Source organism: Neltuma alba, unplaced genomic scaffold (genome assembly GCF_004799145.2).
Source record: "Neltuma alba isolate B1F8T4 unplaced genomic scaffold, ASM479914v2 tig00012493_pilon, whole genome shotgun sequence".
NCBI classification, from domain to species: Eukaryota; Viridiplantae; Streptophyta; class Magnoliopsida; order Fabales; family Fabaceae; genus Neltuma; species Neltuma alba.
This window is the reverse complement of record NW_021636965.1, coordinates 870-72,958: the sequence shown is the minus strand read 5'-3', so window position 1 is coordinate 72,958 and position 72,089 is coordinate 870. Positions and strand designations below refer to the sequence as shown.

Genomic DNA, 72,089 nt, shown 5'->3' with positions numbered 1-72,089 from the left:
AGCCAAGTGAGCATGACCACTGGAGCTGTTAACGCCACCGTGACCGGCACCGTGTATGCAGACAACAAGCTTGCAATCTATCAGGTTGAGAAGGTTCTTCTTCCGCTGGACATCGTACTCCTAAGGCTCCAGCACCTTCGCCGGCCGTGGCAGCGAAAGCGAATTCTCCTAAATCTGAGAGTTCCAAGTCGGGATCTGCAAATGAGAGTGAGGATGGCAATGACGAGGCTAATAATTGAGACCAATATTGTGGAAGCCTCCACTGGTTCTGTTAGCTTCCTTGCCGATATATTACCTATTAGATCAATTTTGTTTTGTTTCGCTCTTTGATTTTGGTTGTTGTTGAGTTGCATTTGTGGTGTCTCTTTTGTGAGGATATGGAATTACTTTTTGGTTTGTTATCTATATCAAACAATAATAAAAGTTTGGAATTACTTGTTTTCATAAAAAGTCTGTTTCAGAGTTTGGAATTAATTACATTTTGATTATTGTTACCAAGGTGATAGTGCATTGACCTAATAGGCTTGTATTCCGTAACTTAGACCTCTCTGTTCACAAAAAGGAAAAAAAAAACAGAGAGAAATAATTCTATAATTGTCTATTTAGTTACTGTTCTAAAAGAAATAATCGCTAGATCAGGTCCTTCTCTGATAAATAAAAAGTATATAACGTCTTCCCCTAGAGGCATGGATAGACATAACGAAGACACAAAAGGGTGCTTCACTCTAATATTACAAATTTTTATTTTAAAATTTGTTTAATTTTATTATTTGTTGGAAAAAAAACCCCAATTTACATAGTTCTTCATTTCATGCCCCTCATATGTTGATGTCTAACTCCACTTTGGATAGAGAAGCTGTTGAGATTATAAGTCGCAGAACCAATACATCAAGAAGCCACTTTTTAAGAAGGATCCCTCTATGCAATTACTTGCTCAAGCCTAATAAATTAACAAAAGAAATCCCCAAATATCAACAACCATATAAAATTATTTGCGAATTCATTGATAAAATTCCCGACTTAAAGCTCAAAACTGTAATAGTTTAGTTTCAAAACCACGTTTCTAACTTCAGAAAGAAGAGCATCATTTTATAATTTCAAAGAGGATGATTATCCAATAAAACCATTAATAAATCTCAGGTCTTAATTATAAGACCTTGTTTATAGACTGCAAATGAAGTCTTATAATTAAATTAAGACCAAATGTAATATGACATTTCCTTAGTAATTAAATTACGGCCCCCTCCTCTATAATCCTTTCCATTAAAAAACTTTCCAGCATTTCTGAGCATACACTCTTTGTCAAGATAACCTCCTTGTTGCCCCGCTCTCCGGATGATGCAACTCTCTATACATTTTAATCTACTAAATATGTATGTCATTTAGTTAAAATGATGCTCAAAATGAATTTATATGTACTGTTACAACATCTTGTACTTTTTAATATTTTTTGCTCATGATTGATTATATTGATTACAAGAAAATAAGCTGACCTTTCTTTCTCATTGAATGGCTAGGGACTTATCCTCCTCCTATAAATGAAGAAATTATGTTGAGAGTTACGGGTATGCACTATCAGGTGTAAGGCTACAATATTAATATTCCTTAATCCTAATTGTCACTCCCACTTAAGAAACTAACAATTTGATTGACGCAAATATATTCAACCTATATACACATTCCCTTTGGCATTATATATTACATATTCATGCATCCCAATTATATTGATGTTGATAGTCCCTTTGATGTGAAATCCAAGTAGTTCACTGATTTATCCCTCTGGTTTCCCCACCGATCTATCATCTCAAATATCCAACAATCAGTTACCAATAATGCACCAAATATCTTTCCACGATAGGTGAGGAGATTCATTATTAACTATAAAGTTGGAAATATACCTTTTCATTAATCATTTTCATCGATCCCTAGCTACTATGATGGACGATAAGTACCAAAACTGGTTCCTAACATTACGACTTACACGCTCTCAACTATAAAATGTTCCCATATCTTCTTCTTTCCTCCTCACAACAAAATTATATATCACACACAGCAAGTTAGTTCTTCCACTGGCTCTTGTGTACTCTATCGCTTAAACTTCTTCATCGAATTCACAAGCCAATCTCAAAAATTTCATACCCAACAAAAACAAACAAGTCAGAATGCAAGGATCCTTTGTCTTCACCTCGCTTCTACTACTAGTCACCTTCTTCTATTCCACCACTGCACAGTTATCACCACTTCAGGCTCCGGCTGTGTCAACTCCGACAGCTTCACCGACGACTCCAGCAGCTGCACCAGCGCCGGGACTCAATACGGTTCCTCTGGTACCCGCTTCACCCAATGGGGCTCCGACACCCATCATACCCAAAGTTCCCTCCATTGACATTGTGCAAATTCTGAGGAAGGCCAAGAGATTCACTGTTCTGATACGGTTGCTGAAGACAAACCAATTAATCAACCAACTTAACTCGCAGCTCATGACCTCAGGCTCCGGTGGACTCACCATTTTCGCCCCTGAAGATAGTTCCTTCTCAAAACTCAAACCAGGGTTCTTAAACTCCCTCAGTGACAGGCAAAAGGTCGAGCTTCTTCAGTTCCACACCATCTCTTCCTTCATCTCCATCTCCAACTTCGATACTCTGACCAACCCAGTTCAGACTCAGGCCGGCGACGACCCAAAAAGGCTCCCAACTTAACGTCACAACTGACAGCGGCAGCCGAGTGAGCATGATGACCGGCGCCGTCAACGCCACCGTGACGGGCACAGTGTACACAGACAACAAGCTCGCCATTTATCAGGTGGACAAGGTGCTTCTTCCACTTGACATTGTGCTTCCTAAGGCCCCATCTCCTTCGGCGGCGGCGGTAGCTAAAGCAGATTCGCCTAAATCTGATAACACCAAGTCGGGATCTGCAAACGAGAGTGAAGATGGTGGTGATAACGCCAACAAGGCCAATAATGTGGAAGTCTCCGCAGGTTCTCTGAGTTTCCAAGCAGAAATGATTCCTCTCGTTCTCGGGGTTGCGTTTCTGGGCGGAGCCATGATATAAAGTAGCAGATGATCCAAGAGTTGCATCTATATTTTCCACTCTTTGGTTATCGTTGCGGCGCATTTCTTTATGTTTTTTTTTTTCATTTTGCTTTTACCTTCAACAAATAGTCCAGTGTTTAATAAGGGATGAAGCAGATGGTTGCCAAGTTAATTAAATGTTATTAATCAAAATAGTAATTCTCTATTTTTTAACAATAAGGCCTGGAGACTTCTTGGCTCATCATGCTATTACTTTAGGTTTACATACAACTACATTGATTTTAGTAAAAGGTGTTTTGATGCATGTGGTTCCAAGTTAATGCCGGATAAAAAAGATTTTGGTTATAATTTTCCTTGTGATGGTCCAAGATAGGGTAGCATTTGTGATATCTCAGCTTGAGACACATTTTATTTAGCATTTTTCTGAATGTTAAATACCATTAGATGGGTTATATACTTTTTATTGGCACATTAAATTATGGCAGGGCAACGTTTCATAATTTAATGAATCTTCTACCTATTTGATGATGATTTAAGAGATTATCTATAATTAAACTCTTCACAACTTATCAACGGATATATCCTTTTGGCATGAATAGTTTATTAGGGTGTGGTTGTTCTCATTGGGACATTTTGTTTGGGCTACTAAATTTATGTTCTTAATCTCCAGTCGCGGATATTGGCAGGAATTGAACTGCTCTATCAGGGACATAGTTATGGATCAAGAAATTGTCTTCGAGATTAATTGTCACATTTATACTAGTATTTATACAAACAAAAATATGATAAATGAAGGAACCTTAATTGAATAGCTTAATCTTTTTATCACTCATAAAATTCAAGAAGTTGTTGAATTTTTAGTGTATATACTAAAATTATGTTAGTTGTAATATTATAATAATATAAAGTTAGTATTATAATATCACAATACAATGATATATAATGTAACGTTAGCACACGTCAAGGAAAAAGTATGTTGGGCCTTTGTATACACACACATACAAATGGGTGGATACTTATAGATATTACTAGATTTTTCAATTTGTTAGGTAGGACAATATTTAGATTACAGCTAAATAGACTTTTTATCCCTCAACTTAATTATTACTAAACCAAATACTCACTTAATTCACATGCTACTAAGTTACTTCATTCAATTAAATAAGATTTCATTTCTTCATTCGGAAATTGGACATTAGCATAAAAAATATTTGAAGATATGATAATAAAGCAAGTAGATACATAATTTTTTTAATATATTATTCAATAGCCAATACTAATGGATCATATCCAAGCATTGTCGAAGAAAATCATTCTTACATTTTCACGGGTCCAAATTGAAAACTTGTTACTTAAAATGGGGACTTGTCCTCGTTAATTAGGGAATATAATTAACTTTTTTCTGATTAATTAAACGGCGACTTGTCCTCTCCAATAATTAAATGAAGCAATGTTTGTAGGATAAAGGTTATAAGTATGGTAGGTGTGTAAAGCTAAATATATCCCATAAGGATCCTGATTGACGCTACATTACACTTAAGAAGCTAATTACAATTTGATTGATGCAAATATTCAACCTGTACTCATCGAAAATAGCCACCCCTTGACATTATATTTCATGTTACATGCATCTCAATTGATGCTGATACTTCCTTTATGAAAGCCAAGTTGTTGGTTGTTATCCCCAAATATCCAACACTTAATCATCAATGATAATAATAATGCTGCATAAAGTACTTATCTTTCTAGGGTGGGTGTGACATTGCTTCTTAACTAGAAAGTTGCAATTATAGCTTTCATTATTAATCTTTTTCATCTCAACTAAACCTCTTGTTATATGGGTCTTTGTTTGATGCTCATCACAATGATATCGATTAGCATCATCACATATACTCATCAGTATAATACAATCTAGATCAATCAAAATCTGATGCGGATGATTGAGATTTAAAAATTTTAATATGCAATTTTTTAATGATAAATTTATTTTTCTAAAACAAAAGTGTTAGTTATAAGATTATCTTTGTTTTGAATTCTGTATCTATTAAAATAAAATATTAATTAATATATATATAAACTTAAATTCAATCTGGACCATTCAAAATTAATCTAGATGGTTCAAGTGAAGATGGACACTCCATCCTCATTATTGTGATCACCATAGAATGTGCTCTCCTTGTTATATTAACTCGCTATTATTGCCTCCCAGACACACACCCTCGGGGGCTCAACTTATAAAATCCCATATCCTTTTCCTTTCTCCTCACAACAGCAAGTTCTTCTACTCACTCTTTCATCATCAACCTCACAAGCCATCTCAATTCTTTCATATCCAATAAAACCAAATACTACCTCCTGTCCTTAATATAAAATCCTGTTTAACTTTTATTTTGGTCTTAAATATAAGATCTCAATCCACTTTGTCTCTCACATTTATATATTCTTTTCCAAAATAACCCTTCTAACAGTGATAGTTCTAGTCAATATATTTGATTAGCAAGGATATTTTAGGAAAAACAACACCTATTTAGGACAAATAACTAACCCAACTTACTTCTTTAATCTCCTCAAATTAGTTAACTGGGTCTTATAGTAGGAGGTAGTAAGTCATTATGCACAGATCACTTGTCTTTACTTCTCTTCTACTACTTGTCCCCCCCTTCTATTCCACCACCACTTCAGCGCAGCCGTCGCGCCTTCAACCTCCAGTGGGATCGGCTCTGACAGCTCCACCGGCAACCCCCGTCACTGCACCATCGCCGGGATTCAATACGGTTCCTTTGTTACCTGCTTCACCGAATGGAACTCCGACACCCATCGTCCCCAAAGCTCCCTCCATTGACATTGTGCAAATTCTGAGGAAGGCCAAGAGATTCACTGTTCTGACACGGTTGCTGAAGACAACCCAATTAATCAACCAACTTAACTCGCAGCTCATGACCTCAGGCTCCGGTGGACTCACCATTTTCACCCCCGAAGATAGTGCTTTCTCCAAACTCAAACCAGGGTTCTTGAACACCCTCAATGACAGGCAAAAGGTCGAGCTTCTTTAGTTCCACACCATCTCTTCCTTCATTTCCATCTCCAACTTCGATACTCTAACCAACCCAGTTCAGACTCAGGCCGGCGACGACCCAAAAAGGCTCCAACTTGACGTCACAACTGACAGCGGAAGCGGAGTGAGCATGATGACCGGCGCCGTTAATGCCACCGTGACGGGCACAGTGTACACAGACAACAAGCTCGCCATATATTAGGTAGACAAGGTTCTTTTTCCACTTGACTTTGTGATTCCCAAGGCACCGGCACCGTCTCCAGAGGCGGCAGCGAAAGCAGAATCGCCTAACAATGAGGGTGGAGATGATAACAATGAGGCTAATAAGGCCAATGCAGCGGAATCTTCTGCAGCTTCTGTGAGTTTTTGCTCAGAAATGATACCTTTTCTTCTTGGCTTTGCGTTTCTGGGCGGATCCATGATATGAAGACTGAAGCGAAAATTTATACAGGAGTCCGATCTCTTGTTTTTCCTGTTTGTTTATACTATTTTGGGTTGGGGTTCGTTAATTTTATTTTCTTTTTTATTTAAGTGATGAGAAAAATCAATTTTTTATGTTTCGTATTTATTTTATAAATAATTAGAAATTATAATCGACTGAACAGGATTTATGTCTGGCTATGAGTCAAGACAAAAATATATCCTTCAACGCTTCAACATTTAAATTGATAAATTGTTCGGTTCTCACTTTGGCTATTATTATTACACATTTATTTTTATTTTTATACACAAAAAATGTTAGAATTGAACTTAATTTCCTTCATTTGAAATGATGATTTAAAATCCAATAATGAATCTATTCAGTATTGTGATGATAGTATTTAAGCAAAACAACTAACTATAAGGACATTGTATGTTTCTTCCCTCAATCTACGACTTCTCTACCCTATCTGGTTTACGAAAAGCAATAAATATAAACATGCTATATCTGGTAGAATTTCAATATATAATATTTTAATATATCATATCATAAAAACTAAAAAAATAAGAATTTTAAATTTCTTGTTAAATAAACCGGCTTGTCTAAGTTCTCTTTTTTTTGTGTTTTGGCACTTTTTCTTGCAGTTTGATGGGCCGGGCTATCAGCAGCCCTAAATTCCAATTCAGTTTATCACATAAATGATAGCACTCTCTCCGCAATTTTTTAATAGCTCACAGCGATCCTCCAACATAATAGAAGATAATTCTATTCAAGTTTCTGTAAGGCACTAAATATAAACATTTTATTTAATAAAGATTTAAATCTTCATTCGCCATACCAAGTTGGAATCAGATGCAATACATAGGATAGTAGGAAAAAAATAATCTCATTATTTGTGACTTTAAGATAAGGAAAAATTCTAATTCATTAAATCTAGCTGAAAAAATGTAAATTCAAATTCATGCTTACAGTTTTAACACATTCATAAGCAGGTCATATGGCCTAATTAGATGTTTATGAATATTACCAAATGATCAGAATGTCCCTCTTTAATTAAAAGAGAAAATTGATTAATTTTCTTTTTTAATTAAACAAGGGCACATTATGGTCATTTAGCAAATTTAGGAATCCTTAATTAGCCTTATGACTTTATTATAAATTTTTTAAAAATGTAAGCCTAAATTTAGATTTAGATATTTCGACTTGATTTAATTAGAATTTTTTCTAAAGATAATATGACTTATTTTTCACTATAAATTTTAGTAAACGTATGATATTCTAATTTGGGATGTTTTCTTTTATTGAATTATGTGTTCTTTCTTTGTTCATTTATTTATGTTTGACTTTGTTGTTTAATTTATTTTTGAGGACCCCTAGACTTGGTCAGATGATCAATTAATGATTTGTATAATTTTCTACCTTTACTTATTTATTTCACATATTATGACAGCGTGACATGTCACATGTAACGCATGGAAGATTATTCTAATTTTTTTAAAGTTTCTCATAAACAAATTAATGAGGAGGTACATGTTTTAATCAATCCAGGGCCGAATAGAATTTTTTTTCCCCATCTTACTATGTTATATATTTAAGCACACACCAAAGAGTATTCAACCAAAAAATACAGCACAAGGAAAATAAAAGGGGGGAAAAAACCTGCCTTGGCTTTTGGGCCTTATTTTGATTGTAATGATAAAGTTTAACCCATAATCTCATTTTCAATCCAATAATCATGAAAGTAACATTTCATATATTTATTATTATTATTTATATAACCAATAGTTTTTGAGGTCTTAAGTTGGACAGTACATATTTGTCTTTTCCACTATGAATAATTAATCATAACTCTTCTTCTATAGCTATCAATATTTGTCTTCTCTACTTCTTCTTCTCCAGAGAATTTAAATTTTACTTTGATAGCTTATCATTACAAGTTAAAACATTTAATAACAAATTTTGAATTAGCCTTTCGCATTAGAGATTTTCTTCTCCCAAAAACAAAACTCAAATTCAATTTACAAAGCTTGAAACAAATTTATTAGGTGGTGAGCGAGTCATGTTTAAAATTATACATACATGTGTATTGTTATGATATTAAAAATGTTAAAGTCAAGAGCATCATATTCAAGTCAAAGGGACAGCACAAATGGTTTAATTGATTATGATAGGAATTTTATTTTCTTGTGGTGCATGTTAATTAGAAGAAATGTGTGATTCTGAAACCTTAGTTCGTACGTTGCAATTTGGAAGACCAAACTAGAATTAATTCGTATATTCGTCAGCCACAGCCAGTTTGAACATTAGAGTTCATATTATTTTGTTGACTTTCCTTTTCTACATTGTAATAATAATAAGCGTGTATGTGGGGGTTTACTTTTAATTATGAAACCTCAGCTTCACGTTGTGCGTTTTTCCATTTTTCATACATGATGTTCAAGTTTTTTTGTTAGGTCTTGAATAGGATTTTTTTCCACATTAAGGTTAATCAATTAAAGTCTAGGTTCCTAATCATGATCTATTATGTTGCCTTCCAGCTCTCAGTTTGGTCCATGTTTTTAACGTTATTACTCCTCCGGTCCTTAATATAGGACCCAATTTTTGAGTTAATTTTGGTCCTAAATATAAGACTCATTTATCATATTTATCAATTTTCTCTAAATTACCCCTATAGATATACTCTCACCCATAATCAAGTAGAAGAGGGAGATGCGGTATTAAGAAAGATGATTATGATATTTTGGAAAAAATGTGTCACTTTTCTTATAATTAACTAACTTACCTAACTTTCTTAATCTAATCAAATTAGTTAAATGGGTCTTATATTAAGGACCGGAGGAGTATAATTTATTATCATTGTTTATGCGCTTCGTTCGATTAAAAATTTAGGTATCCTAAATTTGTAGATAAACAAATAATTGTACTCCTCTGGCCCTAATATAAAACACATTTAACTAATTTAATTAGATTGAGGAAGTTAGGTAAGTTAGTTAATTATAAAAAAAGTGACACATTTTTCCTAAAACACCATAATTATCTTTTTTAATACCCCCTCTCATTCTTCTACTTGATTATGGTTGAGAGAGTATTCATAGGGGTAATTTAGAGAAAACTGATAAATATGAGAAATGGGTTTTATATTTAGAACCAAAACCAACTCAAGAATTGGGTCCTATATTAAGGACCGGAGGAGTATTTTTTTTTGGTAAATTATATTTAAATTTTTGTTCTTTTCACGGTAAACTAATTTATTTCTGTTTTCGTTTATCTCATTTTGTTTTGTACATTAAATCATTACTTAAAAGGTAAAACAATATGAGAAGGGTGCAGTCTTTTTTTTTTCTTTTGGCTTTCCTATAAAAAAAAAAGGAAGAAAGTTTTGGCTTCACTTTTCTTTTCTCTCTTTGTATTGTATTCTCCACATATAAAGGGTATTTTCTCTCATAAATTTAACATAATCTTACTTTAGAAGTAATACTAGCTACTAGACATGAAACAAACTCATAATCTTGCTTATATCATGTGTGCCTGATATTATTATCTATATTTATATATAGATGTGAAAATTGTATTGTTTATTTGATGGAGGGTGTTATAAGTCAAGAGGATATATTTAATGTGAGAGTCAAAGAAGAGAGAGTACATCATTTGAACAAGCCATTAATAATTAATTAATTAACCACTCCCTCTTTCCCACTTGTTGTGCTTCATGTGGTGCATATGGCATGATGTGTCCTATTTTAACCCTTTCTTTAGTTTTTTGGGGTCAATCCCACTTTTTTCTTTTTTTCTTTCCTTTTTTTCGCAATCTTTTAAAAATAAATTATATAAACATGATACTTTAGAGTAATTTTAAAAAAAACGATTAGCAAAAGATAAGGGGTAAATTCCACATACAATGATTCTTTAAAAAAACTGGATTTTTTTATTCTATGCAATCTTAAGAAAATAACGGCAAATAATTTATTCTTTCTATATATACACACACACCATCAAGTCCTAATTACTACTTCTAGTCCTAATTTCTAATTATAAAATTTTATTTGTGGACTATAAATAAGATCGTATAATTAAGACTTGAGGTAATATTATTTTTTATCATTATCTCTTTGAATATATGGATATTTATATAATCAATTTATTTTCAAGCTGTTGAGCTTTCGGTAGCCACAAAAATAAGCTCTTGAACCTTCTTTTGAGTGGATATTATTATACTGACTTTCTATTTCCTTCGTCATTTGGTAAACCATTTCCGGTTTTATTTTCTTTTGTCTTTCTTTTCCTTTTTTTCCCCCCCAAAATTACTTTGTGTTATCTCTTTTCAATTATACATTCTCCCTGGTCGGTCCGTCAGCTAGATAATAAACTTAACTTTTAACTTTAATCTTAAAAACTAAAATGATTGCATAAATTCATTAGTTTCAAAAAATAAGGAATTTTCGTCCCAGGAATTTTCAAGAAACTTAAGAATAGTAAAGAATCAATTTGCAGGGAGTTTATTGTTTTTGCAATTAACTAAGTGTTTGATTTTTGAAAAAATGAAATTAAATATAAAACTAAATCATTAACTCACCCATTATTTGACATGTCTTGTCACATTAATATATTGCACCTCCAATTTCCTCACGATCGCCAATAGAAAAGCTTGATGACGCTTTCTTTATTGAAAGAAATTTAATTAAAGCACCTTTCATTGCAGAAAGTATGTGTGTTTATTTTCTTTTCAACAGCGCATTTGATATTTGTTATTATCATATAATTATTCAAATTTAAGTGGTCAAATTAAGTCATAATCAGAGAAAATGCTCATGTAATGTGAATTTTTTTCATTTAAAAAACTCTCAAATTTAAAATTCAAGTGAAAATGTTGAGTTTCTCATCAAACAATCTAATTACGTTAATAATAAAATATGCAAGTGTACATAATAAGCTCTCAATATTTTCTAGCAGTAATGATTGATTTTTTTTTAAGAATTAAGAACATGTTGTCTATTTCAAAAATTCAAAAAATCAATGCATAAATAAGAGTAACCACATCAACAGCAACAATAACAACCAAAGAATTGTTGGAGCCGTTTGAATCAACTAATACTGAGTAAGAAAAATGCCTTAAAAAGCTAACTGAATAACTCAAATTAACATTTGGATCGCTGAACTTATAAAATTAAGTGACTCAATAAGGAATTTTAAAATCTAGTGAAATCACAAGAATGACCTTGTGTAATTAACAAGTTTTATTACATTTTTACAAGTTGCGATTCCAAACTGACAACTTTCCTTTCACCATCTTACATTTGTAACAAAATCTTTACTGAAACTTAAACACAATACATCCTTAGAATTAATAAGTTTAATCACAGTTCATAAGTTACGATTTCTAATTAACTTTCCTTTTTCCACAATATATTTGTAACAAATCTTGACTAAAATTTAAGCACAATATAATCTTAAAAATTAACAATTTAATTACATATTTCTAACAATTTCAAATTAACAACTTCTCTTTCACCACGACACTTCCCCAATAAATTTTGAAAAAAGACTTGTAATACAGTCTTAAAAATTAACAAAATTTGTGATGCAGTTAACAAGTTTCAATTTCAAATTAATGACTTTTTTTTTCACAAAACATTTTCAATACTGGGAGAGGTGCCTACATTTAATGTATAATAATACCTCAAATAGAAAATATCTATGCATAGCAAAAAAATCTTGAAAGAAAAAAACTTGAGCACAAGACAAGTTTTAAAATTAACAAGTTCCATTATGTAGTTTATAATTTTTAATGTCAAATTAACAACATTTTTCCACAATACAGTACAAATATGAATTGATAATAACTAACATTAAAGCCTTAGAAAAGTACATGTGAGGTAGAGCTCGAACTAAAAACCAAATCAATAATGACAGATTATTCCAAAATTCTAACGTAAACATCAATAATCAACATTTATATATATTATCTTTGCCGACTTCACATATATATGAAGGACATTTTATATATGGCTGAAGCACATATGATAATTTTTTTTTGTAGTGCAATTGCAGGAGTGTATCGATCAATTCAAGCATATTGAGATTATCTATTGAAATTATTCAATTAGTATATGTTCAGACAAGCCGTCCTGGGCTCAGCCATTGCACATGTGCATCTAAGCAAGCTTATTCCGCTGGCAAAAAAAAAAAAAAAAAGAGAAGAAAATAAGAAAGTAACTAACTAAGCTTATTCCACAGCAAAGAGGAGGTACATAATACTTATCATTTTGACTTTCATCCCAAAAAAATATGGAGATAGTACATAATTATTAGAGTGAAGCATAAAGATTTCAGTCACCTCGATCCCCCACTACTTAAAAAATATATGTACATTTTAATCTAATTTTTAAGACAGTTAGCAATATATGGTGAAATATTCTAAAATGCTTTGTTTTATTAATTAAAATCACGTCAAAGGATTGGAAATTATTTATTTGTCCCCATGATATAAGTAATTATTCTCTATCTATCCAATATAAATAATTTTTAATAATCAAGTAGGGTCACACTTAAATAAATATTTAAAAATATATTATATTAAAAATAATAAATTTATAGTACAATAAAAATAAATTATGTTGACTAATTTATCCCTTATGTGAGAAAGAAAATTTTAATGTGCAAGAAAAGAGTGAATGCGACTTTATATTTAAGATCAAATTAAAATTTTTAAATTAGTCTTATAATCTAAGATTAGACAAGTGTATAGAAAAAAGAAGAGAGGTATGGTGACAACTTTGAATTCTTCACCTTTAAATCCTTAAAATTTTAAAGTGTATGCCTCATTTTCGAACTTGTCCTATGCGCGCTAGCCATTCAACTATTCCACCAATAAGTAATAACCTAACCCAAAGACACCACACACCTCATAACATGAAATTGCCCTTAGTATTAAAAAAACGTGTTTTGATATTTATATATATACATAATATAATATAATATAAATTAATATAGAACTTATAATAACTTATACTTCCACCTATTTAGTAGGGAGGATATAAAAAAAAAATCAAAGATTAATATAATTTTTGGCTTCTCAAATTTATCTTCATTTTAATTTTGGTCTTTTTTTTGAATGAAGCTCAAATCAATACTCAAAAAAGGTTACAACGGATCGGAACTTATGACTCTACTTCATCCTCTCCAGTATACAAAAGTGGAGGATGAACAAGCATATGGAAACCCTCCACTAAAGTATGAGCAACCTGCCAGTTTTCTTCGAGCCTTCCTTAGGAATATGAGCAACCTGCCAGTTTTTACAAGTCAAAAGTCTAGTCATTCTTGAGTTTTAAATTATAGTTTTTGGTCTATTATGTTTGTTTTCGTCTCAAATATTAGTTCTTATAGCTGAATAAATGCATAGATTATTTTGCTCATTAAAGAATTAAAACTGGTGATTTGAAACTTAATAAGGTACGTATTAAAATCAAAGTGAGAATAAATTTGGACAAAAATTATATTAATCTAAAAATAAAAAATACAAACCAGATTTTTGGGACAATTAATATTTTAGTGATTGATAAATAATTGGGTGTCGTCACTTACATGCGTGTCGTGAAGAAGCTGCAATGTCCGGCGACTTTTCCGTGTTCTGACAAGTCACACTTGCAAGATGGCACCGACCACCCCCGGCAAATCATCGGTAAATTATTTTTTTTCTAATAGATAATTATTTTTAATTTATTTTTATAAATGCCTGGCGGATTGTCTTAAATGACATAAATGCTCCAAAGCATGAAAGGGGTCGGATGCTCCTCAAGCATGGAAGAGGTCACAAGTTAATCTTGCAGGGTTGGTTTACCCCTTTTATGATTTAAAAAATTTGTTCCTATAAAAATGCTTTTCCCTTGTGATAGAAGATTGTTTGATTTCTAGATATATATATATATATATAATTTTCTCAAGGTTAAGATAATCTTTAATTTCTGAAATTTAATCTTATTTTAATTTTGATTAGTGAAATTTGAAGTTATTATCTCTGTCCTTGAAATTTTAAACCATATTTAGTTTATAGGGATTAAAGAAGGTTGAATAGGAGGGTTGCAAGAACAAAGAGGGATTTGAGTTAGTAAAAGCCATAGAAGAGAATGAAAGTGCTCCAGAAATTTCTTGAATAAGTGGCGTGGCCTTTTTACTTTTGAAGGATCCGTTTAGAATAGCTCATTAAGCAATTTTTCGATCATGATTTATAAAATTTAAGATAAGTATGTGAGAAAAACTTTGTCTCGACTTATATAAAATGTGTTTATAAATATTTTTGAACGTGATTCTAAGTATGCTCAAAAGTTTCTTTCAGCCCTCTTCTATTTTAAGCGAAAAGCTTCTTTCAGCTTTAACATCATGTTGGTTTATGTTAGATTATTTGAGGATTTCTTAATAAATTTCAGAAGATTTCTCAAACTTGAGTAGTCTTTGGGTGGAAATCAAATAATGATTTTAAAAGTGATTTTATAGTATACGAAGTAAATATATAAGAGAAATTTTGTCTTGATTTGTGGGAAATCATACACCCCATTTTATAAGTTGTGTTATACAATACATAACTTAAAAATTACTACCTTCGGTCCTAATTATAATATTCCATTTATAATATATAAACGAGGTTTTATAATTATGACTGAACGTAGTACTGCTTCCAAACTTATTTATAAAAAACAAGTTATAGTTAACCCTAATTTGTTTTGTGTAAATAATCCCAACGGTAATGTATAAATTATAATATTGAGGGCTTAGTAATTGTAATGGAAGGAAACACCCGATTACTGAGGAGGTGAATTGGGACTTAATTCAGTGTATACTTACGTGATTCAGAAATTCTCCCGAAGAAAACAAAATGAAATGGAAAAAAGTGTTTTCAATATTTTTTATATTTTATATAATAATAAAGCCTGCCTTGAATAATACAGACTTTAAAATTTAAATATTTTAATTATCATTTTTATTACATGACAAATAAAATTTTTTGAAATATTTTACTAGTTATTGATAATACTGGGAACGTGAATGGATGAAAGGTATAAAAAGATAAAAATAGTATTGTAACTAAAAAATTTAGAAAACGTGTCATTAAAAACTAAACTACTGTACAAATTATATTTAAATCCCATCAATATATAACATGAAATTTTAGTAAAAATGTATAAACAATCTACAATATTTATAAACAAAGAAAAATATGATTTATTGTTCATATTTTATGCAATATAAAAAATATTAAGCTGGCCCAAAAAAATACTCCATCTAATCCTTATTATAAGTTTCAAATAACTAGTTTATAGTTAAAAATGATAAATAAATTAGAAATAGACTTTTAGAAAAATTAGGAATGAATCTCTCATTGAAAGTTTAATTGAAAAATAGAACCTAAAGACTTTGTGCAACTTAATTTATATTGTGTGCAACTTAATTTTCTTTATGTGCAATTTATCTTCCCTTGTGTGTATAGTCTTCATTTGTATGATGTGAAACTCAATTTCCCATTATACAAATAAAATTCTCTTATGTGCAAATAATCTTCCTTACATGCAAACTAACTTCTTATGTCCAAATAATATTTTGTGCAGACTATCTTCTCTTTGTGCAGCTCACCTTCCTTTGTGTGTAATTAATCTTCTCTAGTGTAATAAGTCATCTTAAAGACCATTTATCAATTAAATTTGTAATGAGAAATTTATCCCAAATTTTTCTTATACTTTCGTTTTCAAATATACCCTATAATAAAGAAGAAAAAGAATAAAAAAAATGTACAAGAAAGAAATAATTAAAGAGTAACATTAAAAAATATATTAAATATTAAGACAAATTCAAATTAAAATTTATAAAATGAATCATATCATTCCTGAAACTTATAAACAGAACAGGAGAGGGTATTTATTAAAAAAAAAAAGTCAAATTACTTAAAACCAATGAATATATTTAATTTTATTTTAAGTCCTTTTTTTGGAGCAAAAAGTGCTGCTTGTTATCGAGATTCTCGCCGTTGGTCAACCCGCGGTCTGCCCGCCCACGTCAGCATATTAAAAAGCAAACTCACCATTCTCATCTCCACGCTCCCGTAAATCGCGTGGGCCCATCGCCCATGCCAAAGTCAACCCCTCCACCAAACCCATAGCCCTTTTTTTTTTGACCGACCTCAGCTCATTTTTTTCTTAAAATAAAAAAGAAATTATTTTCTGGCTATACTTATTTGCCCCACGCCCACGCGCTTATTTCCCCTAGTTTCTAGACGTAGGTTTCATGGGCAAAGAAAATAAATTGAAAAAGTATAATTAAATTGGGATATTGGCCCCCTATTATACCCAAAAAAGAAGAATAAAAAAAGTGGGTGTGAATTTTTTTTTAACTTTTGATTTCAATTTTTTATGATGCCAAATGTAAAATTAAGGCCCTAGATTCTGGTGTCCCCTGGATCAAAGAAAATTAAATTAACCTCGTTTAAATTAATTATGTCAATTTTTGAAAAGTAAAAACTATAAAATAGCGGTCCAATGGAATAGATGCAACCCATAGGCCAAAAAGAAAAATACAAAAAAGGAAAGGAGAAAGAAAAAAAAAAAAGAATAGATGCAACATTCAAGATTTCAAGGGACAAGTTATTTTAAAGAAAAAAATGAATATTTAATTTCATTTAGAAATAAATGGGCTTTGTTAATGTTGTTAACATTTAATAAATCTTTGTTGATGATAGAGTGTGTATTGTAAAAAAGAACGATCAAGTGTATACATTTTTAATCAATCAAAATGTAAAACTTAAATTTTGTCTAGGTTTAATTTAGACGATTTAAATTTAATTTTATTCTTAATTGTAAGAAGGGTTGCTTAAATTATAGAAATAATTTTTATATTAAAAATATAAAATTTAAATTTTACATTTTGAATGAAAACCTCCGAAGTTAATTCTCTCCATATATCATGCGTTGGTCTCTGATCTACATCATAAAGAAATTGAAAATAATAATGCAATTTTTTTCCTGAGGAAAAATGAGTTGTCAAACAATACAATTAAGTACCAAATAGTCAAACTATAATCAATATCATAATTAGTGATAATGTAACTAACATTTATCACAATAGTAGTACATAAAGTTCTCAAATCCATGATTCAATCATTGAAATTAATTTCATTCACAGTACTCCCATCATAATTGTAACTTTGTAAATAATGCATTTTTCAAAAAATATTTTCCCTACTGGATTTTGAAAACTGATCAAAATATGTTCTTAAAAATAATTACAATTATTAAATTTTGATCTTTAAATTATAGGTTTGAATTAAAGCAAATAAAAGTAAATAAAGAAATGATGGTAAAGCCCTGAAACGACGTACTTGGGAACATAAGAAAACGCGGAGCACACAAAACAATGGAAAAACACTGTGGGCTTTTTGGTCTTTAAAGAAGTCATAACCACAAGAGAAAAAGGAAGACGAAGAAGGCTAATTATGGAATTTCAATTTCGAAAACCCTAATTCACGCACAAAGTCAAACTCAAAGCCCAGGCCAAGCCTTATCTGCGGAACTCTGACCTCAGATTATGAAAACCAACATTCTGGGTAAATCACATCTAGGGACCCATACTTTGCAAAAATTATAATAAATGACGTTACCGGCTTCAACTGTTTAAGAAGTTCGAAGGATTTTAATTTCGCCCAAAATAAAAAATTCCTATTAAGGCTTCTTGAAATTATAAAAAATTAAAGAATATTATGATAATATATATCGCTTGTTATTGTTAGTTTAAGAATATGTTTGTTACCATTTATTTCCTAGCTTGTCCAATAAAAAAGTAATAACGTAATTAAATTTTTAAGGAAAACAATGTTAAAGGTATCATTATTGTTGTTACTGTACTACAGTACTACTATTACTATTATTATACTAAATATATTTTTGTCAATTGCATAAAATTTAAATAATAAAAATTATTGTTTTAACAAAGTATGAAGTATGAATAACACAGAATTTGTTAGTTTTATATTTCATACAAATAATTGGTTTTCTTTCCTTTTTTTTTATTTTAAATCTTTCTTTTTGTTTTTTACGCATCTAGTCCGTCTTTTTCTTTCTTTCTTTCTTTCTTTCTTTCTTTCTTTTTAATTACCTAGTCCGTCTTCTTTAAGTCATGTGGACTTTTGATGGGCAGAAAAGAGATTACCTGATTAACTTTCATTTATTACAAGTTTTACTATGCATTTTCCTCACACTTTCCATGTATGCATTTTATTATCATACTGTAGTTTCTCTTCAAATACTTTTATATAATGTTAAATAATATAGAAGTCAAAAAATGAGTTAATTATCATATATATATATGACATGATTTTTTAAAATACTTTTATATAACGATAGACTATATGTCAATTTTTTTGTTAATGTATTCAAGTTAGATAAATTAATAAAAAAAATATAACCATAAAAAAAAGGAGATAAAAATTTTATATTTAAAACTAAATCTTAGATCCAATTAACTCTTATATTAGTAACTGATGGAATGTTTTTTTAGTTTTACTTTAAGACATTTCATTTACTTTTAGGAAAATTATGTGAGCTTTCTGAATAACTTAAATTTTTATGATTTTCCATCATAAATTTAGCATTATGAATATAGCTCTTATGGAAATTTTAATCTGACGTTCTATAGATGTAAATTATTTTCAAAATTTATTATTTTATAAATGGTTAAGGTTCAAATCACCCATAGGAAGTATTTCATATTTCACTAGGAGTACTAAATACTCTAAATTTTTTTTAGGCGCAAAAATACATATTAAATTTTTAAAATGGTACAAAAATACTATTATGGTTAAATTAACTAACGTTGACCATTTAATGAATATGTTAAACATAAAATGGTATAAAAATAAACATAGAAATTTTAATGATGTAAAAATACACATGACTTCTGCATTTTTTTTTTGAAAACTCCATATTTTGGTCCGTTAGTTGACTTATTCACGTATATATATTAATATTATATACTTGTACATTTGAGAAAAAGTTTTGGCAGAAATTTTTATTAGTACTTAAACTCTATAATAGATAATTCATATACAGGTTAATATGAGTTATTTGAAAAATTTAGTTAAAAAAACAAACATGATCTTAATCCAGATTAATGCAAGCTAAGCCCAAAAACGTAAAATTTGACAGAGAATCCTGTGTTTGTCCTCTCGTAATGTCGTTGTACTGTTTTGCTTTTCTCTATCCTCTCTCCTACGAATGGACAAGAATCTGCATAATCTTAATCTCTCGTCAAAGTTGGGAAAGTCATTTTCATTTTTCAAGAAGGCCGCATTGAAGCAAGAACAGAGAAAATTGAATTCCAAAGGCAAAAAAACAAAAATCTTTGGAAATTCAGACTTTTTTGTTTACCTCTCTTTCTAGTTTCTGGTACGCGTATTCGGCCGAATTAATTAATCCCATTTCTTTCCGCTTCGGATTTCCCAGTTCCTCTTAAGCCCTCCCTTTGAAGATTCAAACTTCCACCCAACAACAACGACAACAACTATTTCTTATTCGTCTCTGCGGTATGCATCTTGCCGTTGGGGTGACTGGAAAGTTTTTCCCGGAAAACTTCACAGATCTGATAATTGGGTCTGGAATCGCTCGGTTGTTGACGCTTCGTTCTGAATTTTGAGGGTAATTTCGCCCGGTGGAGGTTTCCAGCTCGTTGGAGTCAGCCTTCACGGATTCGTGAATTTGGGAACCCTAGAATTTCATTTCGGGTTTTCATGGCTTCGGGAGCTATCTTCTCGTCGTTGCGGCGGAGGAGGTCGCCGACGTTGGAAGCCTTCCTTGCTCCGGTTGACTTGTCCGATGTTGCTTTGGTTCAAACCCTCGCCTCTGTGGCTAGCGAGCTTGTCACGTGCTTTTCCGGACGCTCTTTCTTCTTCCAGCGCAAGAATTCGCGGTCGCTCATTCGAAAGGTCCAGGTCTTTCAGTTACTTTTGGAATATTTGACGGACACTGGCGCGTGTATTCCACCGACGGCGGTTCTCTGTTTGAAGGAGCTTTATTTGCTGTTGTACCGGTCGAAGATTCTTCTTGACTATTGCGCGCAATCGAGTAAGTTGTGGCTTTTGCTTCAGAACCATTCAATATCTGGCCATTTCCATGATTTGAACCAAGAAGTATCGACCATTCTGGATGTATTTCCTATTAACGATGTCAAATTAAGTAAGGACGTCAGGGAACAGATTGAACTGTTGAAAAAACAGTCGAGGAATGCCAAGTTATTCATAGACAAGAAAGATGATGATCTCAGGGTTCGCTTCTTGTCATTTCTTGATGCATTTGAAAATGGGAAAATCCCTGATTCAACTGAGTTAAGGTCTTTATTTGTGGAGAAATTGAAGATTCTAGATGCTAGAAGTTGCAGAAGTGAAATTGAGTCTTTGGAGGAGCAGATTGTGCATCATGAGGGAGACGTTGAGCCAACAATTTCTGTGCTTAATGGGCTTGTTGCTTTGACCCGGTATTGCAGATTTTTGCTTTTTGGATTTGAGGAAGATGAGCTGGAGTTATGCAGTGGATGTAAGAAGAAGCCCAGAAGGGGATTGATTAGTCAAGAAATTGCTGGAACGTTTATAAGTATTCCCAAGGACTTTTGCTGTCCAATAACACTGGATCTCATGCGTGACCCAGTTATAATTTCCACAGGACAGACATATGATCGAAGTTCCATATCCCGCTGGATAGATGATGGGCACTGCACTTGTCCAAAAACTGGGCAAATGCTTACCAGCACGCGCCTTGTTCCTAATCGGTCTCTTAGGAATCTGATCATGCAATGGTGCACTGCTCATGGAATTCCCTATGATCCACCAGAGTTAATGGATCCTTCAGTTGAAATTTTTGCATCAACTTCTCCTACAAAGGCCGCCCTTGAAGCCAACAGAGCAACAGCATCACTTCTTATTCAGCAGCTTGCGGATGGCTCACAAGTTGCAAAGACTGTTGCTGCTCGGGAGATTCGATTGCTAGCAAAAACAGGAAAAGAAAATCGGGCCTTCATTGCAGAAGCTGGGGCTATTCCTCATCTTCAAAAGTTACTTTCCTCTCCTAACGCTGTTGCCCAGGAGAATTCTGTAACTGCATTGCTCAACCTATCAATTTATGAGAAGAACAAAAGTCAGATAATGGACGAGGAAGGATGTCTGGCATCAATAGTTGACGTGTTGAGATTTGGGCAAACAACAGAGGCAAGGGAAAATGCTGCCGCAACATTGTTCAGTCTATCTGCTGTCCATGACTACAAGAAGAGAATTGCAGATAAGGTGGGAGCTGTGGAAGCCCTGGCTGATTTGTTGCAAGAGGGGACGCCAAGAGGGAAGAAGGATGCTGTGACAGCTTTGTTTAACCTTTCCACCCACGCTGAGAACTGTGTTAGAATGATTGAAGCAGGGGCAGTGACAGCTCTTGTTGTGGCTTTGGGAAATGAAGGAGTTGCCGAGGAAGCAGCAGGTTCCTTGGCCTTGATTGTTCGGCAGCCTATTGGAGCCAAGGCTGTGGTTAATGAGGAAGCAGCTGTAGCTGGATTAATCGGAATGATGCGATGTGGGACACCAAGAGGTAAAGAGAATGCGGTTGCAGCCTTGCTTGAGCTGTGCCGGAGTGGGGGTGCAGCTGCAACCGAAAGGGTGGTTAGGGCACCTGCTTTGGCAGGATTGCTCCAGACATTGCTTTTCACCGGGACAAAGCGGGCAAGAAGAAAAGCAGCTTCCCTGGCTAGGGTGTTTCAGAGATGTGAAAATGCAACTTTGCATTATGGTGGTTTAGGTGTAGGGTATGCATATGCCAGCAATTCAGCTGCAGACAGGGATACAAGCTTTGCTGGTGATGTCTCAGTACCAATGTCCATCTCTGTACCTGTTGTGTAGTGTCAAAACCAGTTTATTTCGTTCTCCAATTTTTATTGGACGTTGTTATAGAATTCTTTCATTGAAATTTATAATCATAAGAAGTCACAGGCTATACCATATGTATTATAAGAGAAACATTGAGTGCTGTTGAACAGGTGGCTTAAACATGCTTGTAACCTTTTTAAGTTATGGAAGCAAAAGAAAAAAAAAAAGAAAAAAAAAAGGAGAAGAAGAAGATGATGATCGATTCAGCCTCCCTTTATCCTTTTCTCCTTTCTGGCCTTCACGGCTGGTAAGTGTTTAAAAATGACATTTTATGGTAACAGTTGCTCATATACGCAGTGCATCCTCATTAAAATTTAATTTTAATTAGTCACACCAAAACTTGATGCTTCAAAATTTGAGTAAAACTTGGATGGGGTTAGTGTGTAACAAACATATGCGGGTATGGCTGAAAGTAGCTTTCACAGGTCAAATTAGTTAAGAAAAGGAACAAGAAAAGAATGTCTGTTGTGTGCTATGGCATCCTGCAATTTTCATGCGTCATCTTTGCATAAATTGTGGCAGAAGTGGATCAAGTTATATGCTGCACGCATCTGTCGTCAAATCGCCAGTCTCCGCTCTGAGCTGTGTCTTACTGGCGATTCCCATCTGAGTATGCCTCCAATGTGAAACATGCTGAACTCTGGGTTAGTACAATCCACTCATTCTTTTGAACAAGAACCTATGCTTTAAAAGATTATGAATGTTCATCGCTTTTTACCAAAATGACATCAGTAGGTTTTTCTTCTTCTGCCATAAAGTTTCTTAAGAGCAAAGGTGGATCACAGAAATGATGACTTTCATTCCTTGCGTTGTTAGTGAATGATTCACATGTGTTCTCAGATAAAGTGAGCAGCAATGACTGGGTGTCGTCATAAGTGGTGGGCTATTCTTTTTCTATAAAATTCTGCAGCATATTATATGAAGATCCTGGTTTTAAAAAAAACAAAAGTGGGCAAGATTTTTCAAACATCATTATTCCGGAGACTAAAGTACTTTTCTCCTGAGTGGTGGAGGATGATTTAACTTATTCTTCTGCATAATGGCACATATGACCAAATACCAGGTTTGATAAGGAGGCGCCAACTGGTTTTTTCTAGGCAGTCCCATGTGAGTGGCTCTAATGCAGATTTTTTGCAATTATAAAATTGACTCTATATTATTCAACCAAGAGAAATACAGAAAAATGGAGTGGATACGATGCAATGTTCAAAAAAGGAAATATACTTGTATGCAATCTCATTCTTTAATGTTACTTTCTCTCGAAATATTTTGGTTAAATATAGGATGCTGATTTTGCTAATAGTCATGCCTATTCCTTTTTTGTGCGTGGGGCAAACAGCTTATGCAAAGGTTTGAATTGCAAAGTCAATAAAATTCTATGGCAGGAAGAGATGGTTGGCTGTTCAAAGTTTAACATAAATTAATAGTGCATTCTTTTCTAAGTCGACAAGAACTTGTTGCTTTAGAGTTTATTGTCATTGGTTTAGGTACTCACTTGATTATCTTGTAGAATTTTCAGCCTTATTTCCAACAATAATTTCAATAGACTATTCATCATTTGATTATCAGAATTTTATTTCATAAAATAAAATATATAATAAATCGTATTATTTATGCTATAAACAATACAACTTATTTTAAGTTTAAATTTCACGCAATACAATAAAAAAAAAAAATCTTGTATATAGAGTGCTACAGGATATGCATTAACTAAGGTTGAGTTACATGATAATTAACAATGATTAATCCCCTTGTTTGCCTTTGATTTCTCTGTTTGCCCATTTATTAACTGGGGGATCAATTTGCAAGATTGATTTCCCAATAGCTTTGAATTATCTCTGTTTGCCCATATGTTTTGACAAGGAGCAAAAATTCAAAAATTATGAAAATTGTGACTTTAAATTTAATCCCATACTTGCCTGCCACCCTTGGTAAGTTGGTATTCAAAGAAGTTGAAGGATTCCTAACCTGGAGATATTCTTATCTGGTGCTCCAAACAGCTCTTGAATAAATAGTGACCATAATTACTTGTATCATGTTCTGGGACGTGATTAGAGAAATTCATTATTGGTAATTAAGTTGAAGAAATTATCGTTTTTATAATGTCTATTGTTTACAATTATTATTTCATAATCAATTTTTTTCACTTTCCAAAGTAATATCATAAAATCATTTCTTACTCTCAAAATTATTTCGATAAAGATCTTACATAATTGAGCTTCAAAGAGTTTTAACGCACTATTTTTTAAGGTTGTAAGGCATGCATATCTGATTGTTTTCACTTTTTTAATTAATCAGAGACTGATGAGACCGAATTGTTACTGAGATATGTCGTTAAATATAAGAATGAAAATTTTTGTCAATTTTTCCCTGAAAGATTGATTATGAAGGAAGTGGAGGGGCATGAAGAGGGCACATAATTGAGAAGCAATTGGGAGTTTGTGGGGGAATTTTTGAGAGATGGTGTGGTTGAACTTATCTTGTGTGATATATACAAACCCTTCAATTGAAGTGGAAGGATCCTAATCATGAAAACATCACTCTGTGCTTCTCAATTGCTTTATTGATTCTTTCTTCCTTCCATGCTTTTGAAACATCAAGTAGCACATCAAGTTGGTTGTTTTGGGGTCCCCATGATTTTTCTTTCTTTGTTTTTTTCTAATTGCAAATCATTATATATCCACATAGAATTTAAATCTTTATTATGCTCAAAGATGTGAGAAGGTTAAAGAGTTCAAAGATTTAATTGTATGCAGTAGATGATTATTTTTTATGATATACTCCTCCAGTTCTAAATATAATACCTATTTTATAGTGTAATTTATATTACAAAATGAGTTTTATATTTAAGACCGAAGGAATATTTGGATGAATTAATAAATTTGCTGATCAACCTACTCATCAAGTTCACTATGTAGAAGCTGATCATGAGGCATTTAGGATCATATAGGGTAAAGGAATATTTTGATTGCTAACATAATTCCCCCCCCCCCCTCCATATGGGTTTTAGTTGTGGTCTTGTATTTTAAGAAAGAAGATAAGTGTTTCTTTTTGTATAATAATTCTCCAGAAGGTTCTTCATTCTCTTATAAAGTTTTTATATTTATGCATACAAAAGAAAACGACACTAACTAGTATAATTATATGTGGGCCTTATCTCATCTTTATGCCTCTGCCTCTTTCTAAATTTACTATACGAATATATTTTTGTGAACGTAGATGATTTGAAGTTTTGAACATCTTTAAAATATTAAAAAAAATTTGTTCTCTATAATGATATCACATTGTATTTCTGTGATTCCAATGGTCTCCATTGCAACGAGAGATGGGTGATTTACAGTCATAATAAATGAATTTGTGCAGAAGGTTGCAGTTTGCAAATGAATAATACAATGTGGAGATTTGGCAGTAATTAAACTGAATGGGTTTTTTGGGGAAGTGTTGGAAGATGAACAAAGAAGAACATCTGTTTTTTTGGGGTACAATGAACAAAGAAGAACATACTTGTGTGATGTAAAGGAATAGAGTCTTGAAAGAAGAAAAAGCAAATGAATTTAAGGAGAGGGAATGAGGATGTCAAAGTCAGAGACAGTCCAAATGGCAGTTTGATGAGCTTCTTTGAAAATCTCTGTCCCAATGTTAACAGAACTCCATTGTCTTCTTGCTGGACCTGTCCCTGGCTCCTGCAACCACACATATTAATCAGAACAACTTAAATGCAAGTGTGTGCATACATACATACATATATATATATATATTGGTATTGGAAATTAATTCAAGACCACTCATTTTGCTTTGGACATTTTTTTTCTTTTGAATTAACCGGACAAGCATTAACAGTTTGAGGTTACAAGCAGGATTGAACTCTCGACCTCCCACTTATATGGAAGTTCTCATGCCACTGGGTCATAAAGCTATTGGCTTTTTTGGATATATTGAGACAACACATATAAGCATGGACTGTTTCATTTGTTGTCTAAAGATTTTGAACTGGGAAGGAAAAAATAAAGTGAAACGAAGAAATTGATGAACTTTGACAAAAGCTAAACTATTTAAATTTATCTTCATTAAGATATCCACAAGAAGAAGAATCTATAACCTGGTAAAAGTAAAGTGAGTGTGACAATCTACCAACATCAAGCTCCCATGTCTTAGGATCCCCAATCCAGCCTTGTCCTTGCTTTGTAGGGTACCCATACTCAGCCCAAACTGGGTGTGGCAGAATTTGCACTATCTCTTGTGGCTGAGGATTGCTGTAAGGGTCACACAAACTGTAGGGTACTTCAAGGTGCTCTGCATTCCCAGGAGAGCAGTACAAATGGTAGGCATCATAAGGGAAGTGTAAAGTGTCCGTGCGATGGACACGTGTCCTGTTGGGAAAAGTATGATATGGTGGACACGCGTTGAGGTTGTCTTTGTGACACCATGAGGTTATGCTTGGATTAATGATCATCTCACTGTATCTGGTGACATCTGTTGTTACATCACCATCACAAGGTTGTCCATTATTCTTCCAGCAGCTTCCTATGTCCATCAGGTAGAACTGACCGTTACTCCCTCCTCCTTCTAGGACGTTCAGAGTGAATCTCACTTTGAAGTTTGGTGATTCTGGGATCTGCATAATCAAGAACCATGCAAATTGATACCAAATATGTTGCACATTTGAGAATCCACATTCCAACACGAAGTTCCCACGCATGATTTGAAGTTTTATATCACATCTAACCAAACACATACTCCTGATTTATGAGTAACATGGCTTGTTGTGAATTTTATATTGACAGTTTACTTGCAAATTTGATAAATGTTTAACATAGACATGATGCATTCTATCAAGTCCCAGAAATTCATTGAACACAGCGCAGATTACAGTTCAAACATTGCAACAAGTTAACTTTGCTTTCAAGCAAAACCTAAAGGAATGACGTGAGCAAGTTTTTGGCGGCTGCAACACAAAGTTGTGGAATTTGCTGATATTCTGTAATTACGATGAAGCTTTCTGAGGTTAATTTTGATGTCAAGCCTAGAAGAGCGAAAAGAAAAATTCTTAGGCACATATAATTGATGGATCAGCTAACTGTTCAACAATGAGTCGACTCTTTGTACTAGGAACTACACAAAGAGACATTATGATGAAGAATTTCTCAGAAAGCAAAGTATGAATGAGACTAAAGAGAGAAAAGGTGGCTCACAATTTTAGACATTCCTCTAGTTGGATAATGGTATCCACCAGAAAAACCAGATGTGGCATCTGATCTCAAGTAAAGCATCAGCCATGGATACCTTACGGAGGTCCTCAAAACATGGTGAAAAACCCAACTTCCCTTGCCAATTTCCTTTTGCCAAGTCACAGAGTAGTAAGACTCGTTTTGCCCTAATGATCCTAAGCTCAAATTAGTTTCCAAATCCCAAGACCCATAAAACCTTCCCTTAAGAAGAGCCCTATTAGGTTCTTCAATTTTGGTATAGTCATGATGAATCAATGGCTGGTTCATACACCCTTCCCCAAAGCAAGGGAAGCTACCATCATTGGCAAAAGGTCCTACTCTGAAGCCATTTTTAGGGCACTTGGCCGCCATAGTGTCCATATTGCCATTCTTAAGCATGATCATCCAGAACTGCCATGGATTTGGAGTTTCTTTAACTTCACATTTTGATGCCAAATACAGTTCTTTCTCCGTAGCATAGAGATCCACATTGTGAAGGGCTTTTTCTTGTAGCCCTTCGAAGGAATCTCCAGCACCTAGCCTGTTGTCATCTTCTGTGACCTTGTGGACCAATCTGTAGAGAGGAAAACTGGATAGAGAGCTGTTCTTCTCTAAAACAACGCTATTGTTAGCCTTCCAGGGCACAAGAATAGAGGAACCAGAAGAACATCAGAGGGATAAAGCAATTGACTCCAAAAGATTTTTTTTTCCTTTTTTGTTGATAGTTTATTACGGGAAAGTTTATTATCTTTCAGTTTTATATAATTTTTTTCCCCCTCATTGAAACACTGCATATTATCGTTTAAATACCTTGAAAAAGACTTTCAAGTTCTAAAGTGGAAAAAAAAAAATTTGACGCACTCATTTTTGAAAGTGAGAAATAAAGTTTATTTCTTACTCTTTGTTTTCTTGTTGCATTATTGAGATGACAGCAAGATATGAACATCACAATAGTGCAAGTATTAAATATAGGATGCTTCATTTTGTAAGTATTGAGTTCACACATTTTGATTTTGAGGCAGAGAATAAAATCATAAATTTTATGAAAGCTTACCTTTTGGCTGTGAAGAGGCATTATGAATATCAAAGCAATCAGCAGCTCTCGGGCTGCCCATTTGAGGAACTTCATCTCCGACTTCATTGCACTGATTCCATGACTCTATGGCCAATCTCAGACCATCTCTTCTCATTCCTGGATCACCCACAGCTGATACATACCCATCTACAGAAGCATTAACAAAAGCCCTGAAAAGATCAAGCAAAACCAGAAGAACAAGAAGAAGAAAACAGGGGATCCTCTGTTTGGCCATTAGAATTTAGAATAATAAAGCCTTATCACAAGTTCATGTTCTGTAAGCCAAACAAGTATGGATCTAAAGGGAATGACTTATAATTATGGGTTTTCAGCTTATGTTTCTTTCTTCGTGTTGATTAATGAAGTTGACACTCTCCTGTTTTATCTGCTAACATGTAGGGGTTGAATTACCTTTACAGTTATCTTTTGATCCAATGTCGTATTATTGTTGCATGTTTCCTCCTATAATGAAGGTTCTGGCTCAAATTTGTCAAAACTCGTTTACCAACCAATGAAGAAAGTGACAACCTATGCTTTTCTTACAACTACTTGCTGGTCCAATAGCTTTTACTTGGCAACCAATTATGTATAGATCAAGTAACACGTTATACAAGTAGCTTTGCAAGAGAATCTTGTTGGACTTGTGGAACTTGTAAAGTATCTTTAAAGTGAGAAAAACAAATCTTGCACAGACAATGTAGGAATCAAACAGATCCAGATTTTACTGTTTAAAATATTCAATTCATGAGAGTCTCAACATCCTGGTTTGTCAGAAAATTCAAATCAATTCATATAGAGAAATTAAAAATGTTTTCTGTCTTGAATTTTGTGTGTGTGGGTGTGTGTATTCTTTCCTAATTAGTTTAAGATAATTATTTTTAATTAAACAGATCTTACCGAAGAATTTTTGGTAGCATCATCAGTGGTGCAAGAAGAACACAGACAAATGCATTATATTTTCAGTGACATTGACTATGTTTCGCATTTTTCTCAATGCCATAGAAGAAAGAATCAATTAAGAGAAAAGAACAAAAGGAACAAAATATTAGGTGCAACTAATTATTGATTGATCATTTCCCACTTGGGTTTGTTCCCTTTACCTTCTTCCCCATCTATCTTTTACATTTTTCCTCCTTTGGGTTTTTCAACTGGGAATAAGAACTCTTAAATAGTTAAGCACTACCTTTTTATCAAAAAAGGAAGCTTCGTCATTAAACCTCTGATTTGGATTATCAATGCTTGAATGCCCCTTTATTGGAAAGTTAATTGCAGCTTGTATGCTCAAGGCAAGAAAATCCTAAAGGTAACATAGCCACTCCTTTGAATCCTATGTATATCCATATATTTTTATGCATAAATAATTTTCAATATATTTCATCAGAATCAAGAGTAACTTAAAATCTCATTAATTATGTTTTAAAATTTAATAACTTTTTAATTTCACTCCTATTTAATATGAAGGGATGAGAGAGAATTGAGAAGTCTAAAAATAATATATTGGAAGTAAAATTGTCCGATATTCATATGATAAGTTTAATGAGATGACTTATATTAACCATAAAAAAACCCTCGTGCACTATACTCCTTTGGTTTGATTTATAAAGCAGAAAAAGAAGACTTTTTTGGTCCTATTTATAGGATACTGAGAAAATTTTTTTATAGGGATGTATAATTTTGCCCTTTATTTATTATTGTGTTGACTTTGTTTACATGAGATATAATGTATATTAAATATGTATAAAGTTAGAAAGTTGTTAAATTTTAAATGAAAGTTAAAGGAGTTTAAGATTTTCCTTTGTTTGAGCAAAACATGTTGGAAGTGACTTATAAATAGAACCAAAGAAGTAAATAGGACAGAAGAGTATAAATTATTGATGGCCAACCCATTAGAATTAAAATAAGTTGGTTGATGCATTAAAATTGTCCTAAAATTGAATCAGTTTTCATTTTTATCCTTCACAAATACTATTAATTTAAACAAATGAAATGTATATCCATAGATGCAGCCATGTAGCCCAATTGTAGGATTGAATGCTTCTAAGTTCGGATTAAAATTGCTTCAAGCGTCTCTCTCCCCTGTGGATAGAGAGAATGGGTGAAGTAATAGACAAGCAAACCAAAGGAAGAGAATATGGAATTCAAAATGAATGACTTGTTTCATGGCAGAAGAGTGTTCCTCCCCCCCCCCCCCAAAATTACCAGAGCAAATACTAAGGACCTAATGGTTATAAGTGAGATGAGATCCATGGCTTCCTATTTATCGGGAAGTTTTCATACTATTCAACTACAAGGCTATTAACAAACCATGATTTGAATTTTTACTGAAAAAAATACCTACATTTAGTGCCCGACAGTGTCTCGAATAAGACTACTTTTAATTAGAGGATACTTACGCATAACTTAAAAAAAAAAAAGCTACAAGGCCATTACCACTGTAATCTCCTTTTAGAATATAAAACTTTATTTATGACCATATTCATTATGACTCCTCTATGTGTGAAAATAAGCTTTGCTTGAAGGTCAAATTTCTACAAGAATAAGAACAAAAAATGCCATTGATGGTTAAAGGTCCCTCAAGTGATGATTGGTTAGTGATGACTTTGGAATATTTTGGTCATTTCATATACTAAATTGATCGGTAGTTGCTTCGGTTGTCTCAAGCCGTTCTAATTGTTAAAGACCTCTTGCAACCAACGCAAACATCCCCCGGATGCAGTGTATATGTCTCACACACTCTAAGCATACAGGATGATATATACACATATATATATAATTAAAAAAATTAAATTTTTCATAAAATTAAATAATTTTTAATATGACCTATATTAATTACACTAAGCTTCAACATCATATTAATTTATATCTTCTATCATTATCTTTATTATATATGGGTGTATATAGTTGCCAACAAATATGGATATATACTGAAAAGTTATATTTAATATTCTTTAAAACTATCAAGTGCCTTACAAAAGGGATCATAAACACCTTCTAGAAAGCGTTCTACGATAAGCACTGAGGCTATCTGCATTCTTTTTCATAATGATTGTATTTTACTATCTTTTTTAATCACATTTGTCCCTACTTATTCAATTAATAATTAACACTGGCATTAATGAATTGATCTATTGGGTTGACCCATTTAGCTCAGTTGCAAAAATGATATGAATTCTGAAATTTGAAGTGGGCCAACTTGGGCTTAACTCACAACCTATGAGTTAAGAGGGTGGCTTGTCTTCTTCATTTTTTTTATATATAATTAAAATAAATATAAATAATTTAATATTTATTTTATTTATACATATTTAATCACAAATATCTAGAAAAGCTACTAATAAATTAACAATGATATGTGTCTTCATTTTATTATTTGTTGATATTTTGCATATTTTCATCCATTTGTTTAAACTGTAGATTCGAATACATTTCTTTTAAATTCTAAGCATGCAATACTTTGAAAGTGGGTACGCAAATAAATTTTTTTTAAAAATTTATTAGCCATATATTTAAAATAAAAAAGCATAGAGACATATATAGGCTAGTCCACATATAATCCATTAATTGATGCACCAAAAAGTGATTTGGTCCAACCCAACCCACTGTTTTCCCTTTTCCCAACCTATAATAGGTCAAAACTCAAAACAACACATATCTATATAGGGTGGGATAAGCTACATTCCCCCATCTAATAATGTACACTTTTTGCCTTAGAGTTTCAAAGTAGAAGGATGACAGGAGTCCTTTCATATATGGCACAAGAAATAATGGTAACCAACAAAGGAAGAGATTCCCTTTGAATCCAAGTTACTGAGAGTTGCCTCGCTTCTCGTCAGCATAAGAAACAAGAGCCTTACTGACTGTAAGGCCCTAAAAAATGAATTTAGTCAATAATTCTATGGCCTAGTAGCCTAAAAATTCTCTTGTAAATAGAACGTGATGAGTTCAATCTCACTTATAATCTCAAGTTATTAGTGTCTACATGTTTGAAATAATTTAATTATATATAATTCTTATAAAAAGAAACTAAGAATGTTATTATTTGTTGACTACATGAATCATTTATTTGTTTGGAATGGTAATTGAAACCTTCAAAAACAGTTTTTCAATCATGATTTACAAAATATAAAGTAAATATATAAGAAGATTTTTATCTCAATTTATATAAAAAAATGCTTATAAATACTTTTATAAGTGATTTCAAAAGAGCACAAAGTTGATGGCATACTAGCGTATCCCAATGCTAGTGCGGTTTTGCGGGGTTCTTTCCTATTGCTAGGGTTTGGCTTGATTCAATTTTTCTAACAAGGTCAGTTGGTAAGAAAAATATTGGATAAAAAATTACTAAGTGACTTCTAAAATAAAATTTTCATGTAAATCATTGTAAAGACGAACACTTTTGGGTTTAGTAGCACAAAATATCACCCCTTTGTAGGAGCGATCACGAGTGCAAACATGTGCTGATGTGTGCGGATGTGGGTGCTTGGATATATGTGTGTGGCGTTAAATTGTTAGGTTAAAAAATATAAAACACTAGAAAATTTCACCTATTTTCTTTTAATTTTGTTAAAAAAAAAAGTAATACTACCTCTAATCCTTAATATAAAAACTAATTACAAGCTAATTTGGTCCTAAGACCTGAATATAATATTTCAATCTATCTTATCTTTGAAATTAACAATTTTTTTCTATAATATTAAGAGGTTTTCACTAAGAAATAATTTTAATACACATTATTAAAGATGGTAGTTAGGGACAGTTAATACATATTTGTTATGATTAACCAACTTAACTAATTTTTTTAATCTCTTTAAATTAATTATCTAATATTTTTATTGAAGACTAAAGCTAGTAGGATAGATATGGTTGGATGATATCAAACTGGCCAATATGATTGACTTTGTCTGTTACCAAACTTAACCAAGTGGTCCAATATACTACCTCCGGTCCTAAATATAAAAATCAGTTGACTAATTTTAGTAGATTAAAAAAATAAATTAAGTTTGTTATTTGTAATAAATAATGTTGTCTTTCCTAAAATATCCTTGCTAATCAAGTTTATTGGCTAGAACTATTATTGTTGGGAGGACTATCTTAGGAAAAAAAAAAGATAAATATGAGAGATAAAATGGATTAGAATCTTATATTTAAAACCAAAATAAAAGTCAAATAAGATCTTACATTAAGGACCGGAGGTAGTAATTATTTATCCAACTCAAAATTATTAGAACAAGTCCTTTACATTCAAATGAAAATCTGAGACAAATCAGAGTGTTTATAATTTGTGAAAATTATTATGACCATATAACCTTTACTTGCATAATATGAATTGAACGAAACTAGATAGATAATTTGCAACCTTGCTATTCTTTTTGGGAATGCAAGGGTTGAGGCACATAGGTCCTGTTTGGTATGAAGCATTAAAAATGAGAGATAGGAGGCCTGGTTCAAGGCAAATTTGAAGCAGGATCAGACTTGGAGTACTCCATTTAGGGTTACCTGCTGGAAGCTTTGGAGTGCAAGAAACCGTCGCCTCTTCTGTAGTGAACTTATGGAGGCCTACCGTCTGATGAACGAAGCTTTCTCCTAGTGTACGCACATAAGGAACACTCATAATATTTAATGAGCTCTCTCTTCTTTTGACGCACTGTTTTGTTGTTTCCTCCGTGAACACCGTTTATAATTATTGTTTTTAATAAATTCTTTTTCACTCAAAAGAAAAAAAGGGATAGGGATTGAAATTGTAATTGAGAAAAATTATTCAAAAAATATTTAGTATGAATAATTACTTGTTACATATGATTAGGCAAACCCATTGGGATGAGATTGGAGAATACGACATTCCACCATGGTGTTCTCTAATCCCACATATATGGGTTTGTCTAATTCCATGTAACAAGAAATTTCTCATGCTAAACATTCTTTTAACAAAGTTTTTCAATCCTAATCACAATCCCTACCCTTATTTTCAATGCTTCCTACCAAAAGGGACCCAAAAAAATATACAAGGTATGTTCTCTTATTTTTACTTGCGCAATCCTATTATTTATTACTCTCCCAGTTCTAAATATAAGACTCATTTTATAGTGTAATTTAAATTATAAAATAGGTTTTATATTTAAGACCGAATAAGTATTTATGTGAAGCAAACGTAACCAATTAAATATAGAATTAATTAAAGTTACTTCAAGACTCGACCCAAATTGAAGTTATACTTAAAATATTTTTATTTGACCTAGGAATGTTTAATTATCAAGTTTTGGATCAAATATTAGACATTTCTATGCATACCAGAATAGAAGTTTAAAATATGTCTAGTTGAACCCAAACTTAACTATTTTATTCAATTTAAACTCGGACTTCACAGACACTTAAAAAGCTAAGGCCTGCTTAAATTTGAAACTGTTCTCAAAAAAAGAAAAACTCCAATAGCCATGTTATAATCTACTTTATTAATAATGCTTAAAATTTCTAAAATCTAACGTCTGCCACTGTTCATCAGTTTGCATGACTAATTATTTCCTTAACCGAATTGTCCATTGTTTGAAACATTACAAGTAATAAAACCACATTATTTCCTTGTGCATTATAAGCTGTGTAGTTTACAATAAATTATATGCTTTATTTTAATATTAATGAAATGATTAATACAAGCTTTATTGAACAAAAGATAGTTTTTTTAACGTAGAAAATGTAGCCAATACAAGTTTTCTGGAAAGAAAGAAAAATCCATTTATCTTGTGAAATTTTCTTACTAACATATATAACCTAGCTGCGAAAGAAATTAAAGAGAAGGCTTTCTTGTTGGTCTAAATTAAACTAGAATAATTAACAGTATACATGTTGACAGGTGGGACCCAAGAAGACTATCCCAACCCAGAAACACAAAAAACCTAGCAACAGCTCACAGTGTACAAACCATGGATAGATGATTCAACGGGAAGATTGAGACACATTGTGTAAAGAAATAAAGCCAGAAAAAGAAAAAGAAAGAAAGAGAAGCAAAGACTCTGCAGGCAGAATATGAGTGGAAGGAGAACTTAGCCTTCTACATCACCATATTACAAAAAGAGAAATCTTAACAACTCCTTTATTCTTGTCTTTTATGTGAATATTATGAACCCACATGGTTTCCTGCTAAATTATGCACGAATTGCTACAATAGACATGCTTCCTGTTACGTAAACATTGAAGCTAATCTCCACTAAAGACAACATTCCACCTAATGCCCTGGTGTTGACGAAAATGACACATTGTGGGCTACATGTTTAGTTATGATGATTACTTCAAGGTCACAGGCAACCTCTTGTAAGTAAGTCTTCTTGATTCTGAAACTAATCCATGGTGTCCTTTACTTTCTAAGTCTCTTACTCATAACCTATGTTTAACTAAGCAGTCACAATAGCCCATTGGAATTACTATTATCTTCTTCGGTATTCGGTCTTATCTCAATGAATCTATCTCTTTGGTTTGATCAATGAAACATAATGCCTGCTAAGAAAATTTTAGATTGAAGATAAATGAGAATGAAAGTGAATGAATGGTCTTGAAAAATCTCAGTAAGGGAAAAACTTAATTGAATTTCATTCCTGTCAATTTCCTTCTCCTTTATTTCCTTTAATCCACGTATATCTCAAGATTCATTTCTTACCGACTTCAAGATTAAATTTTTCATGCATCAACATATGAAATTTCATAATAGAATGGATCAATATAGTCTTCAAAAGATTACTCATATGTTGATCATCCAAAAATCAGGGTTTTCAAGATAGAACCGGAAAGATTGATTTACTCCCAATTTATTCTTCAAATATTTGAGCACAATCAAAAAATTGATTTGAAAAAAGAAATTCAATTGTGGACTCTTCAACGCAATGAAATCAAACTCTGATTTAAAACGATAATTATTGTGATTAAAAACACATGTGGAAGCACGTGAAATTCTATCTTTAGCTACATATAGAGATATGTTGATTTGGTAATAATATTTCGGGCCTTAAATTGAGAAGCATAGCTTTTGAGAGTGACTAATATATAGAGAAATAAATGAAGAAAAATAAAATCTTTTACAAAGAAAATTTAATCTACTCAAAAAGAAGATTCAAAATAGTGGCAATATTACTTTGTGGACATTAGAAGAGGTCCCACTATGACTTTGTGGGCCTAGAAAAGTGGTCCCCAGTGCTGGCACAAATCTTTTTACCAGTACACAATAGAAAGTGGGAAAAGTAGCTAAGGGGTCACAGGAATTGGGGCGGGTGTCTCTTTTGAAAACATAGGCATAGAGGGGATAAAAAACAACTAGTAAGAAACATGCCTTCCTATTTAACAGCCTAGCCTTCCCACTCCCTGCAGCAACGTGAATCCCCCTTATTCTTTCACCTCCTTCTTCCAGACAACCATAACTTTAGTTCTCTCCATTTGAAACTAGCATAAGCCAAAATCCAACCAATAAATTCCAATCCAAAAACACAAGAGAATCATATCTTGCCAATACCAGCAGATTATGAAGTGCGGTAGAAGAAAATCCTCCTCAGTTTCTTCTTCATCTAAACCATCTTTCATCTCTCATGTATCTCCCCTTTCATGGCTGTCCAAGTTCAAGAAGATGAAAATCAGCACAGAGCCAGTTCCTGGAAAATTGAAACAAAAGGGTGTGCTGAATTCTCCATCCGCTACTTCAATGCAGTATAGTTGTGGTAATGATGGTAGGTTTTACGGTAAGGATGATGACGCTTTTTGGAGACTTTCATTTGGCGAGGACAACCATGAACGCAAGAAAAGTGAAGATACTGTGAAATCAGTAATGCACAAGTTGGATATAGGTCGTAGATGGAATGCTGAGAAACAGGAAGGAAGAATAGAGGGGACTTCAACGTTCAAGGAGGATCAAAGAAAGTTGCCAAATGATACTAAGATTTTGCCAAAGATGGATGAGCATAGTCGAGGAAAGGAATTTGAAAAGTTGAGGAGGAGATTTGAGAGGAAAGCTCAAAGAGTATTGCAAGAGCAAGTCTTAAAATTGGAAAGAGAAGCAGAGGATGCATCAGCTTTATCGTTAGTGAAGGAGACGCCACAACTTGGATCACCTGGAACAATCTGGACACCAAGAAGACAATCTTTTGCCCATTTTGAAGATTTTAAGAAGTCTAGCCATGCGCGAATGAAAGGTCATGCATTTAATACTCTGAGCCTTCAGAAACATGAGAGACAGATTTTACATCAAACTGAGGAGTTGAAGGCAAAGAATGCAAAGAAGAGTGAGGCACTTCAAGTGAGCGGAGAAATCCAAAGGAGGAAATCAAAGAACAGCACCAAGGTCAAAGTATTTTCTCCAAGGATGGGCTCCAATGTTGAAACATGTAAAATAAAGGCTATAGAAGAGATGAGAAAAGCGAAACTAAAGATGAAGAAAGCAAAGGAGAAAATCAGGGAGGGAAAGCAAGGCTTAGATAGCTTTGCCGTGGTAAAGTTTTCATTGGACCCACAACAAGACTTCAGAGATTCAATGGTTGAGATGATCAGAGAGAAGCAGATCAGCCAGCCAGAGGAAATGGAAGAGCTTTTAGCATGTTATCTGACTTTGAATTCTGATGAATACCATGATCTCATCATCAAGGTATTTCGGCAGGTATGGTTCAACATGAACTTAGATAGTAAGGGTATTAAGTTAAACAAGTAATGTTGCTATGACTAGAACTTCTAATTGATAGCAAACTTGAGCAGAAATTCAAGTAGTTAATCTTCAAACTTCTGTTTTTTCCGGTAATGTTTTGCTTTTAGTTAAAATTCATTCCTTCCTTCAAATATTTCTCATGAAATTCAAGATAAGTTGCTTAGAAATTTCAAGTTCATGCTGCGAGAAACTACAAACAAGAGTTTACAGAGACGACAAAAGTGATCTAGCAGTGATAGGTTTGACTAGTTATCAAGAGATTTTCAGTTTAAACATCCACTCAGCTACATACAGTTCATTGTGCATGTGTACTAGGGTATATATATAATTGATGTTGGGATACGTGTAGCAATATTTTGGGCATTGGCTTTCAGTTCAGTTACCCGGGGGGGGGGAACTCTCAAGTGTTAGGGGTACTGAAATTTTTTGGGAAGGGATCCAAATCTCAAGAAGTTATATTAATGATACAGTAAGATTGATACATTGCTAAATCCACATCAATCTGGTGGTAGTTAGATTTGTGCCCTCTTCTGGAGGCACATTATCAAAGCCTTTGCATTCTGATATTTTGAAAACCACTTGTGAACTTCAATTTAGACGACAAATTATCGGGCATTTTGAAAATTTTAACACTTCATTAGTTCAGAGCTCCTCTTACAAAGTTTCAAGTATCATATGGCGCAATGAATTCAAGCGGTTATGTAGTGTTATCAAGAAATTACTTTGCCAGTGAGATCAATAGATGGTACAGAACATATACTACGTATGAGGCCGTATTATAGGCAACAAATTGGAGTAAATAGGGAATTGATGGGTGGCCCAATAGGACCAGTACACAATCCACTAACAACGTCTATACTACCTATAAGTTAACACAAGCCCTTAAGGATGCTAGAGACCCATTACCTGACAACTTTCAAGGCTCGCATTTATGCCACAGCTACACAGTGCCAAATAAGTCGATAAACAGTTATAAGGCTAAGACCTAGAGCACTTCTAGAAGTTGGCTATCATAAAGCGGGAAGCAAGTAAGTTCTTGCTGACCTTCCATGGATTCATAAATACGTGCCATCAACTTTAGTCATGCTGCGAGAAGGCTCGATATCAAGTAACTTATTTTGCGTTACCCCTTGAACGCCTATCTTCTTGTAGACGCATATACATATTCGTGACCGTAACATATAGCTTGATGACGTTGAGCTCCTAAAAGACACATATTGGGTGACTGAACGGAGGCAAAACTAGCTTGATGGCATCGCGTCATAGCTCCCAGAAGTGAACTCTGCTAGATCCAACAGCTCAATATCACTCGAAAGTTGTAAAGCTCCCACGTCTCACCGAAGCAGAGCACGCCCCACTTCATTACACAATACCGTTCGTCTTTGGGAATCCTACCTCTTGGCCTTAAATGCCTATCCAAAAACAAAAAGCACTGCTTTTGGGCATTTAATCGAGCATATGCCGTGCATTTTACGAAGAAAGGTCAAATAATCTGCATTCGTAGTAATAATGAATACGATCATATCATCACAGTATTTTGCCCTCATTTCCCTATCAAATACACGTCCTGAAAGATAACAGTAGAAACATTTTCAAAAAAAAAAATAAAATTAGGAGATAAAATATATTGAGATTTTAAGTTTAAGATCAAATTTAACATCCAATTACCTATTATATTAAGGACTCCGAATGGTACATATATGTGTTCAAAGAAATTACTCCCTATTGTACTTAATATAAAAATGAAAAAATTTCAGAAAAATACCTTTAAAATTTTAAAATATCAAATCAGGAATTATTATAAAAATGGATTGTTATTTGTTTTTCAAATGTAGTCAAATGTTATTAAAGTAGAGTAAAAAAATTTATTTGGAGTTTTGAAATTCAAGAGGTATTTTTTTGGGGTTTTTCATATAAAAGTTAGATAACTTATTTGTAAATATAAAAAAATTAGAAAAGATAATTATTTCTAAAAATATCTTTTAGTTTCTCTAAAATACACTCTTGAATTTCCAATTTAACTACAGTCAGTTAAAAAAAAAGGTATATTTTGGTTTTCAAATTATTTTCAAGATGCTTCTGAAAATTTACGGTGACCTCTAATTTTAAACATACTAAAAGAAAAAAATTCCACAGCTACAGTCAATTTATTTTAACTTGTAAATTTAAATATGCTAAAAGAAGCAGACATAAAATTTGACTTGAGATTTTTGCTATCACACTTCTGCATATTATGATATGACGTCTATTTGCTCGTCCTTTTGCAATGGCAAACTAAACAGGTTTCTTGGTGCCTTTTTATGAAATTTAATAAATAAAGTGTATTATTCATAACTTATAAATAATATAATTCATTATAAAATATGAAATTTATAGTAATTTATGTACCTTTAGAATTTTCTAGTATTATATTTAAGAATTAAGAAATACATATTAATATTGATTAATAAATAATGACTCAGTGAAGCATACTCGCTAGATTCCTGTTGAAAAACTCATTAAACTCAATCAATTTGATATGTAAAATGGAATGAGAAAGAAAATGCAATAAAAATAATTTTAGAATAATTATCTCTTCAATCTTTTAATAAAAGAAATGATAGAAAGAAACTAATATTATTGAATAATAATAATATTAAAAGTACACATAATACATATACCAAGAGTCCCAAATGAGGGGAGCAGATCCAATCTTTGACTTGACCAAAACCGAATTGAATTTGACTAGAACAAGTATGGATTACAGCTCGGAATCAACTTCCTTGGATGCAACGTACCAATGAGTGAAGAATAAGAAAATTCAAATGAGGAGGCTTCAACTCCAATTTATAAATACATATAAGACTAAAATATATATTTAATCTTTTAATTTTGTATAATGTTTCAATTTAACCCCTTAACTTTAAAAAATATATCTTTAATTCTTTAACTCTAAATTTTTTTTAAAAAAATGATGACATCAAGATCTTAAATGTTGATAAAACATTCTCAAATACTAACATATTAAATTTAATTTTCAAAAAATCCATGATCGTTATAAAAAAATCATTGAAGCCTAATAATTTTAGGATTAAAAGGCCAAATATATGTTTTTTTAAAGTTAAAAGACCACATTTAAATTTTGTGTAAAATTAAAAAATCAAATATATACTTTAACTTACATATAATTATGAATCTTTTTCAATGGCATGAAAAATACAGCCTTGGAGATTTGGCTTTTTGGCTACTAGGCCACATGAGGAAATGTCCTGTACCTGAAGTAATAGAGAGAAGAAACTGGTAAAGAGGAAATGAATGGTACATAAATTAGAGAAAAGCTACATGCTAAGAGTTAATTTTACAGGTGATCAAACAAAAATAACTGATAAGGCTGTGCAACATCTCAATCCATCCAATAAAAAATTGGAGCTAGCCTCAGTTACATCTACATTCTAACAATCATTTAAGTTCAGATCCATCTTTCATAGTTTCATCCCATGCAATAAATCCCAACAGAACTGAGATATCTGCAAGTTCTGAATCTGCCGTCTTCATTCACTTCCACAGAGCATCACCATCCACGACAAGAAGAAGGAGCAACATTATCCCGCTGAGTAAGGTTGGCTTACATGCATCACATAATGCCACTGTACTGCATGAACCACTTTCACAAAGCAGAGCATCCATGCTTCAAATTCATTGGACACTCCAGAATGCAGATTCTTTTGTGTGCAAGGTGCGCCCTGTTTCCATCTCAGTATATTCACCTTTGTGTTCCTGCCAGAGCTAGGGCAGAGGAACTCCAATCCACAAACAACTATCGAACAAAAATCAGCGCAAGTTCAGTTCCGAAATGAGAAAGGTGGAAAGCCTTCAGTATTTGCTTTACACGTCTGGCATCAAAGCTTGCAATTAGCAATTCAAATTGTCTTCATATCCACAAGCCCACCCAGCCTCCGGCGCAATACCCAATTTGAAGCCAATTGTCGCATTCAATCAAAATCCTGATACCTGTAACGATACAACACGTCAGGTCAACTGCTTTTGTCAATCTCTAAGAGCTAAAAATATATTCCATTCCCATTTCAGAAAAGACAGGTCCAAAAGAAGCATGGAATAAGACAGGACCAGATTGTCTCCAAACATCTCTGATATAAACTAGTTAAATAGTGTGCTGGAAACACACGTGTCAAATATAGAATTCTGATCAAATAGAGAGCCAAATAGCAGCAAGAATCAACCTTTCAATTAATATGAAACTCCACACACACAGAGGAGCATGCGCGCACTTGTCACCTGAACCATAATAATCGTTCTTTTTTTTTTTTTCTTTTTTTCTTTTTTCACAAACTTAAAACTAAAACAAAACAATTTGCCTAATCCAGGAACGAGTAGTAAGATTAGGCAGCCTGATTCCAATAAGAAATTATGTGCATAGCTTCTCATCATATAGCGTAGGATTTTTCATTCCCAACTATCAGTCTTATATTTAAGGTTCTCACTTCTCAATCATTAAACTTGAGAACAATACTCACTTCCCAATCATTAAACTTGAAAGCTGTCATAAAAAAGAATGGCCAAGTAATTTATTGAAACTGGTATCAAAGCCCTGCAATGTGCTATTTGATGGCCTTGCAGATATTGCATGCCACAAAATCTTAATTACTCATCAATTTTTTGCTATAATAAGTTATTTGTAATAGGATCTATATTTTAATGACCAAAGAAAATTCAGTTGTTATAAGGACCTTCAACATAAGGCCCAAAAACAAAAGGAACCTTCACCAAGTAAGGAATGTGATCATGTCAGAATTTCACCAAATGGTTGGACAGCAGACCAACATCAAGTAGCATCTATGTTACTCTACCTCTCCATATATCAAGAGATTTACAGAACTTGCAATTCTTTCGTTCAAAACATGACAACTAAGAATAAGCCCTTGCTACGCAGAGAAAATATCCAGGGTAAAACTTTCATACAATCGCATAGGTGCAGCAAATCACATTAATTTTAAACCCCCAGTAAAGTGAATGAATTATAACACAGAAAAGACGATTTTAAGTAGCCATAAGATTTATTATGTAGTTGAACCCCACCTACAATGAGCTTCATTGCTGGGCAACTATGTTGAACTTTTTACTGTATTATATGTCAAATCAAACTTCTTGCACATGGTACTCATTTGTGGTAAGCCACATAGTATTGAGGAGTTTTTGAGTGACGAATATGCATAATATCTTGTATTTTTCAGTATCCTTCTTTCCAGTAACATCTTATCCGTAAGTGAAAAACTAAATTATTAATATCAAACCAATAGTCTTTTCTACTCTTACACATCAATTTACATTGCGTATTCTCTCACTTGTCTTATTTACAGTTAATATTCATGACATATGCAGAAATGCTCTCGTTATCCAAATTCAACTGTCACAATTTGGTGCCCTTCGCCTCTTCCTCCCTCCATAGGATATAGCAATTCTAGATCACAATGGCAAAAACAAGCTTTAATTCTTGAAAACTACATCACATCATCATCTTCAATATAATTCAAAGGTCACTCTCGCTGGAGAAAGCATCAAAGGGCATCTGCAAATAATTTTTTCCCTATGGTGAAGTATAAAAATGCCAACATCACAATTTCATAAAGGTTTAGTCCTAATAGAACCCGGGGACTAGTTGCAACCACACCCCCCCCCCCCAAAAAAAAAAGTGAAAAAGAACAAAACACAGTCAGATTAGTGAACAGTCTAATCCACTGAAATCAATGGACGAAGAAACGTTCAACTCAGCGTGTGACCGTGTGAAATATTACTGTTGCAGAGCAAACGAATCATACCTAGAATTTTTGTTGGGCATCACAAGCCGGATGGTAATTCACTGCAATTAAGTTTTCTCTGCTTGACTAAGATGCCCAATCTGTTCCGGAAGATTATTTACAGTCGGCACATTCCACCAAAATCTATTTACTTCAATAGGTTTTCCTTCATTCTTTCTGGCACCAGAATCCTTCATTTCCATCGGCACCTCTTGTGTCTCTGACGAACCGGGATTCTCTGTCAAGAACTGTTCCCAGAAGACATCATTAACACCAGTCGCCACGGTGGTTGTTTCCACTACTTGTTCTTTTGATGGAACAGTCTCAGGAACAGCAGATGCAGCAGGCTCAGCATTCATGTCTATTCCAGATGACTTTGGCTGAATTTCAATATCTAGTTGCACGCACGATATAGATGGACTATCAGGACAACTTGTAGACTCATCAAAGTCCAAGTTTGAAGAACCCTGAATAAAGGTATCACCAAAGTCAAGTGCAATGTTCTCCCAGAATAACAGAGATGATTCCAGCTGATTCAATCGCTCCATGTCTGATGTCAGTATGGAGATTTCTCTAGGTAACATTTGAGAAGTCTCCATAGGATCTTCAATGCTAGCTTCATCAGAAAAGGATCCACCTCTCGGCATCCTTCGTTTTCTATCCGGGGATTCTGAAAGTGACCAGAGATTTAAAGCAACCCCAGGTTTCTGCAAGGCTTGAGAAATTGAGGAAACCATCTTTTGTTGCTTCTGTTCCAACTTTTCCAAACGGTTGCTTGAACAATGTATTTGTATCTCACAAGTTTTCCATTCCTGTTCATATCTCTGTAAATCTAAGGCAAGTACTTCTTTATCTTGTTTAAGCCTCCTTATTTCATCACTGAAATTCTGCCTTTCTGATTCAGACAATGGAGAAGGCCCATGTCCCTGCTGATTCTGCAAAGAATGACTATGAACTGGTTTTCGCCTATGGATACTCTTCAAAAGATGTGGTTTTCCCCTTATAAAATCATCATTCGCAAATTCCCACCGTTCTGGGTCGACTTTTCTAAAACCCTGTTCAAAAGGAGAGGGAAAATGATCAAACACAGTCTAAGCTATCAAAACACAGAAAGGAAAAATGAAATGCAAAACAAGCTGTAACTACAAGAACGTGAGAAGATTCGATCTTCTTACATAAGTATTCAGCTGCCTGATGAAACTCGAGAAGTTATTATGTTTAAAGAATCTTGGTAGCAAAACCCTTGCAAATTCGGTCGGATCCCATACTACAAAACTTTTATTAGTGCTGGTCCAAGAAACTACCGAATCCGAGGAAGGATCCTCCACCATCTCATATGTCTTCGCCAGGAAAGGAGGTAAGGAACCAGAGCCAACCTGAGCTTCATCCATGGGAGAAACTCAAACCCAATTAAAATCCAAGAGTCAATTAATCACCACTTAAATTCCCAATTTGCGACAGAAAAGAGAATCTTCAATCCACATACATATACTGGGCAGATTCCAGATCAAAGGAGAAAAACCATTACTCCCCCGTGCAATTTGACCGAGACAAAAACCTACAATGATCTCATTCTTCCTCACCGGAATCAGCCAATCTATAATCCACAATTCATTACAAAAAGCCAATGATTGGACAACTCTATCTGTCTTTCAGAACCTTCGCGATTAAACAAGACAAATCCTTCAACAAATCAAACCGCACGCGCTTCGCTTCTCTCCATTCAGATGCTCGAACGCTTCATGCTGAAAATAAAAGCAGCCTCTATTGTCGCTGAAAGCAAAACCCAACAAATCATTCTGACCGGTGTTACCTATACATACCCAAGCGAGTAAAATTCGTTCTGTCACCACACACGCTAGAAGCCCAGAGGATTCTTGCCGGCTTTGAACAGTATTGCGGTCTGATTTTTCCAGAGGGGAAGGAAAATTTTCTCCTTTTTATGAGACAATTATAAAAATGAAAGCTTGCAGGTAAAGTAACAAGAATAGGTTAATTAAAATCCAATGAAAAATAAAAGGGATATAAAAGAATGAAATAACAGGGACAGCGGGACGCGGAGATGCAGAGGAAAGGGTTTCCTTTTGAGGGTCATCTCCGTTTGACCCACGGAGAGAAGTTTCGCAGAAATTAATGGCGAATCAAAATCAACGGATCCATATAATCAATAAAACTTAAATCTGTATAAGTATTATTTTATATTGTAGAATAGGTGTTGCAAGCCTTTTTAATATATTTTCTTCGGTCACGGCGTTTCTGTTTTCTTAATTATTCTAATATTTTTCCGGTTGTTAATATACAGGACTTAATTATTAAATTAATTTTTATTCTAAATATATAATCTATTTATTATATTTATTATTATTTTTAAATTATTCTGACTGATAATCTCTCAATAATAATTAAGTAAATAAGATATAGAGAATATTAAAAAAAGATAATTATAATATTTTAAAAAAATATGTCATATTTTTAATGATTAATTAACTTATTTTTTTTAGTTAAATTGGTATTATATTACGGAAGAGTGTTATTTTTCAGGGAAAAAAATTTGACCACAATCCTCATTTGGTGGATATTATTCTGGTTTCATTCAATATTAATATAATAATATAAAGTATATTAACTAAATTTTTGAGGATTTTATTGATATTAAATTTGATATCTTACGAAAAAAATTGCAGAAAAATTCTTCATGGCAAAATTTATTTTTCAAAGGTACATGAAATTTGTTTAAAAATCCATGTGCAACTTATTTTCAGTAGGTGCAATTTTTCTTTAATTATGTGCACCATTTTTCAATTATATACAAAATAAAAAAAAATTTAAATGTAATTAAAAATAGATTGTACATGGCTGAAAAATAATCACAAAGTTGAGCTGCACCCACTCAATTTTAAAAGTGTGTATGCGAATACCTTTTTTGACATTTTTATAAACTGTATTTTACTTATGATACTCTACTGATCTTTAATATAAGATCTATTTAACTAATTTGATTATATTAAAGAAGTTAGGTAAGCTAGTTAATTACAAAAACTATGACATATTTTTTCTAAAATACTATAATCATCTTTCTTAATATCTTATCTTCCTCTTTTACTTGGTTATAATTGAGAGAGTATCTATAAGAGTAATTTAAAAAAATTGATAAATATGATAAATAGATCTTATATTTAGAACTTAAATCAACTCAATAATTAAGTTTTATATTAAATACTGAAAAAATAATAAATATAATAAAAATATTGATAGAAAAGTTCCGAATGGCTGATGTGTAAACCATTGCACATTTGCTTAAGTATTTTATTTAGGATGATAAAAGTCATGTCACGTGACAGATAAGAGGAGCATACCTTGTTAATTTGTTATGAGAGGCACACGTAATATGTTTTTGACCTATTAATATTAACCAACGCGATTAACGACAAAAAGAATAGTCTTGCGGATCTTAGATTTCCCAAAATAGCCCTGAATTTCATTGGGGGGCCGACCATTGGGCTGAAGAGAGGCGGCGGCAAAATTCCACAATGTGGGGCCCATCTTATTTTAAAATGAATTAATTAATGGCTACGATATTTTAAAAATTTGTGATAAAATAAAATAAGACATTTGGGCGAGGGACAGAGGATAAGGATCACAGCTTCATTGATGATAGGAGATGGCGTGGCTTCAATCTGTGTGGTTTGGTACTTGGAATGATGGGATTGGCAAGACAGTATGATTGTGTCTCTTTTTTATATTAAAATAATTGCATATAATTATCTACGGCAGTACTCCTTCCGTTTCTTATTATAAGAGACGAATAACCAAATTACGTTAATTAAAAAAACAGTTAAAATTAGTTAAAAACAATCAATATGTAAAAAATATAATTTTTTTTCCAAAAATACCCTCATTAATAAGGAGAGAGAACAATTAAATTATTAAAAGAAAGAGAAGTGGGAGGAGAGAGAGTGTAAATTGGAGACAAAATAAATATGGATAAAATAAGAAATCAACACAAAAAAGTAGAGACAACTTTTAAGTGTCTCTTATATATAGGAACATGCCATAAACATCAAATGTCTCTTATAAAGAAACGGAGGGAGTAGTATTTTTAATTGAAGATTCATCTATGATACTTTATTTTATATGTTTAATTGCTGTTACAAAAATTTTACCTTTTATATTCAACGCTACAAAGCAAGCATTAGACATTTAAGATAGCAAGAATGGCCAAAAAAAAAAAAGATACTACCTCCGGCCTTTAATATAAAACCCTGTTTGATTTTATATTGATCCTAATATAAGACCCCAATTCATTTTATTCTCATATTTACTCAATTTTTTCCAAGATAGTCATTCTAATAATTATAGTTTTAGCCAACATACTTAATTAGTAAAAATATTTTAGAAAAAACAACACCTATTTATTACAAATAACTAACTTAACTTCTTTTCTTAATTTTCTCAAATTAGTTAACTGGCTTTTATAATTAGGACCGGAAGTAGTATTTAAGATAGAAAGAAGTAAATTTTTGTATTATAATTTTCATATAAATGAACATCCTAGTTTTTGAAGTACATCCTAATTAAATATAGTTAACTTTTTTGATGGTGAATGAAAACCCAAATGAGAATTAAGTAATGTTTTTTGTCAAGAATATTTTAAGATAAATACATTAATTACGATCTTAATGTTTCGCAAAATTCTTTATAAATGGAAACATAAAATACGACTTATAATAATAAATGAGTATTATATATTTGTCATATGAATATAAAATTGGAATACATATTTTTAAGGGATGTAGGTGGAAGGAATACTTATCAATCAAACCTATTATTTGTCATATTTTGAATGCTTGATACATTTATTTTCATGATACATTGCTTTTCAAATTGAAACATTGCATTTGAAGTCATATTTTTTTGTAAAATAAAGTATATTATGCACTTGTATTGTTCTTATATGTATCAGAAAGATTCTGATCATCATGATTTAACAAAGCATTTATTCTAACTAATTTACAGAATTTATTTAATAATGATATCATTGGAGGGGTCGTATCAAACAAGTAGTACTGTAAAATGCGATATTATATATTTAAGACTATTGCTATTAATTAATAATCACAATGGAAGGGAGCTTTTGATAGAGTGGCTCAAAATGCACTCTTGCTTGGTAACCTGATATGCGGTTGGGATTTGGGAATAGCCGTCCCTTTCATTTTCAGTTTTCATTTTGCTTTCTCATCATTTTTTGTTAAAAGTTATCTCTTTCAAGTTTTAAACTGTAAGCAACTTGCCCATCAAGTAAAAATAAAACATAAAAAAATTTAAATAATACATCATTTGATGTGAAAGTTAAATGATATGTTTTTATAATAAATATATCGTCAGGGTCGACTATATGAATTGCGTGAGGTGAGGGGCCTCTCCACTATCCATCTGGTCCACTTCTTTCCAGCTCCACTGAACGATGCCATTTTATTTATTTCTTCCACCTCCAACTGTGTCACGCGGTTTTGTGATAGTCAGAACATATCTAAACAAATAATTAAAAAGGAGCGAACTCGTGAAGGCAAAAAGGGGAAGAGGGCAAGGATGCAAAGGCCTTATCTTCTTTCTGTCAACAGCACTGGAACTTGGGGAGGCAACGGATGAACAGTAGAGAAATTTCAATCAAGAAGCTATTTTGATATTGGATAGTAATGGACCGATTCTGAATATAATACTTACTTTATGTAATGTAAATTATACTACCAAATAGACGAGTAGTTTGGTATGACTTATTTATCTCTTACATATTAGTCGTAATCCACATCTCTATTTTTTTGTTTTTTTCAATCTTTCTTCCAGATTCTCACTCTTTTTTTTGGGGTACATTCTTCTTTTTTTTTTTTTTTCAGTTTCTCCTTTCAGTTTAGGTAATGGATACAAATATGACTCCCACACTTGGTCTCGAAATTTGAAAATATAGAAAAGTCATGGCAATATTGGGTTGACCATGGGAGAAGAATATGATTTGGTGTTAGAAAAGAAAACTCTAATAAGAGCAAGAAAGATAGTTCTATCATATATTACAAATATGTTTGTCATAAGAAAGAAGTGAGAAAAACAGATAAAAGAGATTTTAAAACTAAGAAGTTTTGACAGGAAACGAGCACAGAGTTACTGAACTTCTTTTGGACCATGATCATTTTTTGGAGTCTCAAGAAACTATTCATATGTTTGCATCACAAAGAAAATTACTAGAAGTCCAAGGATATGCTTTGGAGCCTGCCAAAAATGCCGGGATTAGGCAAAAGACCTTTTTAATTTAACAAGTAAATATACAGAAGGGAGGGCTAATTGGAATACACTAAAGATATTTAAAGAGTTATTTAAAATTAAAAAGGCACCGGGAAATGGAATTTGGCGCAACAAGGTGTGTAATTCGTTATTCTCAACATCAACTAATAGAAAATCCTTCATTTTCATGATTTGTAGAGTATGTCATATCGAATGAAATCACGTCGCATAATCTATCAGCATACACGCTTCAGCCCAAAACATATTAGTTATTTGTTCTTTCGAGTCTATCTAATAAGCATGGAAAAAATGACATACTTTATGTTAGTTGAAGTTGAAAATAATGAATTAGACACCGCGCCACACCAAATTCCATTTTCCGCTACCTCCTTGACTTTAAATAACTCTTTAAATTATTTTTAGTATATTCCAAATTAGTCCTACCTCTTGCATATTTACTCACTAAATTAAAAGAGGCTTTTTGTCTAATCCCAAAATCTTTGGCAGCCTCCAAAGCATATCCTTTTGCTTCTAGTAAATTTTCTTTGTGATGCAAATATATGAATAGTTTTTTGAGGCTCCAAAGAATGATTATGGTCCAAAAGAAGTTTAGGAACTCTGTATTTTTCATCCACTTTTTTAATTATCATTCAGACTTCACATCCTATTCTTGTTTCTTGTTGAGGTTTTTTAGTTTTAAAATCTTTTTTTACCTGTTTTTCTCACTCCTTCCTTATAACAAACATATTTGTAATATATGACAGAATTATCTTTTTTGCTCTTATTAGAGTCTTCTTTTACCCTATTATTCTATCATAGCCAACCTGATATTGCCTTGACTCTTCTATATTTTCAAATTCAAGACCAAGTGTGGGAGTCATATTTGTATCCATTACTTAAAGTAAAAGGAGAAACTGAAAAAAAAGAGGTACCCAAAAAAAGAGTAAGAATCTGGAAGAAATATTAAAAACAAAAACAAAAAAAAAATAGAGATGTGGATTAAGATTAGCATGTAAGAGATAAATGAGTCATACCAAACTACTATCCAATATCAAAATAGCTTCTCGATTGAAATTTCTCTACTCTTCATCCGTTGCCTTCACAAGTTTCGACGCTTTTGGCAGAAAAAAGATGAGACCTTTGCATGCTTTCCCTCTTTCCCTGTTTTCCTTCACGAGTTCGCATCTTTTTGGAGAGAAAAATATGAAGAGGGTTTTTCTTATTATTTGTTTAAATATGTTCTGACCATCGTTTAGTGGAACCACAAAGAAGTGGACCAAATATATAGTAGAGCCCAGTCAGATTGCACCATACCATTAAGTTCTATCAAAGATCAAATCTTTAAAGATATTATTAATTAAAAGATCTCGCTTGGTTTATAATTTTATTAAGCATTCTCTTTAACCCTCCTCAACCACTTTTTAGAGGACTTCATACTATTTAATTAATCATTCTCACCGGCGCATCGAAAGGCTTTTTTTAACCGTGACCAAACCATCTCAAACAATTTTTTACCGTTTTCTCATTGATAGCACATATTCTAACTTTTTTGCATACTAGTTTATTATGAATCCTATCTTTTCTTGCATAACTATATATCCCTCTCAATATTCGCATCTTAGCCGCCCCCACTTTATATTCATGATATCCTTTCAAAGTCCAAAACTCACTACTATATAATATTATTAGTCTTATAGCATGCAGTAAAACTTCTTTTAATTTTATTAAGTACTTTCCCATTACAAATAACTCTTATCCTTTTTTACCCATTTTAAATTCTATGATTAAATCATTTACAATTTTTTGACAATTTTTTATAAAATAATAATATTTTGATCTTTCCCGCCTAAAGTCTAGGGAAAAAAAGTTTGAAACTAAATTGAACAACAAAATTAAAAGAACAATCAGTATTATTAATAAAAATCATGAGAACTCCGATAAGCTATAAATTTCAAACACAATGATGATGTGCTAATCACTATACTACAATCTAAACCATCCAAAATCTAATATGGATGGTTCAAATTTAAAATTTTTAATATACAATTTTTTAATAATAAATTTATTTTTTTAAAGATATGTTAGTTATGATATTATATTTATTTTAAATTCTGTATCTATTAAAACAAAAAGCTAGTTAAAATATATAAAAAATTTAAATTCGATATGAAACCATCTAAAATTAATCTGAATAATTTAAACTGCAATGAGCATTATATACTCCTCATTATGACGAGTGTGGACTGTGCTTCCAACAACGGTCCTCCCCCTTTATGTGAGTTAAACGTGGTACCACAATTCAAATGTTAGCTATAGGACATGCCGATGCGTCGTTACAATCTTTGGAAACAACCTTTTTGTATTGTTAATTTACATGAAAGCGGTTTAATCCAACCCATCCCATTTCCAGTAATTTTTCCAATCATGAGTCTTTACCTATAATGTTCAATCAACTATTTGAATCTATTTATTTTAAGTGATCTCACATGGTACAGAGTAAATATATGAAAAAATTTTATCTCATAAAAAAAAAAGTAAAGCTTATTAAGTACCCTCACAACCACGTAGTTGTCAGTCTTGCTGTGAAGTCACTATCAGTAAAAAAAAAAAAAAAACTAAAAGCAAATATTCCTAAAAAGAGAAGAACAATTTCTGAGTAACATAAAGTAGTTATTGGCTAAAATTATCCAAAAAATATAGATCGGATAATGCTGCAAAAATTGGAGACGGCAAAGAGGATAATGTGGCACCCAAACGAATTGGATGGCATTTCTTTTTCTGCCAGCTGCCATATCCAATATTTATATAAGAAAAATTTATGCCTTGCCATAATTTTTGCCAAATCATAATTCATAAAGTATATTTTATAATTCAAACTTGAAGAATTTTTTTTAAAAAGATATATGCAAACCAATTTTTAGGAGTCATGTAAATTTGGATCCGACTAATTTAAATTATCACATGAACCAATTTCTATCAAGTATTTTTCATTTCCATTTACAATTAGTGAAATTCTGAGTTACCAGAATAAATGTTAAAAGAATTTATAGAACTCAACATTAAGGAGTTAAATTTGATTATTTTTCATTTAAAAGAAGTTTTGCTTTATGTAGTGGAGAGGATCTCTAGATGCTTCTAAACAATGTAATAATTAGAAATCGAGAACAATATATTGAGATTGCAGTCAATGCAAGTTTTTGTTCTAAACACATTTAGCTTGTTTTCGATTGATGATGATAGAAGTTTTTTTCTTCAATTGACATTTGCAAATTAATGTTGAGATAAAAGTCTATTAGTATAATGGGATTTATATTTAAATAAAGTTTTGATAAAAAAATAAATTTGACATTATTTTGATGATATATTAAAAAATCAGTTTTATATTGTTTAATGGAGAGCTTAACAACACTCAGAATCACTCAAAAAGAGTAATTTTATAATTAAAAAATAAATATATAAAAAAAATTTTGTCTCAATTTATCTAGAAATACTTTTTTAGGTAGTTGTATAATTTTTCAAACACCTTCTAAATATAAAGAAATTAAAAGTCACAAGTAGAAAAAAAATTACTCAACCAAAATGACTTTTGATTGATTTTAAAGTCATGTCAAATATTTTTTCCATCTAACTTGAGGTCAAATCAGAAAAGTTCTTTTCATACCCATAACTAGTTCAGTTTACTATTTTGCCAGAAAAATCTACCCGATAGGTTGGATGTAAGGGCCATTTTAACCATTTTCCTCAAAAGGTTGGCCATTTTTTCATAGCAATGGAAATAAGAATCTGAATAAGAATGAAGGCTGATGAGAAAAATATAAGTACATTTGACGTGTTTAAAAAGGGAATGCCTTGTTTCCAGCCAGACAATAATAACTCTGGTATAAAAATATATTGAAATATTTGTTATTGCTTTTTTCCCGGTAAAAAGCAGAAAAATTTCCCCATCTTTTCAATAGGTAACTGTAAAATATTTAATTTACTTAATTAGAAAAATTGTTATTCACGTGCCGAGTATTTTTCATCACAACAACATTTTCTTCTAGGAACATGATTGAATGAAAGTGCTCGGCAACCATATCAAAACAATCGACCTTGGGATGCACACAAATTTATCATATTGAGTCAAGGGGGACTTGTGCTCTTGCTCATACTTTTCTTTATAAGAAATTCAAAAATTTACATTGTGTTCTTTTTTTACCATGAAATTTTTATGTTGTGTTGAACTTTACAAAACACACAGATACAAGTATGATTCTTAACATAGATCATTTGTGATATATTTTTATATAAAAAATAAATTAAATTGACAAATTTTTTTAATTTTACCTATTTTCTCTCTTTATATTTACAAATCATTCACGTATTTTTCCTTTTTTTCCAAAAAGAATTAAATAAAGGCAAAATTAGAAAATAAGTATTAAATATACTATAAGTGAGTTACATGTAGGACAAGACTTCCCCTTACAAATGACTTAGGGCTTGTTTGGATTGACTTATAAGTAACTTTTTAAACGTGATTTATAGAATGCGAGGTAAGTATGTGAGAAGAGTTTTGTCTCGACTTAAGTGAATTTACTTAAAAGTCTATTTTAAACAGAACTCTAAGGGTGAAAATAGATCAGACGGCCTGTTAGGGACCTACAGCCTAGCCTGTTAAAAATTAAACACAGGCTCAGGCTTTTTTAGGGGCCTACTTTATTTATCAGGCTAGGGTTAAGCTTTTTAGAAAGCCTATAAAGACTATATGCCGGTCTGGGCCTGTAACATATATTAATAATATGTTATGCTCAGACCTAATGCCAAGAAGATAAGAGCTTTGCCACTTGCCCCAGGTGCTCAGTTGTCACCCAACAAGCATGGTTTATAATTTTAAACCAAATTAGTTAATTAGTTGGCAAGAAAAAAATTATTTAATCAACATTGCCCTCGGCTTCTTTTATGATGATTCACGACTCTTCCTCTTTAGTTCAAACCAAAACTCTAGCCGCTCCTGCTTGTTCTCTCCGGTCTCCACAATCGTGCTCAACTACTGACTCTCCAGCCTCCGTTTTTCGTCCGCGCTTGCCATTACACTACTCGGTCTCTAACATTCATTTGTGCTCACCGTTGCGGCTACTCAATGTTTCTTGCCTTGCCTATCAGGTAGGATATATATTAAATCATATTTGTTTTGAACGGGAATGGGGAATCATAAATTAGATAGTATAAGAATGGTATAGTATAGTCCAACTGAAATATTGTATTTGTTTCATGTCTTTTTCCCTTTCCCTTTCCCTTTAAACGAACAATGTGTTTCAAGCTCAACCCCCATGTTCTGAACTTTTCTGGCAAAGTTTAACTTGATTCTCTTGACAATGTGGCGCCGGACTAAGCTTTAAGTGCAGTCCACTCTTGTCTCCTTATGGTTCAAAGCTCTTCTATTTCATTTTTCTTTTTTCCTGTATTGCGCAACCTTTCTAAGTAGGCAGGCATTTTATTAGACAAATTGGATTCCACTAAACCAAAAGTTCATTTCACGTATCGATGATGTTAGAGTCTTTATGTTCTCAGAATTACCAGTAAGGGCGAATTCAAGGATAAACTTGAAAAACTTTGATTGGAATTGGATGCTTTAAGTTTCAAAATTATTCTTACCCTTTTCGATGTTTAGCCATTGAATGCAAAAAAAAATCGTAATAAAATATCTTGTTACTCTAACTTCATAAGCTTGCAATCTTCTTTAGTTCTTTTGTATATATTATTTTTTAGGCATTCTGTTTCTTTTTTTGCAGAGTCGTATCAACTTTTATATTTTATACCCATGAAATTAAGTTTCATGAAAATTTGACATTATTTCCACATTTTACTGCCAAATAGCAAGAGTGGTAAGTCAAATGATAAGAGTAGTATGACAAATAACAAGTTTGACAAGCGAAATTATAAGTCTGTGACTAGGTTTCTCATAACTTTAGAACATTTAATAAATCTACATTGTTACTATTTAGAACTGACAAATAAAAAATGTTAACATTGTTCTGCCCATAAACAAAAAAACAACATTTTCATATCGTCATATCATGTTGTTGCCATCATAATAACAAGTCTGCAATTACAACACTTAAAGGTGAAATTATAATAATGATAAGCCAAATAACAAAAAATCGGATGTGCTTTGATAGTAGCCCGTTTTTGTAATTAGCCATTTGAATTCAAAGGATTAAAATAAGCTCCATCACCAAAACTTTCTCTTCACAACAAACGAATTCAAATAAAAAAAAAATCAAAAATCTTAGTACAAGACCAAGTATCTCATCAATCATCATCACCTTGTTTCTCCTTTGTCATGGAGAAAAGAATGAGGTGAATTAGTATTAAAAGAAGCAAAACAATTACCATTTCTCTCTATATGTCCAGTATAAGAATATGAATAGAAATCAAAATCAAAATTGTTGTTGGTAGATGAACATAAATTGCAAACTATGGAAGCTTGAAAACTCAAACAGGCCTACAACATGTCGATGGCGAAGTTTGCCCTCACTGAACAAGCCACTAGAGAAGATCACGAGTTTTCCTGCACTAAGAAGAAGTGGGAGAGGAAGTCTGATAGAGAGGAGGAGGAAGTAGAGAAGGAGTAAAGAGAAAGAAGAAGAGAGGGAGAGGAAGTCGGAGGAGAAGAAGGAAAGAAGGGCTTTTTGGTCTTTTAGGCTTGATTTGATAATTACAATTTAGGATTTGGTCTCTCCAAGCAATTTCCTTTATTCAGGTGTACATTTCGCTATTTTGCTATTTTAAGGGTCTTTTATTGCCGTTTTCCCTTTAAAATTTAAATATGGTTAATATAATTTTTTATCTTTTGAATTTGTCCTTATTTTGGTTTGATCTCTCAAGTTTTAAACTTTAAGTTTTGGTCTCTCGAGAGAACATAATGATCTAAGTTTTTATTAAATTATAAAGACTAATATTATAAATAAAAAGAAACTTGATGGACCAAAATAAAAATGAAGGTAGTTTAAGAGATCAAAATTTGTGTTAACCATTTAAATATGATAATTTTTTTAATTTGATTTCTCTCATATTGCTCTTGATCATTTGCTTAATTTGATTTCTGTCGTATTCCTTCCGTTGATCGTTTCTCTGGCTTCGGTTCAACAACGAAGAGGGCGAAGAAGTGTCATAAGCGTCTACCACCAGAGATGGTGACGAGGAGGAGAAGCTCTTTCTGAGATCTGTCTGTTGGTTTTCTTGCAAGGAACATACGGTTTTTCCCCCTAAAATTCAACCCCCACAATTTTAAGATAATACTCCTCTTGTCTTTAATATAAAATCTATTTGACTAATTTGATTATATTAAGAAAATTAAGTGAGTTAGTTAATTATAAAAAATATGACATGTTTTTTCTTAAAACATCATAATAATCTTCTTTAATATTCTCTCTATTTTTCTTACTTGATTATATCTGAGAGAGTATCAATATGGATAACTTTTAAAAAAATTGATAAGTATAAGAAATAGTTCTTATATTTAAAGTCAAAATCAATTCAAAATTAGGTTTTATACTAAGAATCGGATAAATATTTTAAGAAAAGTAAAGTATGGGACTTTAATCCTGTCTGTCTTTTTACATTTTAGTATTTTTTTATCCGAATTACTTGTTCCTTCAGAGAAGCACTTTAGGAACAGTAACACTTTTTCTTTAACCTAATAATGACAAAGAAATAAGTTAACTAAGTTTTTAGTATATATAAATTATTTAATAATTAGCTAAGTCTCACAGTATAAATTAATAAGGAGATTTAATTGCAACATTGCTGGAATCACCGTTCTATACAAGTCTAGCCATCAACTTCCCAATCCGAACATGCCACACATGTGACCCCCCAAACTGATCACATATAGTCAAGTGGGAATTTAAAGTCTTTACTGATGAACCACTTTTACTATTAACAATATTAACGGTTAATATTAACATTTTAACAGTTAATATCAGTTTTTCAATAAAATTGGGCAACATTACTATATTTTTTTGGTCAAAAGGCAATATTATTATATCTTGGAACTTTCAAAACAACACTAATCCTGGACAAAAACTTCTAGATAAATTTATATCCTAACTATATACTCTTTCGGTCCTATTTATAAAGTAGAAAGAGAAAATTTTTTTTATCCTATTTATAAATCACTTCATTAAATTTTTAACATAAATGTATTATTTTGTCACTCATTTATTATAGCATGGATAGTTATTTCTTTCAAAAGATATGTATATTAAATGGGGATAAAATTAAAAAAGTTGTTATATTTTAATAAAGAGTTAACATATTTTAAGATTTTTTTAACTTATGTGAAGTATATAAAAAGCGTTTTATAAATAGGATTAAAGGAATAATGTCCAAGAACGTCAAGAGATCAAACCTTAAAAAGGCCCAAAGACGCAAAACAGGCTGGTTATCGTAGCATAGAATATAAGAATTAAATTGCCCCATGACACAAGGCTGGAAAAACAAAAAGCCCAATGACTGGAATATTGTTGCAGAGTACTAAGGCCGCCATCTCCAAGGTAATTGGGCCACGTCCTGGCTTTACTATGTCGTTGTGATTGTCTGCTGGTCTTTTGTGTTTAGAGTAAATGAAACACACCACTTGTTCGAACTCTCCAAGGAATCGATTGAGAAAATTAATTCATAGCCAAAGGCCCCCCCCCCCCCAAAAAAAATAATATAACTAACATAGTGAATTTCCTCACTAATTCAAACAAAGAAGCTCCAAAATCTAGACACAGCTACACTGAATTCTTGATATTCTTGCATGACCCTTGTGATGATACTATAAGGGGGAGAAAACTTTATCGACATCACAAACATATACTTTTGTTTATAATTTAAATAAAACTATTTAAAAATCTATGATTGAGAAAAATTAAAAGTTTAAGAACTCTGCTATGAAAAAAATTATGATTCCCTGGATGTTCAAGCTGACGAACAATAAAAAAACAGAGATTCAGGGGCAGAGCAAAGAGGACTGTGTTTGTAATGCGCAAAATTGTAAGTTAAAAACTCTAATAATTTCACATTTTCTTCCTGGCCATGTATGCTTATTTATAAACAAATACATTCCTTTTTTGAGCAGAATATACAAATACATTCATTGATACACTCATATATATATATATATATATATATATTTACACACATACATTACAATGCATTAGTAACAGTAAAAAGATTACCTGACAAGATCACAATGTCAATTCTCCAAAGCTTATGAATTTCTTCACAGCATCTCTCATGTCTTCAAAACTATCGGAGACCTCAAAAAATTTGACCAGCTTCAATAGCTCTTGATCACCAAGATCATCGATAAATGGCCGAATGGGAATCGCGTTGTTAGGCTGTTTCGCATACGAATTTGGGTTATCATCAACGATAACAACCCGTTTCAAATCCCTACCCATCGTAGACAAGTCCTTCACAAGCTTCCCATCTATTTCCCTGCACGAATCACGATAAAGCCGGTGAGAAATCCGTCCGTTCCGGTCAATCTGATCAAGAACAATCGAGGCATAAGCTTCCAGCGCAGCCGTGAAAACCACCACCTCATACTTCGCCGCCAATGATTCTAAGAAGTCATCCACTCCTGGCCGCTTCAGAACATAGAAAGTCATAATCTCACCGTCGATTTGCGGCCTCACAACAAAGTCAAATCGTTCTGGTGGTGCATTGGCCTTGGAATGGACTAAGGTTTCGTCCAGGTCGAGAAAGACGGTTTTTCTATCTGGGGAATTCAATGAGGGTAACAAGAAGGGATCAGAAAAGAGATTTATGCGAAGAGAGTTCAAGGATTGTTCATAGAATTGTTCTTCTTTCCAGTGGGGTATCTTTTTCAGGATCCGATAGCGTTTATGGCGACGATTGGGAGTGGAGATTTGTGTCAATTTGGAGAAGAGTTTGGTGATCCGGCCGCGGATGGAGGAGAGGACAGCGGAGGAGATAGTCACCACATGTTCGATCGGAGATTTTCGCCTACGGCGAGGTTTCATGGATTTTGTTGGAATTCTTTTGATCTTTGCTACCATTGAGAAGATTTTGAACAGCTTTTTTTTTTTTTTGGGGGGGAGGGGGGGAGACCGTTGAGGTGAGATTTTGCTGCGAAAGAAGAAATAGAGGAAAAGCAGAGAGAACGGTTTTTTTTTTTTTTGGAGGGGGGGGGGTAAGAGCAGAGAGGATGGTTGAAAACAAAGCAATTCAAATCCTGGTTTGGTGTAACGGTCACGCGTAGGTTCGGGGTCGAGGCTAGATTCTTGGCTAACATAGTTACAATGCAAATGAAAACAAGGATAATTATTCTTAAGTCTTGTATCTTCCAATTTTAAATGAAAACAAGGACTAGTATCCTGCCTGATATCCAACACAACACAACTTAATATTTAAAGAAAATTACTTTCACACCACACAACAATCCAAAGTAAAAAAAAAAAATCATTTAAAAACACGGAATTATTCTTAAGTCTTGTATCTTTTAATTTTATATGAATTTTAGTGTAAATTTATCAGTCTCCATGGTTGGTTGCCGAAGATCATCGCCGGCCAACTATCACAGCCACCACCATCGGTGACAAGTAATTAAAGGCAAAGTGACTTTGATGGGACATAAACCTTAGATTTTTGTTTTTTAATACTATCTCTGGTCCTTAATATAGGAATTAGTTGGCTAATTTGAGTAGATTAAGAAAGTTTGTTAAATCAGTTATTTGTAATATATATGTGTTGTTTTCTTTAAAATACCACTTGCTAATCATGTGTATTGATTAGAACTATAATTTAATGAAACATTTAACATATACAACTACTATAGAGACTACTTTAAAAAAATAAATAAATATAAGAAACAAAATGTATTGGAGTTTTATATTTAGAATCAAATTAAAAATCAAACTGAATCTTACACTAAAGACCTGGAGGTAGTAAGTGGTTGAATTCAGTTTGGGTAGTTAATAATGACAACCAACGTACCACTAGTTAAGGTTATTGGCAACTAATGAAAATTTTAGTGCCTTTCACCATCTTATTCTCCCCCTAATTAATCTCCTGTGCTACTACTTGTTGTTTATAGGTATTGGTATCTTTTAAATCGAAGCAATCATACTCGAATCACTATCAAATATTAAATGTGTATATCTCTCCTAACATGAATTCAAGCTCTAATTTATTAGGTTGTGAGAGATTAGTTCTTTTGGTTCGGCTCAACTCCTATTAGTAAACTCATTTAATTCAAAAGTTTGGCCAATTCAAAAGATCATTTGGTTCTGCTCTTCACTTCACTCTTTTTATTTCTGGGACCCCTTTTAACACATACTCTTCATCTTTTGTTTTTTTGATACAACCATGCTCTTCATCTTTAAATTGTTTAATGGTCTTCTCCATGCCTCTCTATCCATTTGTACTTTCTTAGGTGGTCCCTTTTGTTAGAACATTTTATAATACCTTGGAGATACTTTCATCACCCTTGGTTTATCTTCAATTTGTTGGTCGCTTTTGGATTTTCTACTTTATTTTTCGTCACTTTTGTGGTTTGCCTTCTCTCACTAAATTTCAACAAAGTGCCATGCATCGTAATGCCTCCCTGTTCTTATGATAACCTTTTTGTCCTATCCTTGAATATTTTCCCAGCCTCTCAAAGCAGATCATGCTTTCTGTTATCGTGCATATTATTGGTGTGCTTGCTGGCGCGTGTCCATAATTTTTGGGAATATTATAGTGAATTATTCACATGCAAGGAAACTAATTATTGATAGACCTCTTGAAATAGAATCATTACTAATAAATTATCTTAAGAATTTGAGGGCGAAAACACACACATATATGATAAATTGTAAATTTTTTAAAAAATTTGACTCCTAATCTTAGAGAGAATGACTTCAATTATTTCTCAATTGTAAATTTCTTCTATGCTTGATTACCAGGATTGACATTGGAAGGGTAAAAGCTTATTTGCAGCGGTATGCTGGAGAAATTTGATAGTAAACTGTAGAAATGGCTAAAATCAATTATATATGTTCTCTCCTCGTCTTGCATATGTTATTTTTCCTTGGGAAAAAGACAGAAAAATACACTCTTAATTTCAGAAGCCCAAAAAGGTCCGCTGAATTCAACAAATCCCAGTTTGGTACCATGAGACCAAATTGGGATTATTATTTGAAAGGAAAAGACCAAATTGCCCTTCATTTTAAATATTACTTTTAAAATATCACAGCCCCTACTGGCCGGCCGGCCACCGGACCTCCGGCGACGGCGGTCACCGGAGCTCCGGCGACCAGCCGACAATTGGTCACCGGAGCTCCGTTGGTCGGAATTTTTTTTTTTTGAAATTTTCACAACTTCAATATAACGGTTAACAACTTTTGTAATGCGATTAACAACTTCAATATATCAATTAACAACAGCTTTTCTGGAAAATTCAACAAAGTCCGGCGACCGGAAACAATTTTTTTGAAAATTTTTACAACTTTAATATAATCGTTAACAACTTTTGTAACGCCATTAACAACTTCAATATAGCAATTAACAACAGGTTTTTTGAGAAATTCAATAAACTCCGGCGACCGGAAACAATTTTTTTGAAAATTTTTACAACTTCAATATAACGGTTAACAACTTTTATAATGCTATTAACAACTTCAATATAGCAATTAACAACAGCTTTTCTGGAAAATTCAACAAACTCCGGTGACCGGAAATAATGTTTTTGAAAATTTTTACAACTTCAATATAGCGGTTAACAACTTCTGTAACCCTATTAACAACTTCAGTATAGCGGTTAACAACAGGTTTTTGAGTTTGTTAAAGACATTACTGAAGTTATAAAAATGCCAATTTTTGAATTTAAAAACTTGTTGTTAACTGCTATATCAAAGTTGTTAATCGTTATATTGGAGTTGTAAAAATTTTCAAAAAAACGTAATTGTTAACATTATACTGAAGTTAAAAATTTTTACAACTTCAATATAACGGTTAACAACTTTTATAATGCTATTAACAACTTCAATATAGCAATTAACAACAAGTTTTCTGGGAAATTCAACAAACTCCGACGACCGGAAATAATTTTTTTGAAAATTTTTACAACTTCAATATAGCGGTTAACAACTTCAGTATAGCGGTTAACAACAGGTTTTTGAGTTTGTTAAAGACATTACTGAAATTATAAAAATGCCACTTTTTGAATTTAAAAACTTGTTGTTAACTGCTATATCAAAGTTATTAACCGTTATATTGGAGTTGTACAAATTTTCAAAAAAACGTAACTGTTAACGTTATACTAAAGTTGAAAATTTTTACAACTCCAATATAACGGTTAACAACTTTTATAATGCTATTAACAACTTCAATATAGTAATTAACAACAAGTTTTCTGGGAAATTCAACAAACTCCGGCGACCGGAAATAATTTTTTTGAAAATTTTTACAACTTCAATATAGCGGTTAACAACTTTGTAACCCTATTAACAACTTCAGTATAGCAGTTAACAACAATTTTTTTTTGAAAAATTATATAACTCAAAAACCTGTTGTTAACTGCTATACTGAAGTTGTTAATAGGGTTACAAAAGTTGTTAACCGTTATATTGAAGTTGTAAAAATTTTCAAAAAAATTGTTTCCGGTCGCCGGAGTTTGTTGAATTTTCCAGAAAAGCTGTTGTTAATTGCTATATTAAAGTTGTTAATAGCATTATAAAAGTTGTTAACCGTTATATTGAAGTTGTAAAAAATTTCAAAAAAATTGTTTCCGGTCGCCGGAGTTTATTGAATTTCTCAGAAAACCTGTTGTTAATTGCTATATTGAAGTTGTTAATGGCGTTACAAAAGTTGTTAACGGTTATATTGAAGTTGTAAAAATTTTCAAAAAAATTGTTTCCGGTCGCCGGACTTTGTTGAATTTTCCAGAAAAGCTGTTGTTAATTGCTATATTGAAGTTGTTAATCGCATTACAAAAGTTGTTAACCGTTATATTGAAGTTGTGAAAATTTCAAAAAAAAAAATTCCGACTGACGGAGCTCCGGTGACCAATTGTCGGCTGGTCGCCGGAGCTCCGGTGACCGCCGTCGCCGGAGGTCCGGTGGCCGGCCGGCCAGTAGGGGCTGTGATATTTTAAAAGTAATATTTAAAATGAAGGGCAATTTGGTCTTTTCCTTTCACATAATAATCCCAATTTGGTCTCATGGTACCAAACTGGGATTTGTTGAATTCAGCGGACCTTTTTGGACTTCTGAAATTAAGAGTGCATTTTTCTGTCTTTTTCCCTTTTTCCTTCATCAAAATCGATAGATATATTACAGACAAGATAGGTTAACTAAATGCCAACTTCTCGAGATTCAATAATGGCAAGCAAAAGATGCATATTTCTGCATCTAGCAGAATCTATTTAATTTGCAGATCAAAAGTGGACACAGACTAAGACTTGCGCAAAATGGAGAACTCTTTTCTTCTTCTTAAACAAATCTGGAGAGTATTTTCTTCACCTGCTTGTTCTTTTTCTCTCTCTTTTCATATATACTCTTCTGGTCCTATTTATAAGATACTCCAGTATGTTTCACATATACCAAGAAAAATCTTAAACTTCATTAACTCTCATTTAAAATTTAGTAACTTTCTAACTTTATCCCTATTTGATATACATTATACCCCATGTAAATAAAGTCAACACAATAATAAATGAGGGATAAAATTACACATCCATGCAAAAATTTCTCTCAGTGCCCTATAAATATATCAGGTGTTATGGGTAAGGTCTTATGAAGAGGGCAAGAAGAAGTACTTGTTATTCATCATTTAGAAGCTATTTATCAGGTGTTTGGCAACCCTGAAAAGTGCTTCTAAGAAATATTTTTTCGCAAAATGAAACAAATTTCTCCATATATTTACTTCGTCAACTGTAAAAATATTTTTGAAACCATGGTTTGATTTCTATCGAAACACCTATGTATCCCTTCATATGATATTTTAAGAGAACACCACTTATATAATGGCTATGCCAAGCTAAAGAAACCTTAGCTTACTTATTTTCACTTGTCCGATTTTTAACAGCAGTGTGATTCGCAATCTTCTCCCTCTCCATTCCTCGTATACATTACCAATATTGTATCAATTCCTTGCATCAAGTCGTTAATTCAGAAGCATCCATATGCTTTTCTTATAAAGAAGATTGTTTCTACCTATTAATCTCTCGGTTATGTGTAGCTAGAAAAGTAGCAATGAAGTTATTCATCTATCTGGAAAAAGAAATGATCCATTATATACTCTTAATAAGTTGGGCGTTATACCGTTTATTAGAATGTCAATTTCAAGATGTACATGGGAAGTCACCTATAGGATATAATTAAAGGAGAATCTCACAAAAAAAAATTTTGTTAAGATAATAGCTTCTATAAAAAAGAGATAAAAGTTATTTTAGATAATAGATTTTTTAGAAGACTTGATTTTGTTAAAATAGTAATTTTGAAAAATTGAGAATGTTCAGATAGTTGTATCATAATCACTTTTTTATGTACAAATTAATAAAATAAATAATAAGTAATTATATCTATATGTAAAATCAATTTGTTATTTATATAATTAATTAACAATTATTATGTATATATATATTTGATAAACCAAGGTTTTACATCTAAAAAGTATGGAAAAATTTGGCTCATTGGAAAACCATGGTTTTACCCTTTAAACCATGGTTTTCGTATATTAATCAATTATTGAATTTTTAAAGGTGTTCGGATGGTTTTTTTTTTTTTTAAAGCATAGTTTTCTCTCGAAAACCATGGTTTTAAATCGCAAATAAAGAATTCATATAAAAAGGTGTTATTATTTGTAAGTCGTTAAAATGTGAGAACCAAACTTAATTTGTGATTTAATAATTTTAAACTTTTTTGTTATGGAATTCTCTCTATAATTAAGGTTAATAGTATACTACCTCTGATTTCAAATAGAAGATTGCGCAATTTGCACTATAAATTAAATTAAATCCTATTTATATTTAAGATGGGAGATAGTGTGTGTAGATATATAAGTGGACAATACATAAAGTCGAGCTTTAAAATTTTGGATTAAAACGTGACATCAAACGGCTTATAATATTTTTGAGCTCTCTACTGTACTCTCACCGTTCGCTCACGAATGTCATTAATGTTTCTAGTGATGATACTTTTGATCCTGTTTGACAGAGTGGTGAAAATCTCTTATAAGCACATTTTATGTAAATCAAGACAAAACTTCTCTCATACACTTGTCTCATATTCTGTAAATCACTATTGAAAAGCAGCTTATAAGCTAGTTATAAGCTGTTATAAACGGGTCTTTTGTTCATTGTCCATCGTTTATGGCCCTTCCATGCAATAAGTTTTAAATAAATTTGATCTTTTCACCAACCAAAACACCTTAAGGGCGTTCCTAGCTTTTTCAAAACATGGATGGCGACTTGTGCGTGGGAATTTTGTTCTCATCCACAAATAAAATGCGATTAATAATTGGCCAAAGAGTTATTCATCACGGCTCTTTTGAGGAGAAGATCGATCCGCAATGGCTGGTAGAAAATGGGAGGACGGACCACAGAAAACTGAAGAAAATGTACAAAAAATATAAAATAAACAAAGCATTGTCGTTTTGTAACAAGTTGGGGGGCAACAAATCTTGAGCATATCATTCTAAAATAGTACATCGAAATTTAATATAAGAATTTATTTGAATATTATTTCATCTATTTTATTTTTTATATTTATTTATTTATTTAGGATAGTTTTTATAATAATGTTAGTTTTATATAATACACTTAATTAGTAAAAGATATTTTTTTAAAAAATAACACATATTTATTATAAATAATTAACATAACTAATTTTTTTAATCTCTTTAAATTAGTCAACTAACTCTTCTATTAAGAAATAGAGGTAGTATTTGGTACTTCAATTCTTCAATGGGGCTTTGGGCGACCCAATAAGTTGGCTAATTCGGTTGAGCCAAGCATTGAGTTTTACTACCTCCATTCCTATTTATAAAACCCCGTTTATAGACTACAAAAAAGGTTTTATAATTCCGATCGGAGCTAGTATATGATCTATAAAATGCTAAAATTTTGGATATCAAAATTACTATTATATTTATTTTTAAATACTAATTAGTCATTAATTAATAACACTCTGTCGAATCCTTTATATAAGATATAAATAACTAATTTATGTAGATAAAAAAATTAGTTAAATTGATTGAAAACAATAAATATATAAAAATATATATTGATTTTTTCGAATATATCCAAATTTATATATAGAAAGGTTGGTGCAACTGAAAGAGGCGGAGTTGGTGGAAAAAGAAGCAAGAGAGAATGTTTTTTTTGGGGGGGGGGGGAGATCAAAGAATCAGCTCTAAAAAAAAAAAAAACAGAGAGATGTAAGAGAGTCTACTAAAAGAGAGATAATTAAAATATAATTCTTGATTAATGTGTGATAATTAGTGCAAAGATGTAGATGTATAATCAATGGTGTAAAGGGCAGGATTTTTAAGACATATATAAAATGTAGCTTATAAAATAAACCAACGCTCTACAAAAATTGTAACTTGTATATTGTACTGAAGAGAATAATTATAAAATATAATATATTACTCCCTCCGGTGAGCAGCATCTAATCAAATCAGTGTATATCAAAATGTTGATTAAGATTAGCTGAAAAACAATAAATTTGTTACCAATGTAATTTATTTTATTCATGACGAGATTAAGTGAGAGTGAATGTGAGTTAATTAATGTAATTGAATTGTGTTTCATGTTATAAAAATAAAAAGAGCATTTTAAAATTTTGAAGAAAAAATGTTGCTTGCATTTAGAAGCAGCCTTGTGTCAGATAATGTTGATTTTTTTTTTTTTTTGCCAATGGCAAGAGAATGTTGGTTGTACTTCTCTGATCGTATTTATAAGATACTTCTAGTATGTTTTATACATATGAAGAAAACTATTAAACTGCATTAAATTTGTATTAAAATATTATAACTTTTCAATTTTACTTATATTTAATATATACATCTTTTTTTTTTAAAAAAATCTCTAGTGTACTATAATAAATTAAAAACAAAATAATACATTCATGTCAATAAATTAAGGATAAAATAATACATTCATGTTAAAAATTTGATAAAGTGACTTATAAATAAGACTAAAAAACTTCTCCCTCTGTTTTATAAATAGGACCAAAAGATTATATAAGAGTAGTGACAATATTATATAATTAGAGAAATTAGAAGGAAATAATTCCAAAATACTTCCTTATAACTCGAATGTATGAGTTTCATAATTAATTTATGAAAATCAAGAAAATTAGTTAAGTGTGTTATTTGTCCAAAAATATGTATTAATTTTCTTAAAATACCTCTTAATTATTTACAATAAAAACTATTCTCATATAAAAGCTCTTCTTTAGTATTATGTGTAATGGATAGAAATAATTTCTCAAAAATTATAAATTTAAAACATAAAATATATTAAAATCTTATATTTTAAACTAAAAGCCCATCACGAGGCTGAATTATACATTTAAAAAGAGAAGTATCAAATTGGAATCAAACATCTAGGAATTTTCTTTTTTAAAAATATCAACGTTACTTTGAGTGGGATCATCATGTGATCAAGGTTAGGTAGGGACAAAGGCCAACATAGCTACTGACCCCCACAAAGGTGTCTCACTTTTGTACACGTAAAGAATAACTGCACATGTTTCCTCTCAAATCTCAATAGTATATTGCGGACCTTAAAAAATAGATTATAAAAAGAATAATATCTCAATTATACTACCTCCTGTCCTAATTATAAGAACTAGTTAACTAATTTGAGAAAATTAAAAAAATAAACTAAATTAGTTATTTGTTATAAATAAGTATTGTATTTCCTAAAATATCTTTTCTAATTAAGTTTATTAGCTAAAACTACTATTATTAAAGGGACTATCTTGAAAAAAATGCATAAATATGAAAGACAAAGTAAATTGAGATCTTATAACTAGGACCAAAATAAAAATTAAATGAGATCTTATATTAAAGACTGGAGGTAAGACTGGAGGTAGTATTTATATATAGCATTATATTAAGATTGTGCATGAGTCGATTTGATTTTAATTAACATCATCTGGTTTGATGCTTAACTTGAGATAATATAATACTCTTCCAGTCCTTAATATAAGATCCATTTAACTAATTTGATTAGATTAAAGAAGTTAGGTAAATTAGTTAATTATAAGAAATGTAACACGTTTTTCCTAAAATACCATAATTATTTTCTTAATACCCCTCTTCCTCTTCTACTTGATTATGGTTAAGGGAGTATCTATAGGGGTAATTTAGAAAAAATTGATAAATATGAGAAATGAGTCTTATATTTATGATCAAAACTAACTTAACAATTAGGTCCTATATTAAGGACCAGAAGAGTAACATTTATTGGCATTGTGCCTTTGGACGCGTACGGCCCTAAACTAGGCCAATTTGATTCGGAGTTTAATTTGGAAGTTTAAATGGACAAACTTTCATTTAAAAAAAAAAAGGGAGAGAAGCAATATATTCTAATTCACGAAAAAAATCATACCATATATATGATAATAATGACAAATAAAATATTTATAAGAAAAAAAAATCTATCATATTTTGAAAGAACTAAATAGGATCTGTACATTACTCAGAAATTAAAGAATAGATCATGCTAACACTATTTATAATTTATTAATAATTATCTTGCTTAATATATTGATATTAAGCAATAAGCACTATTCAAAAGCTAATAACGATCCAATCTAAAAAAAAAAAGAAGCTAATAACAGTGATGGGATACGAGGGTAACATAGAATATTATATATTAGTGTTTAAATAAAAAGTGTAAAATAAAAATATTAATTTTGTGGTCAAGTTGGGTTAAAAATTTAAAATATTTGCGATTTGGGAGCCTCAACCAGCGACCTGTCCTAGGTGAGCGTGATTCTTTTAAAAAATAAAAAATAAAATAAATGAACGGTCTCTTTGTTTTGGAATGGTTCATATGAATGAATGATTGATATAATAATACGTAGCCTTGATCTGTGTATTTCCCCAGAAAAAAAAAAAAAGAATTCCATATTGACATCCAATCCTTCTCACAAAAGACAGACAGAAAGAAATAACGGTTAGAATTGAAAAACTATTATGCTTCATAAATAATATTTTATGTATAAATAGTGTGAATGTAATTCAAACACGCAGATAATATTACAATATTAACCAAAAAAAATTAAAAATTTTGCATAAAAAATTAAAGAAAATCAATAGTGATTTTGACCGTGAAAAAAATTTAAAATTTGCCAGTGATGTCAATCTCACAACAGTTCAAACAAACTCGCAATAAACTGGTATGCCTTTTTTTCCCCTCAACCAAGAGTTTATTTATATCAATAAATAATAAATAATTATTAAAAATATATGATTAAATAATCAAAATTAAAAAAAATCACAACAATTAGATTTCAAATAATTGAAATTAAAAGCATTAATATTCATAGTTTATTACTGTATTCAACAAAGAATATTTTAGGAAGAATTACAATCAAGTCCCATGAAAGAAAAAAATTACAAAACAAGTCTTAGAGATTGTCATTTTCTACTGTAGGACTTGTCATTACAAGTTACTTAGGTTGTTATTGGGATATTTTAGTAATTATTTCTCTTCTGTGGGATTTGATTATAATTCTCCCAATATTTTATGAATTTCATAGATATAAAGTCATTAATCATGATAAAATTAAGAAAATTAGCATGAATTTAAAGGTAAGTTAATATAATTTATAAGTTAGAAATACAAAATGATAAACTCGGTAAGTGATCTTATAAATTTAACAGAGTTTGCAACGTAAAAACAATAAGCTTGAAAAATCAACTGTGGAGTTTCATGACAATATTTGTGATTCTTAATTAATTAATTTTATTTGATTTCAGATGGGAATCAATTTTCTTTTTGGTGCCCCGCAAAGAGCACATTCTGCCTGCAGTAGTATCTAATCTTTAGGGAGTATTGAGTGTGGAATATTTTGGTATATGAGAATCATTTTTCATCTAAAGTGAACGAAGACACTGGCCCCAAATAAACAGTAATAATAAGGCCACAACAAGATGGAATAATTAATTCATGTGCAGACATACAAAACTTCACCAAATCAAGATTCATAAGCCATCGTGACTGACACACATGTTGTCGTGTACTCTCATACCAGATCAAGATCTGCATTTAATTACAGGTTCATCAAATTTTTATTTTGACTATTGTAGCTTGATATTGCTGTTTTAGGGAGTGTTTAGATGGAATTAAAATCATAATTTTAAAACCAACAAAGCCCGGCACAATTGGTAGATGGCTGGGTCCCTTAAACATGATGTTCTGGGTTCGAACCAGGCCGTGTGCATGGAAAAGGCTTTGTTGGGATAAGCAAAACCCACTTATGTGATCTCTACGCCTCGGGAGGATTAGTTTCTGGCTATCGGCTAGAGGATACCACCTGGTTTCTACCAAAAAAAAAAATCATAATTTTAAAAGTGTTTTTACAGTATACAAAGTAATATATAATGAGTTTACTCGATTTG

The 72,089-nt window shown here is 32.0% G+C and overlaps 5 protein-coding genes and 2 pseudogenes across 5 annotated transcripts; 4 read left to right on the top strand and 3 right to left on the bottom strand.

Annotated features, from left to right (window-relative positions):
• Positions 1-2,119: 2,119 nt before the first annotated feature.
• On the top strand, positions 2,120-3,174 carry LOC114727600 (fasciclin-like arabinogalactan protein 12; annotated as a pseudogene).
• Positions 3,175-4,872: 1,698 nt separating this feature from the next.
• Positions 4,873-6,517, top strand: LOC114727593 (fasciclin-like arabinogalactan protein 11; annotated as a pseudogene).
• Positions 6,518-19,860: 13,343 nt separating this feature from the next.
• On the top strand, positions 19,861-22,606 carry LOC114727598 (U-box domain-containing protein 17-like). The gene has a single exon (XM_028914294.1). It carries the CDS (start codon positions 20,277-20,279, stop codon positions 22,422-22,424), a length of 2,148 nt encoding a protein of 715 aa, XP_028770127.1. The 5' UTR covers positions 19,861-20,276; the 3' UTR covers positions 22,425-22,606.
• Positions 22,607-25,728: 3,122 nt separating this feature from the next.
• LOC114727599 (uncharacterized) lies at positions 25,729-28,973 on the bottom strand. The gene is made up of 4 exons (XM_028914295.1): positions 28,713-28,973; positions 27,644-28,269; positions 26,551-27,066; positions 25,729-26,134 (listed from the first exon to the last, which is right to left on the bottom strand). The coding sequence occupies exons 1-4, from the start codon at positions 28,966-28,968 to the stop codon at positions 26,006-26,008; spliced, it is 1,527 nt and encodes a 508-aa protein (XP_028770128.1). The 5' UTR covers positions 28,969-28,973; the 3' UTR covers positions 25,729-26,005.
• Positions 28,974-37,571: 8,598 nt separating this feature from the next.
• LOC114727590 (transcription repressor OFP5-like) lies at positions 37,572-38,578 on the top strand. The gene has a single exon (XM_028914288.1). The coding sequence runs from the start codon at positions 37,660-37,662 to the stop codon at positions 38,410-38,412; it is 753 nt and encodes a 250-aa protein (XP_028770121.1). The 5' UTR covers positions 37,572-37,659; the 3' UTR covers positions 38,413-38,578.
• Positions 38,579-41,683: 3,105 nt separating this feature from the next.
• Positions 41,684-46,209, bottom strand: LOC114727597 (heat stress transcription factor A-4c). The gene is made up of 3 exons (XM_028914293.1): positions 45,377-46,209; positions 44,223-45,256; positions 41,684-42,396 (listed from the first exon to the last, which is right to left on the bottom strand). The coding sequence occupies exons 1-2, from the start codon at positions 45,590-45,592 to the stop codon at positions 44,270-44,272; spliced, it is 1,203 nt and encodes a 400-aa protein (XP_028770126.1). The 5' UTR covers positions 45,593-46,209; the 3' UTR covers positions 41,684-42,396; positions 44,223-44,269.
• Positions 46,210-59,692: 13,483 nt separating this feature from the next.
• Positions 59,693-60,529, bottom strand: LOC114727591 (CTD small phosphatase-like protein). The gene has a single exon (XM_028914289.1). It carries the CDS (start codon positions 60,527-60,529, stop codon positions 59,693-59,695), a length of 837 nt encoding a protein of 278 aa, XP_028770122.1.
• Between the last annotated feature and the right edge of the window lie 11,560 nt (positions 60,530-72,089).

Bases quoted from the DNA above. Each gene is read 5' to 3' on its own strand.
- LOC114727598 (XM_028914294.1), top strand. From the start codon at position 20,277: ATGGCTTCGGGAGCTATCTTCTCGTCGTTGCGGCGGAGGAGGTCGCCG.
- LOC114727599 (XM_028914295.1), bottom strand. From the start codon at position 28,968: ATGGCCAAACAGAGGATCCCCTGTTTTCTTCTTCTTGTTCTTCTGGTT. The intron at 28,270-28,712 runs GTAAGCTTTCAT...GCGTTGTTTTAG, and splicing joins TGCCTCTTCACAGCCAAAAG to AGAAGAACAGCTCTCTATCC. The intron at 27,067-27,643 runs GTGAGCCACCTT...TTGATTATGCAG, and splicing joins CTAGAGGAATGTCTAAAATT to ATCCCAGAATCACCAAACTT.
- LOC114727590 (XM_028914288.1), top strand. From the start codon at position 37,660: ATGGATGAGCATAGTCGAGGAAAGGAATTTGAAAAGTTGAGGAGGAGA.
- LOC114727597 (XM_028914293.1), bottom strand. From the start codon at position 45,592: ATGGATGAAGCTCAGGTTGGCTCTGGTTCCTTACCTCCTTTCCTGGCG. The intron at 45,257-45,376 runs GTAAGAAGATCG...CCTTTTGAACAG, and splicing joins TCAGGCAGCTGAATACTTAT to GGTTTTAGAAAAGTCGACCC.
- LOC114727591 (XM_028914289.1), bottom strand. From the start codon at position 60,529: ATGGTAGCAAAGATCAAAAGAATTCCAACAAAATCCATGAAACCTCGC.